At 48.4% G+C, this 69,017-nt stretch overlaps 4 protein-coding genes and 2 long non-coding RNA genes across 6 annotated transcripts in view; 2 read left to right on the top strand and 4 right to left on the bottom strand.

Moving 5' to 3' along the window:
• The window catches only part of LOC146755490 (myosin-binding protein C, fast-type-like), a 1,942-nt gene extending 630 nt beyond the window's left edge, over positions 1–1,312 (bottom strand). The window contains exons 1-3 of the mRNA XM_085525512.1: positions 1,309–1,312; positions 1,134–1,262; positions 1–238 (exon numbers count right to left, since the gene is read on the bottom strand). The exon at positions 1–238 is cut by the window's left edge and continues 32 nt beyond it. Of these exons, the coding sequence (XP_085381638.1) occupies positions 1–238; positions 1,134–1,262; positions 1,309–1,312 (371 nt within the window). The remainder of the gene's footprint in view (positions 239–1,133; positions 1,263–1,308) is intronic.
• Positions 1,313–18,537: 17,225 nt separating this feature from the next.
• Positions 18,538–24,426, top strand: LOC146755489 (uncharacterized). Its single transcript, XR_014937992.1, has 4 exons — positions 18,538–18,930; positions 20,594–20,665; positions 21,106–21,260; positions 24,097–24,426. It is a non-coding gene; the product is annotated as an uncharacterized LOC146755489 (long non-coding RNA).
• An 8,727-nt stretch (positions 24,427–33,153) lies between these two features.
• Positions 33,154–34,466, bottom strand: LOC146755488 (uncharacterized). Its single transcript, XR_014938041.1, has 3 exons — positions 34,384–34,466; positions 33,550–33,744; positions 33,154–33,232 (listed from the first exon to the last, which is right to left on the bottom strand). It is a non-coding gene; the product is annotated as an uncharacterized LOC146755488 (long non-coding RNA).
• Positions 34,467–34,962: 496 nt separating this feature from the next.
• On the bottom strand, positions 34,963–38,887 carry LOC146755487 (maestro heat-like repeat-containing protein family member 7). Its single transcript, XM_085525513.1, has 8 exons — positions 38,495–38,887; positions 38,192–38,329; positions 37,896–38,072; positions 37,484–37,639; positions 37,231–37,332; positions 37,011–37,113; positions 36,713–36,772; positions 34,963–36,446 (listed from the first exon to the last, which is right to left on the bottom strand). Exons 2-8 carry the CDS (start codon positions 38,324–38,326, stop codon positions 36,298–36,300), a joined length of 882 nt encoding a protein of 293 aa, XP_085381639.1. The 5' UTR covers positions 38,327–38,329; positions 38,495–38,887; the 3' UTR covers positions 34,963–36,297.
• Positions 38,423–41,969, bottom strand: LOC146755486 (uncharacterized). The gene is made up of 11 exons (XM_085525510.1): positions 41,874–41,969; positions 41,626–41,746; positions 41,361–41,440; positions 41,030–41,155; positions 40,680–40,759; positions 40,300–40,411; positions 39,900–39,989; positions 39,555–39,659; positions 39,219–39,371; positions 38,910–39,061; positions 38,423–38,642 (listed from the first exon to the last, which is right to left on the bottom strand). Exons 2-11 carry the CDS (start codon positions 41,726–41,728, stop codon positions 38,423–38,425), a joined length of 1,221 nt encoding a protein of 406 aa, XP_085381636.1. The 5' UTR covers positions 41,729–41,746; positions 41,874–41,969.
• A 20,744-nt stretch (positions 41,970–62,713) lies between these two features.
• Positions 62,714–68,864, top strand: LOC146755485 (uncharacterized). The gene is made up of 15 exons (XM_085525635.1): positions 62,714–62,797; positions 63,068–63,147; positions 63,416–63,527; positions 63,838–63,927; positions 64,168–64,272; positions 64,456–64,608; positions 64,766–64,917; positions 65,185–65,332; positions 65,498–65,635; positions 65,755–65,931; positions 66,188–66,343; positions 66,495–66,596; positions 66,714–66,816; positions 67,055–67,114; positions 67,381–68,864. Exons 1-15 carry the CDS (start codon positions 62,723–62,725, stop codon positions 67,527–67,529), a joined length of 1,800 nt encoding a protein of 599 aa, XP_085381761.1. The 5' UTR covers positions 62,714–62,722; the 3' UTR covers positions 67,530–68,864.
• The last annotated feature ends 153 nt before the right edge of the window (positions 68,865–69,017 follow it).

The following is a 69,017-nucleotide window of genomic DNA, read 5'->3' as shown; positions in this document are numbered from 1 at the left end:
TTGCCAATTGAGAACTGAATGGTGCCTGTCATATCAGTGGTGGTTTTCGGTATGGTCAGCCGGTGGATGGTGCCTTCTTGCTGCATAATCAAGTTTCTGCCAGCCTGTAAGATTTCTTCACGCAGATACCACTTGGGAGGTTTCGTAGAAGGAATGGATATCTCGCATTCAAATTTGGCTTCTTCAGGCTCAGTCACATCCTCATCACACAGCTCCTTTACTAGATTAATGGATTGCTCTTTAAGAAGGATGGAACAAGAGAAAGCAGAGATTTAGAAGGAATATAAAAAACCCATACATTATCACCCTACTTACTCATGTCAGCATTACTGCACATGAACACTACACCTATCAGCTCAAAATGCCTTAAAACATCATTAAAAAAGTAGTAGAAAGGAAAGTTGTTAAGAAGTCAGACAATAAGACTGACAACCTGAAGAGAGCCCAGATCTTCTGATTCCCAGTCCAACATCCAAATCAAATCATGACCTTCCCATCTCGATATCAAACTCCTCGCATTACGAAATGGAATAGAGGATCAGTGAAACACAGACATTGATAATTACTTTGGTTAAATACAGCAACGTAGCTCTGAACAACAAGTTTTCTCCTAGTAAAGGTCTCTGTAGCTCAAATGTAATGACTCTACTTAGGAGAAATTCATTTTCCAGGATGTTCTTGCCCTTATAATTGTAACAGTGGCAAAGCTGGGGACTGAACTCTTGAGTACTGTGCTAACTCAAATGTCTCCCTTTTCTTTACCACACTTAACATCATATATATACCCTAACATTGTATATATTAAAAAAAAAACACAACCTGTGCTCATTTCAAACATACAGAGAAGATGAAGAAAAATTCAAGCTATGTTTTTATTCCTGAACGTTCAAACACAAATCTGAAGTCTAAAGGTAGAAAATCAACTTCCTAAGAAAATCGCCTGTTTTACTTAGCAAAGTAAATACCAAAAGACAAGCTGAATATTTTGTGGGCAGAAAGGCAGGTAGGTTGGAGCTTTTATTTCTCTGAAAGGTCATGGTGGTGTTTAACTTCCTTGACATTAAAGCAAAGGATGTTAGCTGGTTTATAACATAAGATAATTTAAGCAAAATCGTCATCAGAAGCATAATTACCTTTCACTGTAAGATGGGCACGAGATTCTGCCTTTTCTGCTACAGATTTTATTTCTGCGGCATCCTTGACTTGGACACGTGTGTAAGTCAGCGAGTAGGTCTTTCCTGAAGCAGAGAACCACAGAGTCACTAAGGCTGGAAAAGACCACTAAGGTCATCTAGTCCAACCGCCAACTCATCCCTACCAAACTGTGCTCTTGAGAGCAAACCCACAACTACACTTGGCTTCCTTGAGCAAAGAGCTCTGAGGCACATGGCCAGGCTGAGCATCATCCATCTGGTTTCACAGCATCACTGCCTGTTCTCTCATGTCAATGAAACCAGCCATTCCCCCACATCCACATCCCACCAAAGCTGCTTAGTGTTCCCAAAGCAAATGCTCACCAGTTGTTTCCAACTTGAAGGTCATCTTCTGGCCAGCAGCCTCGCAGATGTATTCTCCAGCATCTTTCTTCTCCAGCTGCTCCACAACCAGACGCCGTGTTTTGCCCACAGATTCCATTCTGAACTTTCTGGAGGAGGCAAGCAGTCTTCCATCCTTGGATCATTTTACTTAGATTGGATCCTGTGCTACTTCACAGCTGAGGGAGGCACTTGCTGCCAGGGCAGCACTCAGCTCTTTCTGCACCTTCTCCTGGTTTATAAACACAGGTTTTGGCTCTGAGGGAAGAAAAGAAAAAGTATTGACTGAGGGACTGAAATGAGACCATCTTGCAGGTTTGTATGAACAGGTTGGAACAGGTTTAGGTTACCACTTGTGCCCAAACTAATAGCCTTCACTAGAGAATATCAGCTCTTCTGTTGAAACTAAGTGTCAAATCTAGGCAAGAAAGAACCTAGGAACTGAAGGAACCAAGAGGGTCCTTGAACACCAGTCCCATGGTTGCAAGTCACTATGCAAACATATTGAACCCAAAAGAACATCTGTCCTGCAGGCAACCAAAACCTGAGTTCCTTTTACTTCAGACCCACTGTGAAACATCAAAACACATAAACGTGTGATAGTCAAAGCACTGGCTGCCTTTTCATGACCCAGAACAGTACTCCTGGCTTCCTGAACAGACTCCTCATGGCATCTACCATTGCCACAACTGTGACTGTCAAAGACACAAAGGAAATATGCTCACCAATGCAGTCCTTTGTTCTTTGTGTGTGATTTGCAGATATCTATTTTACTTTGAGCTCTGGGAATAGTCAGCTCTACCAGGTCTCTTACTGTGAGTAGCAGACTCACCTATCCAGATGCAGCCTCCAACATAAAGGCATAGGAAAAAGGCAGTGTACTACTAGGAGAAGTTCCTGCTTCTCCTACCATGAAAGGCTGCACGTACAACATGCACTCCAGCCTCACTGCACATACTTATCTTAGTCAAATGTTTCGGTGAACAAGAATTACAGTTTGGGATCTCAGGCACAGGAGAGATTTGAATAATATCTTGAATATTGCTTCCATTGTACATATATCAGTAATTATTATTCTACAGACAGACTGAAACAGGTCTTTGTGCCATACTAAAACCAAATACTTTCTACAAACCCAGGCAATCAAGTCTAGGGAAAAAACCTCAGCACAGACTACTGCAACTGGATCACTGTATAATAGAAACTAGATTTTACTTTACTGTTCTCTGCTGTATATCAGACAACACCTGTCTCACCTGTGACATGAATCTTGAAGGTGAGTTTCTGGCCAGCAGCCTCGCAGCTGTACTCCCCTGCATCTTTCTTCTCCACCTGGCTCACCACCAGCCGACGCTGTTTGCCCTCTGACTCCACCTTGAACTTCTTGCTCCAGGTGATCAGTTTCCCCTCCTTGTACCACTTCACCTCCATCTTCTCCTGGGCCACCTCGCAGCTCAGCGTGGCATTTTCTGTTGGTGCAGCCTTCATCTCCTTTTGTATCTTGTCCTTCTCTGTAAACACGTCTTCTTTCTCTGCAGGGACATCACAAGAGTCACACAGTTTTGCTGTAGTCTGCTGCAGAGCTTACTCCAGTTGCCCGTTTTCATTATACTTGCACTTCACAGGGAGCATCGTGATGCCTCACTAAGACAGGAAAATACTTTCCCCTCTATTTTGCCTTGGGAAATGATAGGCATATCATTTCATGTCATATCATATCATATTACATATCATATCATATCATATCACATCATATCACAAAGCTAAACATTTTGCAGTCTGATAGCAGATTTGGACATGAGATTTAGAACACCTGCATGCACTGCTGAACCTCCTATCTTATCTTTTTTTCTTCTGATGTCTCTCTACATTTCCAGTAAATCAGAAGGGAACGGCCCTCTAGAACAGGTTGCCCAAGGAGACTGTGGATGCTCCATCCCTGCAGGCATTCAAGGCCAGGCTGGATGTGGTTCTGGGCAGCCTGGGCTGCTGCTTGGCAACCCTGCACATAGAAAGAAGGGGGTTGGAACTGGATGAGCACTGTGGGCCTTTGCAACCCAGGCCATTTATGAGTCTGATTATTGGCATTTTCCACCTAATTGTGTCACTCAAATTTTGTAACCAGATCTCTTCAAACACCTCCCCTTTTCTCACTCCTTGCATGCCTGGTGTGCTCTTGCACTGTAACCCTGCAGACACCAGCTGACTACAAGAGCTGCACAAGTTACCCTCCTTCCCTATGGTTTGTTGCAGTAATTCATTCCTGGATGTAAATCACATGTAGAAAAGTGTTGCTATGAGACTAGATGACAGAGAAAGTCCTAGAGCCAAAATGTTTTGCACCAGAGAGGCTGTCAGTTGATCCTCCAAATGCAAGACACACCAAATGAAGCGTTCCTTTATCTCTGGGATTCCAAGCATTTTCTCACCTCTGACTTTCACTTGGAATGTTGCTTTGTCATCTTTTGTTTCACAGCTGTAGCTCCCTTGGTCTTTCAGGGTCACATTTTTGACCATGAGGTTGCGGTGCGTCCCCTGGGAGATGATGGTTGTCTTCTGGTCCTGCTTCACCTCTGTTTGATCTTTCTTCCATACAACAGCTCCGCTTGCAGCTGACACCTCACACACCAGCTCCAGGTATTCAGAAGGACTGACTGATATTTCTGGAGTCATTTTGGGCTTGTTGACAACATTAATGGCTTCATCTGAAGAAAAAAAGAGAAAGTGGTTTACATCCTACTCAGGCTTATTCAGCACAGCATGAAGATACAGTTAGAACTGATTGTAATGTCTCTGCTCATTACATTTGGGTGATCGAGTTTCACCTCTGGAGATACTCACATACAAACGTGTGCTTGATTCTCCTGTGTAAGGAAAGAGTAAGTTCTATGCAGACAGTTCTTATTTCTTTTAATCAATTCTGTATTCTGCACGTGTTCTTCTGTAGCTAAAATGAAGGCAGCTAAGTAACGTGTTTTCAATGCATGAACAAACCTATTCAACACCTTGTCTCTAAGCTAACAAGCAGCGTTTGATGAGCACATCAGTATTTCATGCCCTTCATTCCATCCAGACAGAACCTGCCTGAGGAGCAAGCTGATGGCTGTCAGCTACAGGCAGACCAAGCTTAGTATTGCATTTCTTACAGCAACAACTGTTGCTTTCAGTCACTGGATATACCAAGGCCAATTGCTATGCCAGGCACATTTATGGCATCAGTGAACAAATAATGCATTAAAAATTGTAATAGACAGGAGCCATCTATTCTTTTAAAACTAGGTGACCAAAGAAGAACAGCCCCTCTAGAGTCAAGCTGTTTAGAACTAATAGCATCAATCAGTATCACATAGATAGATTACTTCCCTGCCCTAAGACCATCTTGTGACCATTTGGTGCTCCTAATTAAGCCCTCTTGATGGCATTTTGTCTGAGCCATGTGACATTTTGTGATAGGAGTTACTGCTAGTGTTCCCTTTACCCTACACCAAAGTAGGAGGTATCCATTCTCAGGGAATCATGCAGGCTTCCTCTGTATTTGATGCTCAGAGACAGCCCCAGAACTTTTTAAATCTTAGCTTAACTCTCATCCAATAATGTTCATCAAACAGTGCAACTTGTCCTTTGGGGATGCCTTTGTTCTGCATCCACCAGTTCCAACGGAGTCTTCTTGGCTTGTTTTAGATCAGTTTTTCAACAGATAAAGAAAGGGGCTTTGAATTACAAAGTGAAATTGCAGAATGCATGATTCTCAACCAAACAGAACGGGAGGTGGGATGCAGGGTGAATACCTGAGCCAACACCACCTGCAAGCAATCCTTCAATATCTTAGGAATCTCTAGCCATCCCAAATCCAGTGTTGGGCTTGATCTATCATCTCTGCTGAGTTTTTAGCTAGCTGATGGTGAGCATCTTGGTGGAGATGGGTGAGCAGTTGGACTAGAGGGTCTTAATCAACCTTAAGGAGCCTGTGATCAGAGGAATGTGAATGTGCTGTTAAAGGTCACAAGAGCTGCACTGCAGCATGAGCATACACAGCAAAAGGCTTTCAGTAGAGCTTCAGTTCATAAATGAGGACTGGGTTATGGAAAAGAGGTTCAAGATAGAAACCAGAAACCAGATCTTAACGCCAGGTTCTGTGAATGCAGCCAGTTGAATTTCACAGATATTGACTTTCAATGACAATTTCTTGTGTTATTTTATCCTCCAGCTCCACCCTGAACAGGAACATGTCAGTGACAAGCATTACTCCTCCAGGCTTGACCTGACAGTGCTTTACTTGCACTATGAGCTAATGGCTGTGCTTACAGCACCTCAGGGAGACACCTCAGAGATCACAACGTCCTTCGGGTACAGCAGGAGACACTCAACTCTCCAAATGTGGAGTTTAATTTGTCAAAAGAGGAGACTGGATTCCCATGCTAAGAACTTAGGACCGTTTCAGTCATAGGTTTAAAGATGATGTAAGTGCTGAGGCAATTCATGAACTAGAAGAATGAAGCCCAGATGTCAGGGCTCAAGTCGTGACTCCAGTTGTCTGTTTATGAAGTTTGCCAGTGCTGAAACAAAATATGGGCACACAAAATATGTACGATGGTAAAGAACTGCAGGGACATTGCTGACCATGAGGCATTCATTTATCATAAGGCCAAACATACACGTTTAATCCTAGTTCTAATTGCTAGATTCTAATTCAGAAGCTGGCAAATTGACAGCTTTTATAAACCACGTACCAGATTACCTTATCTCCACAAGTTGAAAGACATACACTGTACAGGGGACAGAGCCAAAGGAAGAAGCCCAGGGCTTAAAGAAAATGTCTAAACTCGGAAAACTGAGGAAAGAATTGGAACAAGCAAACTAGAAGGAAATAAATGGAGGGTGTTTTATTACTGCATTGTAACACCCTGGAAAACAAATCGAGCCTAAAAGATGGAGACAACACTTAGGACTGAAAAGAAAAACAGAATTCCTTTATGGAAGTTAATTGGAGCGCAAAAGTTAGATGATGAAACTGGCCTCTATTAACACACAGTGGAATAATTGTAGTCACCTCACCACTGCTGGATGTGAGCCCAGCCACACAAAAGCAGCTGCTGGTTTTCACTGCAGATACTGCAGGAAGGAGGAACAGCCTCCGGACTGGACCAGCTGAGCGTGGCCCTACCAGGATTTGCTCCAAAAGTCTTATTACCAGTAGTGCTTCCTGCTGAAATACATGGGGGTCCTCCTTTGATTCCAACCCCAACCCACCCCACCATGCCCCCTGATAACATCCATCAGGGCCACATCTCCACAGTTCCTGAACACCTCCAGGGATCCCACCACCTCCCTGGGTAGCCTGTGCCAGTTAATTCTGAGGGCAGACCTGCCAGTATGAAATATTATGCTAACGTGACAAAGAGGGAGAAGAAAAGCAAAATTAAGACTAGCTGACAAGCCTTGGCAGGAAGTTCTGCTCTCCATAAGTTTAGTCCCGTTATTCAATTCTGTTTGGAGCTGTCTCCATGCCTCTCTGGAGTTTGTTCATTGAGAAGAAGCAATTAAGTAAGCTCTCCAATGCCAAAGTGCATACACTACTCTAGGGCTTTGTTGTTTCTCCATGGATCAACAAGGGTGACAAGCCAGAAGAATATGATGAAGAGCCTCATGCATACTCAGTGTAAAAAAGAACAAGGCAATTGTTGCTGGGAAGAAGGTGCATTTGCATTTGTGTCTTCTGCAGAGGGTACTGCAGAAATGGAAAGTCTTCCACTGGAGCAAACAAAGGGCTCTCATTTATTGCAATCAAGGCCCAGCGTGTGGATCTCGGAGATCAGACCTACACCCTGCAGCAAAACAGAGACCTGCGTGGGAAAGTTCAGTTTCTCCCTACATCTGTGTAAGAAAAAGCCCACCATGGAATGACAGCTAAGTAAACATCCCTGTGACTCATCACAGGTCTCTTCTACATGTCAGTGCTGAGCAATTCAAGATATTTAATTTGGTCTTCTTGCCAGATTTACTAAGTAAAAATCAACCAAACATCTCCTTCTACTGATTAAGAATGCTCTAAACATGCTTCTGCAGAGGTTTCCACCCAGTGACAAACAGCTCCTCCCATCACGAATGTTTATTTGTTATATTTGGTCATGCAAAGCTGATTGATAGAGATATTATTGGAATGACTGCTTCCCTACTTCTAAACTATTCCAGTGCAATCAAAAAGGCTGTCTGAACCTGGAGCTGAAAGTACTGCTCTATGGTGATGCAGTGGTAAACCTGGTGACTGAATGCACTGGCCAATAGCTGTGAACTGCAGACATTTATCAGCTGGCATGAAGCAATCTGGTTCAGATACCAAGCAGCTGGGTAGATTGGCTTACCCTACACTCTGTGCTATCATGTTTAGGTCATTACCAGGACTCACATCAGTCCATGGGATGCAATTTCAGGTATTTGGTACAGGCAGTGAATGCCTGCAGCCCCAGTTCTAATCAGCAGATCACAGCAACTATGCCTTGACTGGAAGAGGAAAGGAGAAGGATCAAAGCAAATACCTCTCACTCTCATCTTGGTGCTGACATCAACATTTTTGGCAACAAATTTCACTTCTGCTCCATCATCGTTCTTGGTGACGTTCTTTATCATTAGGCTGTGAGTAGTTTGGGTTCTCTTGATGATGCAGGTCTCGCTTTCCTGTAAGACTTTACCATTGATGTACCAAGTGCCGCAACACGTTGTTGTAAGGTCAATAGTAAACATGGCATTCCTTCCAGGTACAGCTTCACCAGTTGTTAGTGGGGATTTCACAGCCAGGACTGGTTCTGAGGAAGAACAACATGGATGTCTTAATGCTCTTTAGATGCAAGTCTGGTATCTCATTTAGAGATGGAAGATTAAATCATAGGTACATTTCTACTTCTCCCTTTGCATGAGTGCTGGAAGAAGCACTTCTATGCTTCAAATCTGTTACAGAAAGTTCTGCCTCTTGCACATGTGAGATATCAAAAGATAAGGATATTCATGTCTCTGTCACAGAAACAGAACTTGTATCACTTTAGTGGTAGGTGGACGTTGATAGGAGATAGGAGAACTAGGAATAAGGGAAAGCCTTTGGTGTGTTAATGCACTACTATCCTTCAAGTCAAAGGAAACAACTTTAGGGAACCAACACAGCTGCTCAGCACACACTGACCCATTTCCATTGGGGCTTTTGTGCTTACCAAGGTGCACGCTCCCTGGGAATTCCAGAGACGGGCTCTGTCCATGCGCATTGACTGCAGACACTCGGAACTGATCATCAGCCTCTTCAGACAGATTGCTCACCGCGAACTCTGGGACGGGGACATGAGACTCGTGGCACCTCACCCAGGTGAAGCCAGTTAGTTTCTTGCCTTCCACAATGTAGCCATCGATTGGAATGGGGCGTTGCATCTTCGGAGGGGACCATGCCAGCATCACTGAGGTTTCTGTTTTATTTTTCACCACGGGGTCAGCTGGGGGCTGGGTGGGAGGTTTTCTGGGAGCTGAACAGAAAGAAATACAGAAATATTAGCATAAGGTCATTTAAGCTGGAAAAGACCTTCAAGATCAGCAGACTCAACTTTCAGCATGACCTACTGAGTCCCACCATTAACTACTGTGCTACCTGAGGACATACATGACAAGCTTATTCCTGCAGGTATTTGCATAGTGAATATATTCACCCTCTGGTTGCTTTGGAACATTTTAGAGGTTAAATTCCCATCAGACTTTTTCACTGTGTGCAGCCACTGATACAGGCAGGAGGCTGGGAGTTACCTGATGGGCTCTAGTTACAGACTACTGACACAGTAAAGGATTGATTTCATTTCATTTTGGCCATCAGAAGGTATGGTGTCTGCTTTAAGTCACCCAATTATAATTTAAGACTCCAATTATAATCATATGGAGAACAGTGCATTTAGGAGAACTCATCTCATCTTAATAAACCTGAATGAAATCACAGAATCATAGGATCACGGGAGGGCTTGGGTTGGAAGAAACCATCAAGGTCATTAAGTTCTAAACACCCTGCCATGGGCTGGCTGCACACTAACAAGCTCAGGCTGCCCATCACCCATCCAACCTCGCCTTCAACACCAAGGACAGGCATCCACAGCTTCTCTGGGCAGCCTGAAATGGAAGCAATGAGCCACATGTTGAAGATACTCAAATATTCATGACTGTAGGGAGCCAAATACTCCATACATATTGCCTGCCTGGTCAATGGTATTAAAATGCCAACAACAGACTCATCCAGCTCATTGAAAATGGTGTGAACATGGCGTACAGGATTATTCCAACAGCTAGTTAGATCTGAAAAGAGTAAAAATAGGAATTCTCAATGCGATACAGTTTTCCCTCATAACATAAATAGACGCATAACTGTTTTGGGGTGCACTGTTACCAGCCTGTCAGTTGCTGTTGGTCAGTGCTAGATGCCAAAGGTCCCACTAACACAGCATGAAGCCGAAAGCTAGACGCTGGAATCAGATCTCCTGACCTTACCATCAGAAATTGAGATGTCATATTTTGCTCAGAGGTGCCTGCTTGGAGGAGGGACAGTTTCCGAGCTTTTTCTACTCCAGGATCCAGCTCAAGATTCAGAATTTAAACAGCAGTCAGAAATTAAACTGAGCTTTGTCACCTCCATCAAATAGAAGGAGTGGTTGGGTTCTACAGCTTTCCAAATCACTTAGAAACTGGCACAACAATCAGATGCCTACCTTTTCTTTTTGAACTTGTTAATACATAGAGCTTAATAGCATCAGAATGCCCCAAGCACTTCAGATAACACGACAGCTGTAAACCCTTCTTTAAGGATTCCTTTGTTTAACCACTGAGTAACTGTAATTCAGTGGTGCTGGTGGGAGAAGGGAAGTCCTAATCTTCCCAGATGGTGAATAGAGTTGATGTTCACATGCAGACTGGTGCTGCAGCACAGCCAGAAACCACTCATTTGGGAAACACAGCACCAAGAAAATAACAGGAATAGCTTCATAAAATCAGGCAGCTTCACCCAAATTTCCGTCTGATCATCACAGTGGCCCTCCTTTGGACCCACCCCAACAGCTCCACATCCTTCCCAGGCCTGGACACAGTGCTGCAAATAGGGCCTCACAAGAGCTGAGCAGGAGGGGACAATCACCTCCCTCTCCTGCTGGCCACCCCTTTTTCAGTGCAGCCCAGAACACACATGGATCTATCTTTTTCATATGGATATTCCCATAGATGTACATATATATACCACACCTACACCCCCTTAATCTGCTACAACTCCATTCTCCTGCTCCTGGGATAACGCAGAAGGGCTGAGACCTTCCAGCTGCTTCCACCCAGGGTCACACAGCAAAGCCGACCCTGCAGGAGTCTGCATCATTCTTTGCATGGCATTGCTAAGAGGAAGATCCCCCCCCTACCCTTGGCTCTACACTCCAGCTGCTGTCTGCCATCTGTAAAGCCACCACAGCTCTCCTACTGGAGTTCCCATCTGCACAGTGACAGCTTGGTTTCTTCTTACTGTCCAAACAGCCACAGCCTCAGTGCTTCTCAAATCTCCCCTTTTCAGCTGATTTCCTCTTTCTAGTGGCTGGGCAATTCCTCCCTCTCACAGTCATCCCTCTGCCCCACTCTGTGCCCACAGACCCACAGAGGGCACACAGAGCCAGCCCTGTCCCAGCTGCTGCTGCTTCACATCTGACAGTCTCAGGAGCTGAGATCCAGGCCGAGACAGCACTGCCCAGACATGGTTTGTAGGACGTTTGTGAGAGGAAATAGAAACTCCCTAGAGACCCCCACAGCCCCTGCACAGCTCTATAGAACAGTCTGATAGAACTACCTCTAGTAGAAGCAATCTCCACACCGAGATCCTTTCCCAGTGGCACTCAGCCCTTCAGTGGGGTCTAAGAGAGCTGCAGCCAGACTCAAACACAACTGCTCACACAGCTCAGCTGCCTTCACCTGTGCTCCTGACGCTGACACATTGCAGCCCCACATCCCCCTCTGCCCCCCCACAGCCCCACACCCCCCTGTCCTCCCCGCACTCCCCATCAGCCCATCCCACCTCAGTGCTGCCTCTGTCTCTTCTCTCCTCTCCCCGTCCCAGCGCCGGCCTCCCCCGGCCTCCCATTGGGCAGCGGCAGCTCCGCCGGCTCCGATTGGCTGAGCCGCAGTGCGCGGGAGTGGCCGTTGTGGGGGGGGCAGAGGGGGATGTGGGGCTGCAATGTGTCAGCGTCAGGAGCACAGGTGAAGGCAGCTGAGCTGTGTGAGCAGTTGTGTTTGAGTCTGGCTGCAGCTCTCTTAGACCCCACTGAAGGGCTGAGTGCCACTGGGAAAGGATCTCTGTGTGGAGATTGCTTCTACTAGAGGTAGTTCTATCAGACTGTTCTATAGAGCTGTGCAGGGGCTGTAAAAGGAGCTGAGGGGGACTGTAGGGGGGATATGGGGCTGTGGTGGGCCATAGGAGGACTAGGGGCTCTAGGGGGCTGTGAGGGTGTGTAGGGGTTGTGGGGAGCTATTGGAGGATATGGGCTGGTATGGGGCTTTAAGGGGTGGTGTATGGAGAGATAGAGGGTTGTGGGGGCCTTAGGGTGATATGGGGCTACTGGGGGCTGTCGGGGACTGTGGGGAGGAATATGGAGTTGTAGCAGATTGTGGGGGTGTAGGTGTGGTATATATATGTACATCTATGGGAATATACATATGAAAAAGATAGATCCATGTGTGTTCTGGGCTGCACTGAAAAAGGGGTGGCCAGCAGGAGAGGGAGGTGATTGTCCCCTCCTGCTCAGCTCTTGTGAGTGGGACCTATGTTAGTGGGACCTTTGGCATCCAGCATTGACTAACAGCAACTGACAGGCTGGTAACAGTGCACATCAAAGCAATTATGTGTCAGGATGGGTCAGGAAAATTGTATGGCATTGAGATTTCCTGTCTTTGCTCTTTGGAGATCTAACTAGCTGCTGGAAGAATAATGTACGCCATGTTCACACCATTTTCAATGAGCTGGATGAGTCTGTTGTTGGCATTTTAATGCAATTGACCAGGCAGGCAATATGTATGGAGTATTTGGCTCTCTCTACAGTAATGAATATTTCAGTGTCTTCAACGTGTGGCTCATTGCTTCCATTTCAGGCTGCCCAGAGAAGCTGTGGATGCCTGTCCTTGGTGTTGAAGGCGAGGTTGGATGGGTGATGGGCAGCCTGAGCTGGTTAGTGGGCAGCCAGCCCATGGCAGAGTGTTTAGAACTGGATGATCTTGAAGGTTTCTTCCAACCCAAGCCCTCCCGTGATCCTATGATTCTGTGATTTCATTCAGGTTTATTGAGATGAGATGAGTTCTCCTAAATGCGCTGTTCTCCATATGATTGTAATTGGAGTCTTAAATTATAATTGGGTGACTTAAAGCAGACACCATACCTTCTGATGGCCAAAATGAAATGAAATCAGTCCTTTACTGTGTCAGTAGTCTGTAACTAGAGCCCATCAGGTAATTCCCAGCCTCCTGCCTGTATCAGTGGCTGCACACAGTGAAAAAGTCTGATGGGAATTTAACCTCTAAAATGTTCAGAAGCAACCAGAGGGTGAATATATTCACTATGCAAATACCTGCAGGAATAATCTTGTCATGTATGTCCTCAGGTAGCACAGTAGTTAATGGTGGGACTCAGTAGGTCATGCTGAAAGTTGAGTCTGCTGATCTTGAAGGTCTTTTCCAGCCTACATGACCTTATGCTAATATTTCTGTATTTCTTTCTGTTCAGCACCCAGAAAACCTCCCACCCAGCCCCCAGCTGACCCCGTGGTGAAAAATAAAACAAACCTCAGTGACGCTGGCATGGTCCCCTCCGAAGATGCAACGCCCCATTCCAATCGATGGCTACATTGTGGAACCCAATAAACTAACTGGCTTCACCTGGGTGAGGTGCCACGAGTCTCATGTCCCTGTCCCAGAGTTCGCGGTGAGCAATCTGTCTGAAGAGGCTGATGATCAGTTCCGAGTGTCTGCAGTCAATGCGCATGGACAGAGCCCGTCTCTGGAATTCCCAGGGAGCGTGCACCTTGGTAAGCACAAAAGCCCCAATGGAAATGGGTCAGTGTGTGCTGAGCAGCTGTGTTGGTTCCCTAAAGTTGTTTCCTTTGACTTGAAGGATAGTAGTGCATTAACACACCAAAGGCTTTCCTTTATTCCTAGTTCTCCTATCTCCTATCAACGTCCACCTACCACTAAAGTGATACAAGTTCTGTTTCTGTGACAGAGACATGAATATCCTTATCTTTTGATATCTCACATGTGCAAGAAGCAGAACTTTCTGTAACAGATCTGAAGCATAGAAGTGCTTCTTCCAGCACTCATGCAAAGGGAGAAGTAGAAATGTGCCTATGATTTAATCTTCCATCTCTAAATGAGATACCAGACTTGCATCTAAAGAGCATTAAGACATCCATGTTGTTCTTCCTCAGAACCAGTCCTGGCTGTGAAATCCCCCCTAACAACTGGTGAAGCTGTACCTGGAGGGGATGCCATGTTTACTACTGATCTTACAACAATGTGTTGCAGCACTTGGTACCTCAGTGGTAAAGTCTTACAGGAAAGCGAGACCTGCATCATCAAGAGAACCCAAACTACTCACAGCCTAATGATAAAGAACGTCACCAAGAACGATGATGGAGCAGAAGTGAAATTTGTTGCCTAAAATGTTGATGTCAGCACCAAGATGAGAGTGAGAGGTATTTGCTTTGATCCTTCTCCTTTCCTCTTCCAGTCAAGGCATAGTTGCTGTGATCTGATGATTAGAACTGGGGCTGCAGGCATTCACTGACTTTACCAAATACCTGAAATTGCATCCCATGGACTGACGTGAGTCCTGGTAATGACCTAAACATGATAGCACTGAGTGTAGGGTAAGCCAGTCTACCCAGCTGCTTGGTATCTGAACCAGATTGCTTCATGCCAGCTGATGAATGTCTGCAGTTCACAGCTATTGGCCAGTGCATTCAGTCAGCAGGTTTACCACTGCATCACCATAGAGCAGAACTTTCAGCTCCAGGTTCAGACAGCCTTTCTGATTGCACTGGAATAGTTTAGAAGTAGGGGAGCAATCATTCCAATAGTATCTCTATCAATCAGCTTTGCATGACCAAATAGAACAAATAAACATTCATTATGGGAGGAGCTGTTTGTCACTGGGTAGAAACCTCTGCAGAAGCATGTTTAGAGCATTCTTAATCAGTAGCAGGAGATGTTTGGTTGTTTTTTACTTAGTAAATCCGGCAAGAAGACCAAATGAAATATCTTGAATTGCTCAGCACTGACACAATGATGAGTGCAGGAACAGAAGGTGATACTTTTTCAGAGATCTTGCAGCAAACATTGACCACATTAGCCTGATATCAATTGAAATAACGAGGCCTTTGCTCCTGACAGGTGCTGCAGTGAGATTTACCAATAAGAGCAAAGATGTAGAAAAGATCTCTGCTTTGCTGCAGGGTGTAGGTCTGATCTCTGAGATCCACACGCTGGGCCTTGATTGCAATAAATGAGAACCCTTTGTTTGCTCCAGTGGAAGACTTTCCATTTCTGCAGTACCCTCTGCAGATGACACAAATGCAAATGCACCTTCTTCCCAGCAACAATTGCCTTTTTTTTTTTACACTGAGTATGCATGAGGCTCTTCATCATATTCTGCTGGCTTGTCACCCTTGTTGATCCATGGAGAGACGAGAAAGCCCTAGAGTAGTGTATGCACTTCGGCATTGGAGAGCTTACTTAATTGCTTCTTCTCAAAGAACAAACTCCAGAGAGGCATGGAGACATCTCCAAAGAGAATTGAATAATGGGTATAAATTTAAGGAGAGCAAAACACCCTGCCAAGGCTTGTCAGCTAGTCTTAATATTGCTTTTCTTCTCTTTCTTTTTCACGATAGCATAATATTTCATACTGGCAGTTCTACCCACAGAATTAACTGGCACAGGCTGCCCGGGGAGGTGGTGGGATCCCTGGAGGTGTTCAGGACCAGTTCTTGGGACCAGTGCTTTTTTACATGGTTATCAGTGACACCAATGATGCAATGGAGTGCACCCTCTGCTGTTTGCTGAGTGGTGCGGCTGATGCAGTGGAAGGAAGGGATGCCATTTAGAGGGAGCTGAACCGAGAGGTTGGCCTAGGTGAATCTAATGAGGTTCAACACAGCAAAGTGCAAGTTTTGCACTTTGGCTGGAGGAATCCCAGGCATTTCTACAGCCTGGGAGGAGCAGTCCTTAAGAGAAGACCCCCCAGAGAAGGACCTGGGGGTCCTGGTGGATGAAAAACAGAACGTGAGCCATCAGCGTGCTCTTGCAGCTCAGAGAGCAAATGGTCCCCTGGGCTCCATCAGAAGAGGGGATGGCCAGCAGGGACAGGGAGGTGATTGATCTTCATGATCCTTGAGGTCCCTTCCAACCCGGGCCATTCTATGATTCTGTGATTACACTCGGTGTCAGAAATAACGGCAGCTGTACAGAAGCTGGATATATTTGGGGACAGTTCTTGTAACCAGCTGATTTTAAGACCTTGCCCCAGTCGAGAGTCTAAATTGCATGTCAGAAGAAAGCTGGGAAAGTGGTTATTGCTCATTCTTTTTCATTTGCTGATTCTTTCTTTCGGGTTCCTTTTCCAAAGGAGATTCTGGTGATGGAAGCAGTTGAAGAAAGAACCAAAGCAGCTCTTGCCAAGAGTGCTTGAAGTCCCTGTGGAGAGAAGCAAAGAACTTGGGCTTCCTCTGGCATGCTCCCCACCATGTCTCAGGAAGGAGACAACTGCTGTTCCACTTTCTGCTCTGTGTGTGGAAAGGTACGTCTGGGTTTCTTCTGCTTGTTTTTTCTTTCTTTTTCTGGCTTTGAAGGAGAAGGGGTGGAGCAAGGGGAGACCCACTTGTCATTTGTTACCTCAAGAACAGGATGGATTCTGCATTCACTGTGAAAAACCTGGGCTAGTAGGATGGGCATGTTTCAGGCTGGACTCTTCTTTTGCTGCTTGGTTTCCTTTTGGCTACAGGGAGACAGCTGTCTAAAGGTGTGTTTTCAAACCCACTCTCCAAAACCATGTTTCACTGTTGCAGGTGGTTCAGTGTGCTCTTGCAGTGCAGATGCTGTAGTTTGCTGTAGAATCTGAATGGTTTCTGTTCCTAGGGGAGGACTGGGAGGAGGTAGTGAGAAGAGAATTCAATGCCTGAGGTGTATCTTAGTGAGAAATGTTGGCATGAGGTGCTGAAAGTCTTGAGCTGTCAAAGGCCAGTGAGGCTGAGACTCCTTAACCTGCTGGAGCAGGGTGGAAGCAAGGAGTGGGCACTGCCGTCCCACCAGCTGCACTTGGTTCTGGTCTGCCAGGTCTGTGCTGGCCTGGATTTCTTCTGAGAAGTTTGTTGGAGCTGCTTGGAGTAGTGAAGGGTGGGGAAGAAGTGCTGCTCAAGAGCTAAGGCTCCGCTTGATCATTTTGGATGGATTTAACCATGGTATCTGAAGACATAGTTTCCATCAGAATGATCCCAGCATTGTGCAAGTGTCTCAGCTGAAGCCCCTGAGCAGATGTCTGAGAGCACCCGCCTCCTCCAGCTGAGCCATAGGAAAGCTGACTGTGCCCAGTAATTACAGCTTCTGCAGATTGAATGTGCTTCCAAGTGTTTTCCTTAGTGATCAATCATGTCCCAGCACTGTGATATTCCATCTCTGTCACAATCTGGAGCATCTCTGCAAACCTTGGGTGCTCATTCCCACCAGCGTTTCTTCCTTTCTCTCTTTAGAATCAGTGTGGTGCAGTTCCCAGTGTTTGTGAGCAGCAGCCAGCAGGCTGCAAGAGATCCAATGGCAGCTTTCAGCACACAGAGTGATGTGATGGGGACAGACTGTCCTTACCGCCATGCAGAAGGGAGTTTTTACCGTCCTCTCTCAAGAAGTATGAAAGAATAGAGTTTGAATGATAGTTGTGAGCAGGTGCTGTGCTGTAGGGGATGTCAGGTAACCATTCCTATGGGGGTGCGGGAAGGAGCAGTGAAAGTGATGTATTAGTTTGTGTTTTGGCTGTTAAAGAGGAGTTCCATTTCTGGAAGCAAAACTATGGGCTAAGATGGAAAACAGAAGGGAGAAGGCTGATACCTGGATCGTGGGCTGAGCTTTGGTGACTGCAGCCATTTGCAGTAGAAGTTTTGCTGTTTTGCACAGTGGGGTTCAGAATGGGAGCTGATGATGAATGGGAGCTGCTCGAGGGACAGACTTCCATGTACAAGTTCCAGTGCCTCAATGACTTTCTTGTAGCGAGGAACCCCAAACTGAACATAAGACTTGAGGCGCAGCCTCCCCAGTGTTGAGTCCAAGGGGATGATTACCTCTCTGCTCCTGCTGGCCACACTATTTCTTAGACAGGCCAGGATGCCGTGGGCCTTCTTGGCCACCTGGGCACACTGTTGGCTCATGTTCAGCTGAGCATCGACCAACAGCCCCAGGTCCATTTCCTCTGCACAGTCCTGCAGCCACTCAGCCCCAAGCCTATAGCGCTGCATGGGGTTATTGTGGCCAAAGTGCAGGACCTGGCACTTGGCCTGGGTGTACCACATCCCATTCACCTCAGCCCAGTGAGGTTGATCCAGCTTATCTAGATCCCTCTGAAGGGGCCTCCCTTCCCTCAGGCAGATCAACACCACCTCCCAGTCAAAAGACAAAAAGAGAAGAAAGCAGAAATGAAGAAGGCTTCTCTGAGAGCTGCCCCTGCACCTGCAGAGGTGAGTCCTTGTTATGGACAGACACAGCTCTTGTTGTCAGGGCCTCCATCTGTCAGACATGAATGAGACTGTAAAATCCTGAGGGAAGTGGTGTCCTGGTTCTGTACTTGCTTTTTTCCTTTGCAGTTTTTGAAGTGTTGCACAAAATGAAGGATAAATCTCTAAAGCAGGTGGTTGGGATGCTGGCATGGTGATGTTAATAGTAATTAGTGCTATTATTTTGTAGTATATTAATAGTTTGCTAATAAACAAAAAACAAGGGGGGGAGGAAGGCGTTCTGATAACAGAGGATGCTGAGAAGGCAGAAACACTGAATGACTTCTTTGCTTCTGTCTTTAGTGAAAAGGCTCTCCCTCAGAAATCCCAGACCCTGGAGGTTAATGAGAGAGTCTGGACAATAGGAGATTTCTCTTTAGTCAGGGAAGAGGTGGTCTGTGATTGCCTAGGAAACATTAATGTCCATAAATACATGGGATGGGTGCATGGGGTGCATCCACGGGTGCTGAGAGAACTGGTGGAGGTCATTGCTGAGCTGCTCTCTGTAATCTTTCAGAGGTCTTGGAGAACTGGGGAGGTGCCTGAAGACTGGAGGATGACCAATGTCACTGCAGTCTTCAAAAAGGGCAAGAAGGAAGAGCCAGGTAATTATAGGCCAGTCAGCCTCACCTCTGTCCCAGGGAAGGTGATGGAACAGCTTGTGCTGGATGCCATCTCCAGAGAACTGGGTGATAAGGAGGTTATCAGGAGTACTCAGCATGGGTTCACCAAGGGGAGGTCGTGCTTGACCAACCTGGTGGCCTTTTATGAAGATGTCACTAGCTGGGTGGACGGGGCTAGAGTGGCAGATGTAGTCTACCTTGATTTCAGAAAGGTTTTTGATACTGTCCCCCACGACATCCTTATAACAAAGCTGAGGAAGTATGGGATAGATGAGTGTACAGTGAAGTGGGTCGTGAACTGTCTGACTGGCAGAGTGCAGAGGGTTGTCGTTGGCGGTGCTGAGAGGGGATTTGATCCAGGTTTATAAATACCTGAGGTGTGGGGGCCATAGTGGCACGGCTGGTCTCTTTTCAGTAGTGCGTGGGGACAGGACTAGGGGTAATGGGCTGAAACTTCTGCATAGGAAGTTCCGCACAAATGTGTGCAAGAACCTCTTTACGGTGAGGCTGACGGAGCACTGGAACAGGCTGCCCAGGGAGGTGGTGGAGTCTCCTTCTCTGGAGATATTCAAGACCCGCCTGAACACCTACCTGTGCGACGTGGTGTAGGGAACCTGCCATGGCAGGGGGGTTGGACTCAATGATCACTAGAGGTCCCTTCCAACCCCTACAATTCTGTGATTCTGTTGGAAGGTGGGAATGCAAGAGAGAATATTGCGAGCAAAAGCTGTGGAGCGAGATAAATGGCATGAGAAAGCAAAGCTGAGAACTAAGGAAAGCTCCAGAAGAGAAAACAAAGTCCAGTAGGGCATATTTAGAGACAGGTGAAGCATCCATGAGTGCACTGAGGAGTACTAGGGTGCTCTGGAATGTCTCTTGGGCTCCCTACAGCACACATACTTGCTCTGGGGCATGTCTGGATGTCTGTAGAGCTAATTGTGGGGCCCTGAGAAACGTCTGGGGCACATTAGGGGGCACTGGCTTCCATGTGAGTGTTCCCAGGTTCCCAGAAGTCAACAGGGAAGCCTTTGGAGACCCCTTGGGAAGACTCAGTGGGGCCCTAGAGTGATGTAGCAGCTTGTGTTGGTTGCATCTGCTTGGCAGGGAAGCGATTTCCCTGGTGAGAGCTGAGTGACTGGAAGGTGATTTCCTTGGTTTAATTAATTTAATTACCTGGATTATAATTAAATAACACTGTTCAGCGTTCATTAAAGATTTCTTTTTTTTCCAAAGTACTTCAGTTGTGCAGCTGTAGCAGCTTTGCTAAGATATATCGAGTTTATTCAAAATTCCAGTGATGCTCCTAAAGCACTTGAAGTGCATTTGAGGGGGGGAGTGACAAAACAGCTCTGAGAGACACATCATCAGATCAGAACATTGGAACGGTAACTAATAGCAGAGATTCTGATAAGAATATTGAAGTTTTCAAATTACCTTTTCTTAAAGTTGTATTTCACCAAGTTTCATCAATGTGCACACTGAAGAGCTGACTTGTTATCTTTCTTTTTATAAAAAATCATGTGTTACAATTGAGAGCAGAAGTTATAGGATGGAACATTCTCCAAGTAAAGTGCAAAAGACATTTCTTCATAGTTCCAATTAATGTCTTATGTTTTGTTCAGACTCACTAAATGATGTATTTCAGGGTACATCATGTGGGAATATAAGAAGACTATTCAGAGCAGGAGCTGCAGAGCAAGATGAACGACATGAGAAGGTAAGGCTGGGAACCAAGGACACAGCTTTTGTGTCACTCAGCCACCTGTGGCAGAGGTCAGGATTTCTGCAGGGATGGGAAATCATCCCATCACTTAGTGCCTTACAAGGAGCTGAGAAGCTTTTCTTGCTCAAGTCCTGCTTCCAAGCTTAACCACCTACAATGAAGTAGATGTCACTTTGCTGGTGTCCTTCAATTCCGTGTCTGCATTTTCCCAAAATCAGGAGGTAACCAGCTGCAGTGAAGTGAGCGATTTCAGTGCCTGTTTCTGATGGTGGCAATGAGTTCAGAGGTCACAATTAACTGACGATTCCTGTTTCCATTCTGACAAAGTCTGTAGTTGCAGCTGACTTCCTGAGGCTGCCATACGTGGTGGTGATGCAGCCTTGGGCTTCTTGGGGATTTGCATGACTCCCACCTTTCCTTTCTGTGTCTTGCAGGTCAGCTGGTGCTGGAAGCAGCCGGTATCTGAGTAGGAATGAAGGTGAGTGCAGGAGCAGCTGCTGAGGGGAGGAAGGAAGTCCATGCTAATGAGCTCTGGAGCATCTGCGGGTCTGGTACCAGAGGAGGCAGCAGTGATGCTGGAGGGCACGTGGTGAGTGCGTGGACAGGGTGGCACAAACGTGTGCGTGTGCTGAGGAGTTGGGTTGCACACAGGTGTACACAAAGGGGTGTTTGTGGAAGGTGTAGGCACGTACGTGTTCCCAGGGGTGGTTTGCACACGTCTGTGAATACAAAGGAGGGCACACGATGCGGTGTGTGCATGGAGGTGTGCAAAGCAGGCAGGGTGGCACATGGGTGTGCATGTGCACATGGATAGGGGAAGGCTGGGGTTACAGGTTGACCTGTGCTGAGGTGAGTGGGGGCTCACGGTGTTGCTCAGTGGTAGATTTGTTTACACTGAGTGCTAACAGGAAACTCGCACACCCTTTTTGTTTCAGCTGTGCCAGCGCTGTGATCCCTTGCTGCTGGGATGTGCTGTTGGAAGGATGGTGTGCATGCCGAGCTCCCATCACTTCCAAGCCCTACAATTCTGTGATTCTGTGAATCAAGTGTAGAGCAAAAGGGATGTTTGGGCCAGGTGACTGTAAGAAGGCTGGCTGCTTTGGATGGTGGCAGCTGATGGAAACAGGTGCTCTGGGGACCGTTCAGCTTTTAACAGAAGACAGGGGTCCTGCAGGAAGAACGACGAGGTTCTCAAAAGGCTTCAGACGTGCACACAGAGTACATCTGTCCTGCCGTGCCGTCTCTGCTTCTTTTTGATGAAAGCATTTTCATGACCACTTGTTGTGGCTGTTGCTTGTAGAAGGAGGAATGTTAGGTGCAGTTCTCACTGAGAACTTCTGCTAGGATTTCTGTGTAATTTGAATCATGAGTGTTAGCACAGTGAGTTGAAGGAGGGCCCCGGAAGCAAATTTGTTGCTGTTGAAGCACTGTGTGATGAGCAGGTGCGTGGTAAGACGTGCTGGCAGATGTTGAAGCCACTTTAAGATTGAGGTGAGAAGGAAAGGCGATGAAGGAGCTGATGGCAAAGAGCTTCCTTAGGAGGCTTGGTGCTTGCATGGGATTGTATCCGATCAACTTCTTGTGTGCTGGTGTCCATCTGTGGTTTGTGGAGCAGTTTTCATTCCAGGGTCTGTCTGGTAGGACTGTGGCTTGGGCCAGGCCAGGGCGAATCCAGTGTGCTTTACTCTCGTTCTTAGTGCTTGTTTTTGCTCAGGTGTCAATCCTCACAGAGCAAGGCCTGAGGGTGGGGTTTGCGGAGAAAGAGGACATGCAGGCCTTGTGTGACACCCACGGAGCTGCAGCGAGGCTGCATTGGTGTAAAACAAGGGAAATGCACAGAGATCTGAAGGTGGGTTTTGGGCTCGACTTATGCCAGAGGGGATGTGCGTGCTCCTTTACAATGTGCGTTTTCTGCCTACTGTATGGCAGGTGGGCTTGGAAAGTTGTTTCCGTGTTTCTGTTGTTGGGAGAAGCAGATATCAACTCTTCTCTCTATTGAAAGATTTAACAAAAGAGCCTCTCCTTGCTTCTTAGTGTATGAATCACAGAATCATAGAATCACCAGGGTTGGGAAAGACCTAAAAGAACAGTCCAACCGTTCTCTTATTACCAATAGCTCCCAATAAACCACGTCCTTCAACACAACATCCAGTCATTCCTTGAACACCCCCAGGTGGGATGGCTCCACCACCTCCCTGGGCAGTCCATTCCAGTGCCTGGCCACCCTTTCTGAGAAGTAATATTTCCTAATGTCCAGCCTGAACCTCTCCTGCCGCAGCTTGAAACCATTCCCTCTAGTTCTATCAGTAATGACACGAGAGAAGAGGCCGACCCCCAGCTCACTGCAACCTCCCTTCAGGAAGTTTTAGAGAGAAATGAGGTCTCCCCTGAGCCACCTCTTCTCCAGGCTGGACATTCCCAGCTCCCGCAGCCTCTTCTCATATGGCTCCATTGTGCTCCAGACCCCTCACCAGCTTTGTTGCCCTTCTTTGAACACGTTCCAATGCCTCAGTGTCTTTTTTGCAGTGAGGGGCCACAAACTGGAAACAGAATTCGAGTTGTGGCATCACCAGTGCTGAGTACAGGGGGACAATCGCCTCTCTGCTCCTGCTGGCATCAGTGTTTCTGATACATACATTCTCATGTATGTAAGTGTCACATGTGTGACATCCTTTTTGATGGAGTTCCGTGACGGGAGTTCAGTGGATTTGAGAGCTGACTTGAAGCCTGTGGGCATCACCCAGGAGTTGGGGTGAGAGGATGAGGCGTAGAAACAGGAACCTCTTTGGTCGTTATTAACTCCCAACTTTTTGGTCAGGAATCTCTGTGTGTTTTTTTATCATGTAAAGAACAGAGTCATTGTGCAGCTTGTGAATGAATTGATTCACGCCTGCTGATTGGTGCTGTTCTCTACAGGGAGCTGCAGTGGAAATGGACACTTGTGGTCCACTGTCTGCCCCCCTCCCGCATGCTCAGATCAGCCAAGTTGTCAAGGCCTGGCTCTTGGTTGGTGAATTGTGCCAAGGTCAGAGAGTTGGATTTTCTGGGCTTTGAGACACGTCTTCCAGATGCACGTTGTGTTATTTCTGATGTGTTGACCTGTTGAGGTCCAGCCCCAAATGAGGATTCAAGTACTACCACCGCAGGAATGGTTTAGATTGGAATTGGAATGCAGAAGGCTGAAGCCAGCAGGAGCAGGGAATCCATCATCCAAGGGCTTGGTGCAGCTCTTCTTTGCTCAGTTGTGGAAGCATCGTAAAGTTGCTGGGCGGACAGGCATCACGTAGCCTGAGACTCAGCATGACTTGCAGCAAGTGGATGGGACGGTTGTGCTGTGTGTGTTATTCCATGACTGTCTTAGCCCTGCTCACTGACCTGCTCTTTCTCTCTCCTCTCCTCGCCCTCCACCCACTGCCTCGGTGCAGCTTTTGCTCTCATTTCATCCGAGCAAAGCGACAAGGAACTGCTGCAGATAGCTTGAGGTGATCTCACTGCCAGGTACGTGCCATGTTTTGTCCCCCCCGCATGGTTTTGCAGGCCGTGTGGCACTGTGTTTAGTAACACAGCCTCATGCAGCTTTGATGTGACCCTGGTCACGGGTGGGTTTCTCCACTGCCCTGCAGCTCAGCCCTCAGAAGGGCTGTCTCTCAGAATGGCCGCCCTAGACCCCGTCCCCATCTCTGCTGCCCTCCCCGTCCCTTCAGCTGTTCCCGGTTCGGGCCGGGCGACACCGGGCAGGTGGGTGAGCGGAGCGGGGCAAGATGGCGGCAGGGAGTGGGGTGTGAGGGGCAGGGCGGGGCCTAACGGGGGCGGGGGGCGGGGCTAAGGGGAGGGGAGAGCGGGGATTGGTGGGAGAGGGAGCCAATAGGAGGTAGAGAGGAGTTGGGCACAGGGTGATGTTAACACCCCTTTGTGACGTCATATTGCCCCTTTGTGATGTCATAATGCTTCTTTGTTACATCATAATGCCCCATTGTGACATCATAATGCCCCCTTTGTGACGTCATAATGTCCCTTTGTGACGTCATAATGCCCCTTTGTGACGTCATAATGTCCTTTTCTGATGTCATAATGCCGCTTTGTGATGTCATAATGCCGCTTTGTGATGTCATAATGCTCCATTGTGACGTCATAAAGCTCCTTTGTGACGTCGTAATGCCCCTTTGTGACATCATATAGCTCCTTTGTGATGTCATAAAGCTCCTTTGTGACGTCATAATGCCCCTTTGTGACATCATAATGTCCTTTTGTGATGTCATGAAGCTCCTTTGTGATGTCATAATGCTTCTTTGTGATGTCATAATGCTTCTCTGTGACGTCATACTGTCCCTTTGTGACATCATAATGCCCTCTGTGACGTCATAATGCGCCTTTTGACGTCATGATGCCCTTTGTGACATCATGAAGCTCATTTATGACATCATAATGCCCCTTTGTGACGTCATAATGTCAGTTTCGGATGTCATAATGCCCCTTTGTGATGTCATAATACCCCTTTGTGACGTCGCAGTGCTCCTTTGTGACGTCATAAAGCTCCTTTGTGACGTCGTAAAGCCCCTTTGTGACGTCATAAAGCTCTTTTGTGACATCATAATGCCCCTTTGTGACATCATAATGCCCCTTTGTGACATCATAATGCCTTTTGTGACATCATAAAGCTCCTTTGTGACGTCATAATGCCCCTTTGTGACGTCATAATGTCCTTTTCTGATATCATAATGCCCCTTTGTGACGTCATAATGCTCTTTGTGACGTCATAATGCTCTTTGTGACGTCATAAAGCTCCTTTGTGATGTCATAAAGCTCCTTTGTGATGTCATAATGCCCCTTTGTGACATCATAATGTTCTTTTGTGATGTTATAATGCCCCTTTGTGATGTCATAATGCTTCTTTGTTACATCATAATGCCCCTTTGTGACGTCATAATGTCCTTTTCTGATATCATAATGCCCCCTTGTGACGTCATAATGCCCCTTTTTAAAGTCATAATGCCCCTTTGTGACGTCATAATGCTTATTTGTGACGTCATAATGCCCCTTTGTGACATCATATCACCCCTTTGTGATGTCATACTGCCCCATATGAAGTCCAGACAGAGTCAAAACTTATGGACCTGCACGAGGATCACTTTCAAGACAGTGGCTCTGTTGCTTCAAGCTTATTTGCTTCGTCCTGCCGCCACTCTATTACCAAGTATCAGCAACCTCTTGCATGATTCAACTTGCAAACGTTTGACACTAACCCTTGTGTTTGTATGCCTTCCTAGATAATTCGAGCCCTTGTCAACCCCAACGATCCAGACCAAGTAGTGATGTGCAGTGTGTTTCCATCAATGGAGAGTTCTTATTAAGCACAAATCGCTGCAATTCGGATGACAGCCTTCCACATGGTAACAGTGATGGACACAAGGGGCTCATCCACGTTCATGCTCTCATATCTCCTGGCTCTGCTGAAGCTCCTGACCTGAGCCTGCCAGACACCACAGTCACCTGCCTGGATTGTGACCCAGCGCCTTTGCAGTGCTGCCCATCCCAAGCACAGCCCGAGTGCCCCAACAGCAGCACCACCATGCAGGAGCAGGGCAGCATCAGTGAGGTGAAGCTGAGCATCTTAGATGGGGACTTAGAGTCAGGCTGCCAGTCCCAGGCACCAGGAAGCAGCACCAGCTCTGAGCCACTCTCATCTTGACAAGAGGAGTCCCATCTTCACCCTTGACCTCTCAAGCCCTCCTGTCTTTTATTGAATAAAGTCACTCTCATGCTCAATCATCGCCTTGGCTGCATTCCGAGTCTTCATTCACAGGGATTGGGATGAATGCAACAAACAGCAAGGCAGCTCAGCTTGCAATGCTATGGCTGTGGGGTTCGTGCAGGCAGAGCTCTGGGTTCCCATTTTGCATGGCTTTGGGATGTCTGCAGCAAGATCTCTACCATTTTGTATGGCAGCAAATAATCTCTAGCATCCAGGTTGCTGCTCATGATAATCCCAGTCTTCCTGGCTGTCGCTTTGTGATACCTTTCAAAGCCTTTTGATACTCTTTGATGCCTTGGCTGCTCCCTAACACCTCTGTCCTCCTGCCATGTTGACTCATGTCTCCCACTTTGAAGCTGGCTTTGCAGATCATCTCCAGCCCTGTCATCATCACGCTGCAGCAGGAGGTGCTCACCTGGCCCAGTGTCTGGCAGTGCTGCTTGTTCTGCAGATGAGCAGCTGCCTCCTCATCTCTTCAGCTACAGTAGTTTTTCTCAGGGCAGTTAGATGCAGTCACGCTCCTCTGGATTTGGTGTGTTAAATCCATGCTGCATGGCAGCAGTCAGTGCAATACAAAGGTGTTCTGTGTGCCACAGCATTTCTCCAGGGGCTGCCAAAGGTAGAAGCACAACACAGCACCATCCTTCTGACAGTAATGTCTGTGAGTGTTAGACATGTGAGCACTGCATCATCCCCAGCGTGTCAGTGCTTTTCCACACCAACCTGACTCTCACACTCTGCACTGAATGTAACTCTGCTCTTGTGGAGACAAATGCTTTCTGTCACATCCTCCATCCCTGCAACCATTTGCCGGTAGGCAGCTCTTGCAGAAGAATCAAGCAGCAGAACCTTTTGCTCACCCTACAGCATGCAAATGCTATGAAAGCAGAAATAACCTGGCGTGCTCTGGGTCTGCAAGGCTGCACAGATGGGAGAGGTAGATTGTGTTTTTGCAGTGGAAGTTTCCAGTATTTTCAGTACATAGTGTAGGCCCTAACTGAATGTATAACCCTCTTGTAAAACAGCTGTATAAGTAGTTTTTCCACCAAGAAAGTTGCTGAACAGAGTTAAGTTCAGACTGGGGGCATTCTGACATGGGGAGAATTGAGACAAGCACAAGATAAATACACAGGGTGGGTAGAGCCCAGCACAGCACAGAATGAATGTACTGACTGTTGGAAACATTGCCCTTCTCTGTCCGCAGAAAAGTACAAGGCAAACCTAAAAACAAGAGGTTGGTAATTGACCTTCTATGGAAATGAATCCTAGCAACAGTCTGGAGGAGTCTGTGAGCCTGAGATGCTCAACCAATGAGAGCCATGAGAGCATCACCTGCATTGGGTTTAGGGCATAGAACAGAATTAATGTCACTGACTGGTGTGCAATTTCTCCCTTGCCAACAGGGGATGTGCGCGCAGTATTGCAGTAATGAATAAGCACTGCTGCTATCGCTGCCAGCTTTGCCTAACTAGAAATCTTTGACTTTGAGAGTTTCTCACACAAGGGGAGAGGGTAAGAAAGTAAAGAGGCACAGAAAACTAAGGGAAACTGCTCTTCTTTATCTTATCTATAAAAATTGATACAATTGATGCTGTCGTGCATTTTTTAATTATTTTTAATTTTTTGCCAATGTCAGTTAGATTGTTTTAAAATATCCACACACCAAAATCTGACTACCAAGCAAATTTAATGAAAATGAAATGAAGGTGAGTTAGCAGAAAGCACAAGGCCATATTATATCAGGCTCTAGCAAATTTACAGGCAGTCACTGCACGAAGAGGTAGATCTGAGTTGCACATTATATGATTCCCACAAAGATTAATGAAATCTGAAGCTTTCAATATATTTCCCCTATAATCAAAAGAGAACGGATCCCCAGGGTCTGTCCCGCAGAAGTTCTTTCCCTGGTCTCTGCTGCCACCTGCTGGCCAATACACGGAACTGCCACTGTTGGGCGTTTGGTGCCGCAGGAAGCACAACGCAGATCTGAGTTCTGACCGGTCTACGCAGCAAATCCGCCAATCTTTATTGCGATAAGCCCTCCACATGGCATTGCACACGCACTCGAACACGCAACAGGCATAGATTTCTCCTAACTCCTCGAGGAGCAGGCAAGCAGAACAACTGAGCGCAGCACTGCTTGTGATTGGGCCACCCCCATCATAGAGATGTGTGTTAGATCTTTTACCCACCCCTGGCTTTTTTGGCTACAAGGGCACACTGCTGGCTCATGGTCAATCTGTCGTCCACCAGGACGCCCAGGTCCCTCTCAGCAGAGCTCCTCTCCAGCAGCTCTTCTTTCTGCTTACACAAGGAAGATAGTCTTGTCAATGCAGAGAAATGAATCACAGAATCACAGAATGACCCGGGTTGGAAGGGACCCCAAGGATCATGAAGCTCCAGCCCCCCTGCCTGGAAGGGCCACCAAACTTCCATGTTTACTAATGAAATAAATGAAATAAATGACAAAATTTCCTTTCAGAGAGTTGCATTCACACCTTGACTTAGGTTTGTACAGCTTGGGCTTTTGGTCAGACGTGTACTGAAGTCAGGTTTTTCTTTGATTGAGAAAGCATTGAACTAGTTCCTCATTGATGTACAGTTCCTTAGAAATGGAGTAGTCCCCACTTCAGACCAGCTCCTACTGGATCCCATTTCCTGAGAGTCCCCCAAGAAATTCTGGAGGAATCAGTTTGCTTTCTAATCTACCAACTGTCTGATACTTTCAACACCTTGAATAAATTGCCAGTTGCTGACTTGTTTCTTTTTGTAAATCTGTTGATGCACGCACAAAAAATGGATCAGAGCACGGGGTCTTATCTGGAGATGGGAAAACAATTGGATAAACAGAAAATTGTTTTTTGCAAGTTTTGCAGATCTATAAGTGGCTTTTCAAGAGATTGTACCACTTCTGCACATTGATTGTCTGACAGTTTCCCTATGATTTTACTTAAAAATGAAGAAGCAATGAAAAGCTCTGTGCTCTGTGGGTGTGCATGGCTGGCTCTGCCCTTCTCATAGAGGAGAAAATCGACATTTTCACCCCTGGTTCCTACACTTAGATAAAATCCCCTCCACTTACCTGCAATTTTCCTATGTGTGGAAACAGCCTGACCTCAGATGGGGTGAAGCAGCTTCTATTTGTCCTTTCCCATTATTGAGGGAATAATCTGTATTCTTTTATCGTAAGAAGAAAGGAAATTTTGGATGAGGGAAGTACCTACAACATGTAGAGACTCTTAGGAAACAGAAAAATAAAAATAATAAAAAAATAAAAACAGTATCACAAAGAAAATCTTGAAAAGAGCCAAATAATAAGGGAAAATAGCTGACTGCTGCAGGTGCACTTTGAAGACCCACAACAGAGGAAGCTGAGGTCTCTCCTTCTTGTCCCTTCACTGTTTCTCAGTGTGCCTCATTGTGCCCAGGCGATGGCTTTTTTTATTATTTTACTTCTGTTATTACAGCAATTCACCTGCCAAAGAATTTAATTTGCTATGGAACTATATAGAATATCAGAGGAAAGACAGTGACAGTGCATGGACCCCCTTCTCTCTCCTCCTGGTATCTACATGTGCTGGAGAACTTCGCTTTTACCATAATATGCCTTGAAAGTGTTTGCAGCCTCATGATCTTTCTGGCTCTGCACAAACCTGCCTTCTCCAAGAGATTTTACTTTGAGATGTTGATGGCAGCTTGTAGTTTCCCCTTTTGGGGACCCTACTTGTCCTGGGCATCCTGATGTCTGAGTGGAGTCAGTCCTTGCTCTACAGCATCTTTCAACACCAAATATGCTGACCCCACTGCCAAGAGAACATTTCCTTGTAAAAAGCAACACAAAGAATTGAAGTCAGGGGTCATATTTGATACGATCAATAAATCCATCCCTGGCTGACTTTCTTTATTAAGTTTCAGACATTTTTAATGAAAGAGCTATAATCCCTGTAATAAATTTTCTCTTGGTTTTCTATGTATTCAGATCTTAGTCTATGAAGAAGTAAAAGTGAATACAACTGAATTTACCATTGAATTGTAATATTTATTTCTTCTTCTGGTAGTATGTAGCAAATCATCTGTGCCTTACTGACTTCCCTTACTGACTGTGTTGCTAAATATCCTAATGGAAATCTCTTTTATTTGTATTTCTTTCTACTTTCCCCTGTTAAGGATTTCATGGCTGCTCTCAGGTCACCGTGGAGCCTTTTGTACTCCAGGCTGAACAGCCCCAGCTCTTTCAGCCTGTCCTCATAGGAGAGGTGTTCCAGCCCTTGAATCAGTTCTATGGCATGTATCAGTGACCTGTCCATGCTCCAACAGGTCCATGTCTCTCCTGTACTGAGGACTCTGCATCTGGATGCAGTACTCCAGATGAGGCCTCATCAGCACAGAGTAGAGGGGCAGGATCGCCTCCTTTGCCCTGCTGGCCGTGCTTCTTTTGATGCAGCCCAGGATATGGTTAACTTTCTGTGCTGTGAGAGCACACTGCTGGCTCATGTTCAGCTTCCCACCAACAGGAACCCCAGGTATTTTTCGCCAGGACTTTGCTCAATCCTTTCAGGCATTTCCCTTCCACTGAAAGCTTGATCCAGGATCTTGCCTTGTTCATGTGCACGGTGCTTTCTCACTTCATTGTGTGCACGGTGATTTCCCAAATAAGTCCAGATTTGCAGCATTTCCTTTCCAAAAAGAATTGAAGGTGGGGAATAAAGTGGGGAGGAGAGAGATAGATTCCAGCTGTATCTGCTGATCCATCTTTGCCTCATAGCAGGAAATAATCAAACACCTGTCTTAGTTCCTGGTGCTGTTCAAAGAGGAGCTCCTCATGAAAGATGAATTTCTTCCTCAAGTTCTATTGATCACAGTACCGGTCTGTTTATCAGTGTTCTGTTTTGGACCCCTCACTATAAGAAAGATATTGAGGCCCTAAATCTTGTCCAGTGAAAGGCAACAAAGCAGTGAAGGATCTGGAGCAAAATTAAGCTGGGCAGTTCTTTTTTTTTTTTTTTTTTGAGAACCAAAGCAATAATATTTTTATTTTATTTCTTTATTTATTGCTTACATCCCACTGAATGCAGCAAGAATATTCAGAAATATAAGTGTGAGGTGCCACTTCTCTCTTGCTGGTGCAAAAGCAGATCAAACCTCTGCACATCAGGAGCAAAAAGAGACAGATTTTGCAGAGCACTCCATAGCTGGGACTGCAGGAGGGCTCAGCCTGCTGTGCATAGCAAAGTTTCTCTTGTGTCCCTTGTCTCACTGCAGCTTTAAGGAATTCCCGAGGGGAGCTGCCTTAATAGCAAGTTGTACCACTTTTAAAGCTACATTTGTATCGCTCACACAGCAAGAGCTCTTGTCACATGGAAGCCATCGAATGAAAACACTGAGGTGGCAAGAGAATAAGGCGAGATAATGAGAAATTAAGAGCATGAAAAGTAAATGCTCTAGAAAAGCTGACACTTCATAACACTTCAAGTGAACACTTGCCTGAATTTCACAGTCGACCGATAAAAAATTATTTGCTTTTCTTATGTAACAGAAATAGATAAAGAATTCTGTTTGGATAGGAAAAGATTCCACTAGGCTGCAATTTACGTATGGATGCTCAATATTTAAGGAAATTGATTCTTTTACTTTGTAAAAGTGCTGTGCGTCACAGGGCAACCATGGGTCCTGTGATCCATCCTGCCCAGCCCCACAGCACGGGGCTCAGCTGTGACCCAGGAGCAGCCACCATCCTGTCCATGGCAGGGTGACCCTGCGCATGCCATCGTGCCCTCCACCAGGCCATGGAAACTGCATTTTCTTCTTCCCCCCCCCATCCCCAGAATGATAAAAGACAGACTCCATCAAGTCAATAGAGATGCTCCTGTTTCAAGGTGTGCAGAAATTCCCACCCTGCAGTGGTTTGAACAAGGACTGGTGACACGAAACAAACGGGGCTGCAGAAAGCAGAAAGAAATTGGTCTGTGCTTTATGGGGCACATCCTGGAGCTCCTCTGAGATCCGAGTTCAGCACCAATGGGATCATGCAGAGAAATCCTTAAGTCCGAGTTCAAAAGTCGTTTCTTCAGTGACCAAAGGGAAGTGAGCGCGCATAAGGAGAGAATACCACTCCCAGGGCTCAACGCAGCCATTCCCCTGCAGCATTTGAAGCACGGACTCAGATGTGAATGATCCAAATCCTTTATTACAAGTTCTCACATCCATTATAAACCTTCACAAGTTTTTTTTTTTCTAACATATCCAATCAGAGCCGTGAGTCCCTTCTTCTCCTTCCAGAGGTGTCCTTGGTTCTCAGGCTGTTGATCTGGCTCCACAGCTGCTGCTCTGAACAGCTTTTCTTGTATTCCCACATTCCCCCACGAGCCCAGTGCGGGGCAGGGCAGGATGGAGCAGGGGATGCTCCAAGGGACCACAGGAGAGGTAGAAGAAAGCTCCAGTGTGAGACCAGGGCCTCGTCGGCCCCCTGAGCAGAGAAACATGAGCAGGGCAGCTGGAGAGGCTGCGTCCTCATTGACACTCCTGGGCTGAGCCTTCAGCCTTCTGAAGGGCTCCAGCCATGCACCATCGTTCTCTGTAGGATTGTCCTTCAGGTGTGCAGCCGTGGGGGACTCGTGCAGGATCAGGGTCCAACCCGTCCACACTCCGCTCCTGGCACAACCATCTCCATCCTCACCCATCTGCAGCCCTTCCCCACCCCACTGCAGAGCAAAGTGGGTACCCAGGGAAGAGCAGACGTTGCAGTTGGGATTCAGAGATCTCTGCAGGGAAGCTCAGGGTGAGCCAGGTCAGATGCGCAGCTCCGGCTGCTGCACAAACAAAAGAGAGTGGATTTCAGAGTCTTGCTGCCAAAATGCTCCCCAAGAACAGCAGGGGATGCCCAGCGCCAGGGAAGAGGGGACCCTGCATGGGGATATCCCAGAGAGCGGGCAGGGGACAGACTAAGACAGCAAGGTGAGAGGAAGGCACTGAGGGACCAGAAAGCTGCAAAATCCCCTCTGCCCTCTTCGCCCTCCAGGCTCCTGGCCCCACTCAGTGCAAACCCACCCAGGCCCAGGGATGACAAGTCAACACAGGGCACTCTCACCTCCTGCAGGATCTGGGGAGCACCAAGCCCGAGGCTCACCTGGAGGCAGTGAAGATGTGCTTGGAGTTGGTGCAGATGGCGTTGATGGGGCTGCCCTTTGATCTCCCCAACTGGGCCGAAGTTATCCATGTTCCAGACTTTGATCACGCCTCCTTGGTACGCACTCAACAACATGGGGCAGCCAGGGATGAAGGCCAGGGTACAGACCCAATCTTTGTGTGCTCTTGGGATTTGCTGTAGGTACATGGCAGAGCAGAGATCACAATCAGCCTCATGCACTCAGCTGCAGGGCTGCAGATCATCCACTGCTGCCCCAGAGTCAATCCAAATCACCAAGCTGGACGCAAGACTTGGGGCCTGAATCCTCTTCTCAGAGAGTAACATAGCAACTGATGCTCCAAGCCTATGTCCCAAGGGGAAGTGGCAGTTCTGGGTGCCCTTCAGTACACACCCATAGGCACACAGAGCCACTTGGCACACACACTGCCAGATCCCCAGGCTGCCTTTCCAGGATAGCAGGACCTAGACCAGGTCCCTCAGCCTTCCTCCTTCCACACTTCCACATACCCTCGATCACAATTCCACATACCCTCTATTACACTTCCACATACCCTCAGTTACACTTTCTTATACCATCAGAACAGTTTGTCCCATTCAAACACCTTTAATACCATATAACGTTCCCTTAGCAATCCGTATTGTTCAGTTATAAACAAAAAGTTACTTTCTCTTTAACCCTTTTTCCTTTGTACATGATTCCACTATTTATACCCTCAATTAATGATTCATACTGCATGTGATGTTATGATATGGAATATGGACAGCAACAGCACAAAACCATGACACAGTGTTACCGACCCAACAGGCTCCGACCTTAGAGCCGCTCAGGGCTTTGCTAGCAGATCTCAGCAAGGAGGCTCCCACCTCCGTCTTCGGCACTCCATGGGAAGATTGTCTGATGGGGGTCACTGAGCTGCAGCAATACAACAGGGCTGGCAAAAATGTTCTTGGTTGGTGTGAGAGAACCTGAGCTGGGGCTCATCCAAGGAGATTCAGCGATCACAGCTTCTAGTCCTGCACTTCACACATAGCTCCAGGCAACAGCAAATTAACTGTCCCTAAACACTGCAAAAAGAGGATGGATCCAATTGGATGGCCCCTGAGATAGACAAAACTCAACACCCAACACAAAACACAGTCCTCTCACCTGCTGGTCAGCAAACAACAGAGCACAACACACACCAGCATCCAGGACTCGTGCAAAAAAAGAAGAAAAAGAAATTGCTAGATGGTGTTTCTCAGAAACACAGAAGCACAAGCCAACTGGAAGATAGCTGCAATTATTCTTGAAAACAATGTCCTTTGTTATCTTGATGTGGCCAGTGTTGAGCGAAGCAAACAAAGTCAACCCGATTTTCTTACATTCAGATTAATCTGCAAGGCACAAAGTAATAAAGGTATGATTTTTATTAATAAACTGAGTGTTAGCAGCTGTCAGAAGAATGAATGTGTCACACACAGAGGTAAACTCCCACAGCAAAACTAGATGTAACATTTCCTATCTGTGTTTCATCCTCACAGGAAAAGCCTTTCTTCGCAAGATCTCCTGGAAGAGAGATGGTAAGAGACATGAAAACTGAAGGATCCGAGCACAGCTCTCCAGTAGCTCCCTCTGTACGTAGATGGTCGCAGAGACAAAAGGTCAAGTCCACTTTTGGAGGGAGCTTGGTGATGTTTACCACTAACGTTACACCACCTTCAGGTAAGTCTGCTCGCTTTCACATCCTTACAAAAGTGCATGAAATGGATCAGCATCCGCTTCTTTGGTTGACTGTTGCTTTTACTCTGAGGTCAAGTGATACAGGCTTTGCTGGTGATCTTCTCTACTCTATTGCTGTGGGTTTTTAAAATTACTATTTTTCCGCTTCAAAACATGCAACTTTGGCACTGTTTTCCCATTTCCAACAATGCAGTGAAATCCCGGTCTCATTTGGATGACAATAAGATGAACCACACTGCATTCTGAAGAGTACAAAACATGCTTGCTCTCTCCTTGGTTCTTGTGCACGGGGACACTAACACCAATTCAGTTCAAAGGAGAAATTTCCTCCAGTGACTCTTGTCCCCATGTCTTCCTTCATCTTCCATTATTTTGTTGTTGTGTTGCTGTTATTAGTAGTATTAGAAACAGTATTGTTGTTAATGAAGAGTCTAATGTCATCAAAGAAAGTTTGCAGAATCCTTTCTAATCCGGTTTTGAATTGCAAACTCAAAAGCAAAGATCTTGAATTCTGGATTCCTGGCTCTCCAAGACATAGGCAAAGAAAATGTGTTTCTTTGTCTTTTTCCACATGACACTTATGTCCAGGCACACAGCACTATAAGCAAGCAGGAGCTTTGCTGCCCAGCATTCCGGCTTTGCAAAAGCTAGAATAAACCACAACTTTTCTGCTTGCTTGTTTAAGTTCCAAGAACTCATATGAGGAGTTACAATTTAGTCAGTGTAATTATGATCAGTTCTGCATCTGTGTGCATACGTGCTGCTCTCTAGTGGTCATATTCTCCAGATCTTCCTTCCAAAGGCTTTCAATTGTGCTTTTCAATTTAATTAATCGCTAACTACAGACCCAGTTCTAACCAGCTTGGTTCCTGTTCTTTCTTCCAAGATGTCTGTGCTCCAAGGCTCCCGCTGTTGTTCAGGGGGTCTGTCTTGCGTGACAGGAACACATGTCCCAGCAACGTTGCTGTACAGGTGTCCTAGCAACGTTAATGAACAAGAATTATCCCTCAGAAGGCTATGCAGGACCAGCGGAAAATTGCTGGGAGCCTTCTCCGTGCTGGTGCCGCCTTCTGCCTTTGGTGTCTCAGCTTCTGGATGGTCTCAGATGCCATAGAACAGACTGTCAGATGGGGGTCATCTTCCAAAGGCTGAAGGGCTGCAACAGAAGGAAACAGAGCAGAGATGGGACCCCCAGTCTACAGAGAGCCACCAGCTTCCACTCTGGGCCTTGACAGCCCCACTCCTTGCTTTTCCTGGCCAGGAGGAGCACGGGAGACTGACGGGTCAGTGGAAGACACTGCTCAGGACTGCCATGAATGCTCCTCTGCCCCTGCAGCATTTCCTTGCAGCAGGGCAAAGCACAGCTGCATGCTGCCCAGCTCTGCCCCCAGCCCCAACACACACAGCACTGCCCTCACTCACCACTGCAGAGTTCATTCAGCATCTCCTCACTCTGCTCCCTGGCGTGCTTCCCAATCAGCCCTAGGGAAAGAGCTCTGTCAGACACCCACTCCCCAACATGCTGCCAGAAGCTCAGACCCCAACCCCGCCAGCCCAGCTGCTTCCCCTTCCATGCTGCAGGCAGGGACGGCACCTGAGGGGGGACCTGAGCAAGGCACCCACTGTGGCTACCGGCATGGGCAGGCTGTACCTGGGGGCTTCAGGGCTGTGCCTTCCTGCCAGGGCAGGGCCCAAAGAGGGACGCAGGGGTTGGGCTCACCAATGAATCTGACAGCCTCGCATCGCAAGGAGGCCTGAGAATCCTCCAGGTATGGCAGGCTCTGCTGCAGGTACCCTTCCACTCCCTTTCTGTCCTGCTGCAGCTGAAGAAGAGAACAAGAGCATGGGGCTTGCAGAGCAGCCACAGCTGCTGCTGCAACCCCTCCTCCAGCATCCCCTTTCCCCCAGCAAAAAGGTGGGGGCTGTGAGATTGTCCTCACCAAACACTTCATGATCCCCACTGCGTTCTTCTGCTGGGTCTGCTGCTTGAGCTCCTTCCACTTCAGGAACTTTGCACAGGACACAAGGGCTTCCCCAGATGCCTGCAGAACAACAGATGCAGGGACATGGCACCACACACACAGACACACATCCCAGTGTCTGAATGCTTGCTGAACTTGCTCTCAATTGCACATCACAGCTGAACTGTCAGCACACCACTGCCTGCACACTGCTCAGCTCTGAAATTCGTACCTGTGCTACGCTCAGGGTCTCGTCACTCATGTGAAAGAGCAGAGGGTGCAGGGCCCTGCGCACGATCTTCTTCATGCTTCCCTTCTGAGACCACAGCACAGCATCCATCACATCCATGAAGAGGCGGATGGAACCTTCTCGCACTTCAGATGATGCCTGAGGGAGAACAGGAGGACCTCAGACCTCAGCAGCACACTCTCACTGCCCATGGTGAGCATGAGTGTAGGCTGAGCCCCAGCACAGGGGCCTGACATCACCAAGAACAACCAAGCTGCACTAGCAGGGACACGGCCAGCAGTGCTACAGAGCCCACAGGACATGTCATTCCTGAGAGCCCAGAGAAGGAAAGAAAGGAGAAGACGCTCCTGTCAAGCACCCACCCGCAGAGCTCAGCCTCCCACAACAGACTTACGTGATTAAAAAGAGGCAGGATCTTCTCAGCCAGCTCCAGAGCAAACGGACTGGCATGCCTCTTCCCCAGATGGTGCATTGCATTCCTGAAGATATTCAGCACCTTCACAGTAATGGCTGTGTTGGCAAACAGCAGGTTCTCCATGACGCCTGGAAGCAGGGCCCGGATTTCAATTGCCTGTACAAAGCACACAATTTCCTTTCCATCAGGAGGACAGATGCCAAGGCACAGTGTTGCCCATTGCCCCAGCGCCAGGCTGTCAACATGAGGCCTTCGTTTGACAAGGTCCTGCTCACCGTCTCAGGTCTATCAGACAGCAGCACGAGACGTCTGAGCACCAGCCAGAGCACTGGCAGGCTTTCCACATTCAGAAGCTTCTGGAGCAGTGCTGGCTTACACAGCTCCTTCACCAGCTCTTCAGTGGGAGGCATCGCCTGAAACCAACACAGCAGTGAGAGGCAGGCAGAGGCAGCAGGACATCCTGCACCCTGCAGCTCCTGGCTGCTCTGGCAGCTCAAGGCAGGGCACTAGGGAGACACAGCCCAGCCTGAGCTACCAGTGCTCTGTAGGAGAGCACGGTGCATTGTCCAGTAACTCACAGTCAAGCGAAGGAGGCCCAACTCCTCTGTGCTGATGCTCAATATCTCACACAGCTGTTGGTCCTGTAGAACACTGCTGAGCTCATCCCAGATCCGCTTGGATGCTTCCAGCAGGGTCAGCACACTCTTCAGTATGTCCAGGGTAGTGCTATAAACAGAGAGCAATGCTGCGTCAGCAGGGCTGCCTTAGCCACAGCACCATGGCTCAGGCAGGAGCCTGATGGGGGGCTCTGGGCTGCCATGGTTGGTATTGGCTGCTGCAGCCCTGAGCTGCCCACCAGCACTGGAAAGCACAGTGGGATGGAGGGCCTGCTCCTTGGGATGTCCTGCAGCTTTCCTTGGCTCTGGCAGCCAGACCATTTCTGAGCCCTGCTCTTCACATGGAACAAATGTGTGGGGCTGTCTGGGCTGATACCTGTCATTTTGTGGGAGGTCGGTCAACACACTCCTCAGCACATCCCTGGGAAACTGGACGGTCAGCATATCCAGCACTGAGAGCAGGATCTGCTGAACTGATGTGCTCTGGATCTTCAGGTTGGCGTGGATGAATCCCAGAATCTCTGGCACCTGTTGTGAGAACACAGGGAGACTGCTGCTGCCACTGGACTGCAGCCATTTGCCTCCCAGGCTGTGTTATTACTGCCCTTCCCACAGCTCATTGCTGCCTTCAAATGGCTTCAGTTCCCAAGAGCTGTGGCGGGCAGGGTTGCCTCACTCTGCTTACATCCATCAGCCAGGTGCCAGGGTTTCTCCGAAGCACATCCAGCATGGTCTCAGCCCACTTCTTCTCATCAAAACCATAGTCCCCAATGATCTTCTCCAGGGTTACAAGGGCAATGTCTGTCCTCTGAGAAGGGGCAAGGTTTTTTCCAAGGGGCTGCAGTAAGAAGGAAAAAAGGAGGGAAGGCATGTTAAACAGAATGAGAGAATAGCATCTGGAGCAGGATGAGCACAGGCAAAAGGAAGGATAAAGACCCTCCCTTCATGTCAAAAGCATTCTGAGGGTTCACACCTGAGCCGCAGCTTTTCTCACAGGTACACAATTTTCATGTCTCCTTACCTGCTGCCAGAAACTGCTGGTCATGAAGCCACTAAGCTTCCAGATGCGCCCCAAAGCCCTCTCACACACAGCCTGTGTCTTGGAGATGCTGAAAGGCAGCAGCACCTGTGAGGAGAGGAGCTGCTGGTTAGCCTGGGAGCTGCTGATGCCCACTGCAGGTCTGCTGAGCTCCTAGCTGGAATCACAGCATCCATCCAGGCTTCCCCTGAGCTTAAGCCAAAACCATCATGGGGCTACTGCCGCCAGGGTCCCTTGCTGGCTCCAACTACTGCCAGTGCCGTTTCCATGGAGTGGGATAAACTACTAGAAGGGAGCTGTGGGGGCAGAACTTCACAATAGACAGACCTCCAAGATTCCCTGCAGCCGACTCTTGACACTGGCAATGGGACAGACATCTAGCACAATCTGCAGCATGTCGTCCATAGCTTCCAGGGTCTGTAAAGAGAACAGTGGGTTGTGGAAGTCTTTCAGGGTTCCCTTTCATACCCAGTAGACTGCTGTGAACCCCTCTGGCTGCCAAGGAAGGATACCCACAGATCTGTGCACAGGGGCACCCTGCAAGGCTGCTGCACTCAGAGCAGGCTACAACACAGGGTGTTTGCCAAGCCCAAGGCAAGAGTGAGAGGGGTGAGGGCAAGCAAGGCTGCTACCTTGTCCCACAAACATCTTGATAGATCTCTGGACACAAGTAATGTAAGCGGCAGCCCAGAGGCATGGGGTCAACAGTAGATTGCCCAGTACATACCTGGTTGTAGAGGGAGATGTTCAAGGCCCTGGCTGGAGGAAGATAGAAGACGATGCTGCAGCACACCTTGAAGAGATGGAGTATTTCTTCCTCTGTAACTGCATTAACTGTGCTGCAATTAGAGAGACACTGATGCTAGGAGCGGTGCCTGGGTGCTGAGGCAGGGCTGGAACAGGTCCTCCCCTGGGCAAGGCTCCCTGAGAGGGATGGGGAGCCCTGCCAGGAGGTGCCTCCTCCCCTACGGGGCTGCTCTGGGTCAGAGGACAGTCCTGATGTCACCAGCTTTGGGGCGAGGGCCAAGACTTAGTGGGGAGCTGCATCAGGGCCACCAGGATGGTGCCTGGGGGATGTGCTGGCAAAAGCAGGGGCTGGGCAGGTACCTCAAGGCAGCAATGGTGTTCATGCAGCAGTATCTCAGGCCGGTGCTCAGCTGCTCCATGGGCTCCTCACGCAACAGAACCTGCAAAGCACAATCAGGATGGCACCTGGCAGCTGCCAGCACCCAGCAACAGCAAACCTGCCACCGGCCGCTAGGGCCTGAGTCGCCCCAGTGGCCCTTGACAAACACTGGCACACTGGTGCTGCTGTCCACCTCCACTGCTGAGCTCTCAGCAGCACCTGGAGTCCCATCTGGGGCACTTGGGTGTCTGTGCATCATTTCCCTGCCTCCCTCTCCCCCTGTCCCGTCCTTCTCACAGGGTGCAGCTACCTGGGTGCCATGTCCCCTCACCTCAATCTTCTTGCACTGATTTTTCAGCAAGCAGAAGATATCATGGCTCAGTGTGAGGCTTGTCTGTCCAGCCATGCTGCACAGTATACAAATGGAATTGAGGAACTGCAGCTTCTGCACCAGATCCTGGCAAGCACACAGAGACCGAGGAGTGTGAGTGGGGACAGCCATGGCCAGGGGGACCAGGCGTTGCGGGGTGTGGAGCAGCACAGGACAGCTGCAGGACAGCAGCAGCTCTGCCCGGCCATCAGCCCTCCTGCAGCCTGAAGGCAGAGCCAGAGGGACCGTCTGGAGATGCAGGTATAGCCACGATGGAGATGGCTGCTCTTACCATTTCCATGCTGATGGTGTTGGCTTGGATGAAGTCCACTGCCTCCTGTTCCACATCAGACAGAGGCAGCAATTCAGCATCTGAGCAAGGAGAGAGAGCAGTGCTATAGAGGGGCCAAAGGCAGGCGGGAGCAGAAGGAGCTCTGCCCTCTCCGGCCCTGGGCTCGCTCCCCTGGCACAGTCTGCCCGTGACAAGGGTTCCTGGTGTGGAGCAGGGGGCACTCGCTGCCCCAGCCCTGCCCACCCCGCTTTAGAACCTCACTCACCAGCATGCAGAGGCATCACCTCCGTAACTTGGTAGGGCTCCGCTGGAGATCTTCTGTCCTGGGGAGCCCCACTCTCCTCCCCGGCCATGCACGCGACGCCCATCACAGCAGCTGTGACGTGCTGGAACAGAACGGAAACACATTTCTGTTTTCTGTATTCACACAGCACAGTATGGGTACAATTCGTCAGAACTACCCGCGCATACCCTGCAGCAAAACCATGTGCGGGGACAAAACATGGCACGTACCTGGCAGTGAGATCACTTCAAGCTATCTGCAGCAGTTCCTTGTCGCTTTGCTCAGATGGAATGAGAGCAAAAGCTGCACCGAGGCAGTGGGCGGAGGGTGAGGAGAGGAGAGAGAAAGAGCAGGTCAGTGAGCAGGGCTAAGACATCCATGGAATAACACACACAGCACAACCGTCCCATCCACTTGCTGCAAGACATGCTGAGTCTCAGGCTACGTGATGCCTGTCCACCCAGCAACATTACAATGCTTCCACTACTGAGCAAAGACAATGGAAGAAGCACGGGACAGGTGCCAACTTTACTGATACCCCCTTTGGAACGTGTGTACAGGCAACCCTGCAACTGTCACCACAGAGCAGGCAGCGCCTCAGGAGGAGCCAGGAGAGCCTGTGGCAGGGCCCTCCGGCACCAGCCCACCTGAGGGGACCCGGCGAGCCCCGAAGAGGAAGGCCAGCGACTCACAGGCCTCTGCACCATCAAAGAAGAGGCCAACCCGCCGGCAGCAATAGAAGAGCCCATGGGGCAGCTGAGGTGGCTGGGGCCAGGCAGCACCTGGGACACACACTGGCCCCAACGGACCCTTGTCATCACCGTCCAATTCAACCTCAAATAGAAAACAGAAAGACTGCAAACAATAAATTAACATTGAAAAAAATTGAAAAACAAAGACCCACATCAGCCACACAGCAGCTCCTGCCCCATAGATCTAACTTACATAGAGAAAACCATCACTGCTCTTAAGATGTTTTGCAAGCAGGTGAAGCTTGATTGAAGTGTGGCTGTGAAGCTTTCTGAGATCCCTGCCCCCTAGTTTTTCTACGCTTTTTGTTTGCCTTTTTCGATACAGTGAGTTGCTCTTAATTGTGGCTGTGTCCTTTGCCACGAGCATACCACTGAGCACACGGTTATTTTGAGCTCCTCTTCTTCCAGTGGCTTGGATGAGCAATTCTGAGAGATATGCAGAACTGGGATGGCTGTGCTGCTGCTTCCTCCTCCGTCTTACCTGTGTTTTTCCCTTGCAGGGCACAGTTCTCTGGCAGGGCCCAAGTCTGTGTGGGTGTCTCCATCCACAAAGCTGCTCACCGTGCAGGAGGCGCAGGCTGAGAGGAGAGGTCAGAGCAGCTCTCCTGTTGCAACACAGAGCAGCAAGATACAAGCGGAGGAAGGCCCCGCAGCTGTACTAAGGAACTTGGATGCAATCATTGATTTTCCATCTGAAAGATAAAGAAAGAGGAATTCCCTTTCCAGCCCCCATCATCATTATTTGGGTGATTTTTATTGGTTTACTTTTTGTCCGTTACATCTCCAAGGACTCAACTTACACACAGTTGCCCTACGGGCTCAGTGGAGCCACACAAAGGTGCATTTCCTTCCTGGTTGGGCAGGCAGTCACGAGATGCAGAAAGCCACACTGACGTCTATCCTGGTCTGTGTTGGCTGTACCTCGAAACACTGGGGTTTTCCAGATTTCAGGGCCACACACCTGAAACCAATTGTGCTTCTCCTGTAAGCAGAGCTGTTGGTCAGACTTGCAGGCACTACAAATTAAAGATGGCAGTGAGCTGAGGCCGAGGAGGTGTTAACGTAAGAGTCAGAGATGCTTTTGAGCTTCCCTTATGGCTGCACCATTCCTCAGAAAGCAGTTATGCCTGCCAGCTCCTGTCCTGTTCTGCTGTGGAGACTTTACTCACATGGTCTGCATCTTGATTGACATGGTTGAGAGGAATGTAGCCAGCAGGACTTGAGGGCTGAGCTGTAGGAATGGAAGCGTCCTCTGCTGTTTGAAACAGAGCGCGTTTCTAAGCTGTGTTTCAGCAGAAAGCAGGCAGTGCCAGGAATGGGCAACTGTCAACAAGGGCTCGGTGCAGCTCATCACTCACCCTGCACCACGACCGACAGCATGCTCTGTTTTCTCTCTCCAGACTGAGTTCTCCCAGTAAGAGGGCAGAGTCAGCAGCTGGCAGTTGGCGTTCCTGCTTCTGCCTGGGCAAACCATCCCCTGTGGCCAAATGCCAACTGCAGAGCAGTGCCAGGGAGCCTTCCGAAGCAGAAGTCGTAGTCCTGGCAGGTAAGGGTGCAAATCCAGCTTTCAAAGCACTGCTTGTCAGCAACACAGGTAGAATTCATGCTTTCAGTGGGCTTGTGCCTCCTTCTGTATTCCTGCGTTCGAGCCCGTGCCTGACATCGTTGGTTGACTCCTGTCTTTCCCAAATGAGTCTCGCAAGCTGCTTGAAACCTGCTTGACAGGCAGCACCAAGCCTTTGCCTCCTTGGATAGTGAAAGTTTACACTAACTGCTGTGTATCTACTCTTTCCAGGTGAATCCATCCCTCGCCAACACAGGAACCCACCAGCAATTTGCAATGATGCACGTTGTGCTTCCATCAATGGAGTGCAGTTAGGATGCATGAGTCACTGCAGTTCCAAGGACAGCCTTCCAGGTGACAGCAATGATGGAAAGAAGGAGCTCTGACCAATTCAGTTTTGGGCCCCTCCATGCAAGAAAACCTTACGTTTCTGGAACGTCTTCAGCTAAGAAGGTAGTGAGGGGTCTGGAGCAAAACCTTACGAGGAGAAGCTGAGGGAACTAGGATTGTTCAGCTTGGAGAAGAGGAGGCTCAGGAGAGACCTTATAACTCTCTATAACGTCCTGAAGGGAGGTTGTAGTGAGCTGGGGTTTGGCCTCTTCTCTTGTGTAATCACTGATAGAACTAGAGGGAAAGGTTTTATGCTGCGCCAGGGAAAATTCAGGCTGGACATTGCGAAACATTACTTGTCGGAAAGGGTATTCAGGCATTGGAATGCACTGCCCAGGGAGGTGGTGGAGTCACCGATCATGGCAGTGTTCAAGAAACGTTTGGATGTGGTGCTGAGGAATATGATTAAGCCGGGAAGTATTGGTAATGGTTGGACCAGATAATCTTCTAGGTCTTTTCCAACCTTGATAATTCTGTGATTCTGAGCTGAGAAGCTTGTCTTGCTCAAGTCCTGCTTCCAAGCTTAACCACCTACAATGAACTAGATGTCAATTTTCTGGTGTCCTTCAATTCCATGTCCGCATTTTCCAAAAGAAGGAGGTAACCAGCTACAGTGAAGTGAGCAACTTCAGTGCCTATTTCTGATGGTGGCAATGAGTTCAGAGGTCACACTTAACTGATAGTGCCTGTTTCCATTCTGACAAAGGATGTAGTTGCAGCTGACTTCCCGAGGCTGCCATACGTAGTGGTGATGCAGCCTTGGGCTTGTGCGTTTGCATGACTCCCACCTTTCCTTTCTGTGTCTTGCAGGTCAGCTGGTGCTGGAAGCGGCCGGTATCTGAGTAGGAATGAAGGTGAGTGCAGGAGCAGCTGCTGAGGGGAGGAAGGAAGTCCATGCTAATGAGCTCTGAAGCATCTGCGGGTTCGGTATCAGATAAAGCAGAAGGGATGCAGGGGGCTCCCCAGCAGGAAGCTGTCTGATCCAAATGCTTGCTGAGAGTTTGGAAGCCCAAACCCTTATGGTCTCTGTAAGGGTGGCTAATATAAAGATGTTAACCAAGATGGAGGAAAATAGTCAAAGATTATTAGCAAAGGAAAACTCACCAATGTCGATGTTTTGACCAGAAAGCTGAGGCAGTCTCAACTGCGGAGCAATCTCCAAGAGATGCTGCCTCAGTGGTGGTCAGCCTTTAAATGAGGTCTCAGAGGAAGTGGAGTTGAGGTCCACCCCTTCCAGGAGCACAGCTAGATTACTCTCACCTGTGCTCCCACAGCTGACCCAACACTTGCCTCAGCTGATTAATCAGAGGTTCAAGCTGTGATTTCCCATACAGTCTCTAAGCTGAAGGCAGCATCTCCTTGATCTGATGGTGGTGTGCCTGAGTGAGGGAGTGATCCAAGCTGGATGCAGAAGAGTCATCTTAATTTCTCTGCTATTTTACTTCAGATGACACCTATTGGGTGTTGGTTTCTTAAAATTTGGATCTAGGAGGTGGCCTCTCCCTTTGCTTCTGGTGAAAGCACAGTAGTGCAGCAGGAGTAGAAGACAAAGAGGTTTTCTTCGTGACAGCAACACCGATTATTTGATTCAAATGTGGAACAGTGATGAAGATGGTGAAGAACAGATACACCTCAAAGACATGCTTGATCACATAAGAAATGAGCATGTGATCCAAGACAGTCAGTGTGGCTTTAGCAGGGGAAGGCCATGCCTAACTAATCAGGTGGTCTTCTATGATGGAGTGACTGCATTTGTGGACAAAAGGAAGGAAACTGATGTCATTGACCTGGACTTGAGCAAGATCTTTTACATGGCCCTCCACCACATCCTTATCTCTAAACTGGAGGGATGTGGATTTGACAGGTGGACCACCTGGTGGATAAGGGATTGGTTGAAAGGCCACAGACAGAGGGTGGTGATTCATGGTTCGATGTCCAGGTGAAGGCTGATAACAAGTGGTGTCATCCAGGAGTCTGTCTTGGGACCAGTGCTTTTTAACATGGTTATCAGTGACACCAATGATGCAATGGAGTGCACCCTCTGCTGTTTGCTGAGTGGTGGGGCTGATGCAGTGGAAGGAAGGGATGCCATTCAGAGGGAGCTCAACCGAGAGGTTGGCCTACGTGAATCTAATGAGGTTGAACACAGCAAAGTGCAAGGTTTTGCACTTGGGCTGGAGGAATCCCAGGCATTTCTACAGACTGGGAGGAGCAGTCCTTAAGAGAAGCCCTGCAGAGAAGGACCTGGGGGTCCTGGTGGATGAAAAACAGAACGTGAGCCATCAGCGTGCTCTTGCAGCTCAGAGAGCAAATGGTCCCCTGGGCTCCATCAGAAGAGGGGATGGCCAGCAGGGACAGGGAGGCGATTGATCTTCATGATCCTTGAGGTCCCTTCCAGCCCGGACCATTCTATGATTCTGTGATTACACTCACTGACAGAAATAACGGCAGCTGTACAGAAGCTGGATATATTTTGGGACAGTTCTTGTAACCAGCTGATTTTAAGACCTTGCCCAAGTCGTGAGTCTTAATTGCATGTCAGAAGAAAGCTGGGAAAGTGGTTATTGCTCATTCTTTCTCATTTGCTGATTCTTTCTTTAGTGTTCCTTTTCCAAAGGAGATTCTGGTGATGGAAGCAGTTGAAGAAAGAACCAAAGCAGCTCTTGCCAAGAGTGCTTGAAGTCCCTGTGGAGAGAAGCAAAGAACCTGGGCTTCCTCTGGGATGCTCCCCACCATGTCTCAGGAAGGAGACCAACTGCTGTTCCACTTTCTGCTCTGTGTGTGGAAAGGTACGTCTGGGTTTCTTCTGCTTGTTTTTTCTTTCTTTTTCTGGCTTTGAAGGAGAAGGGGTGGAGCAAGGGGAGACCCACTGGTCATTTGTTACCTCAAGAGCAGGATGGATTTTACATTCACTGTGAAAAACCTGGGCTAGTAGCATGGGCATGTTTCAGGCTGGACTCTTCTTTTGCTGCTTGGTTTCCTTTTGGCTACAGGGAGACAGCTGTCTAAAGGTGTGTTTTCAAACCCACTCTCCAAAACCATGTTTCACTGTTGCAGGTTGTTCAGTGAGCTCTTGCAGTGCAGATGCTGTAGTTTGCTGTAGAATCTGAATGGTTTCTGTTCCTAGGGGAGGACTGGGAGGAGGTAGTGAGAAGAGAATTCAATGCCTGAGGTGTATCTTAGTGAGAAATGTTGGCATGAGGTGCTGAAAGTCTTGAGCTGTCAAAGGCCAGTGAGGCTCAGACTCCTTAACCTGCTGGAGCAGGGTGGAAGCAAGGAGTGGGCACTGCCGTCCCACAGGCTGCACTTGGTTCTGGTCTGCCAGGTCTGTGCTGGCCTGGATTTCTTCTGAGAAGTTTGTTGGAGCTGCTTGGAGTAGTGAAGGGTGGGGAAGAAGTGCTGCTCAAGAGCTAAAGCTCTGCTTGATCATTTTGGATGGATTTAACCATGGTATCTGAAGACATAGTTTCCATCAGAATGATCCCAGCATTGTGCAAGTGTCTCAGCTGAAGCCCCTGAGCAGATGTGTGAGAGCACCCTCCTACTCCAGCTGAGCCATAGGAAAGCTGACTGTGCCCAGTAATTACAGCTTCTGCAGATTGAATGTGCTTCCAAGTGTTTTCCTTAGTGATCAATCATGTCCCAGCACTCTGAGATTCCATCTCTGGCACAATCTGGAGCATCTCTGCAATCCTTGGGTGCCCATTCCCACCAGCATTTCTTCCTTTCTCTCTTTAGAATCAGTGTGGTGCAGTTCCCTGTGTTTGTGAGCAGCAGCCAGCAGGCTGCAAGAGATCCAATGGCAGCTTTCAGCACACAGAGGGATGTGATGGGGACAGACTGTCCTTAGTGCCATGCAGAAGGGAGTTTTTACTGTCCTCTATCAAGAAGTATGAAAGAATAGAGTTTGAATGATACTTGTGAGCAGGTGCTGTGCTGTAGGGGATGTCAGGTAACCATTAATTTGGGGGTGCAGGAAGGAGCAGTGAAAGTGATGTATTAGTTTGTGTTTTGACTGTTGGAGTGCAGTTCCATTTTTGGGAGCAAAACTATGGGCTAAGATGGAAAACAGAAGGGAGAAGGCTGATACCTGGATAGTGGGCTGAGCTTTGGTGACTGCAGCCATCTGCAGTAGAAGTTAGAAGTTTTGCACAGTGGGGTTCAGAATGGGAGCTGATGATGAATGGGAGCTGCTCAAGGGACAGACTTCCACATACAAGTTCCAGTGCCTCAATGACTTTCTTGTAGCGAGGATCCCAAAACTGAACATAAGACTTGAGGCACAGCCTCTCCAGTGTTGAGTCCAAGGGGATGATTACCTCTCTGCTCCTGCTGGCCACACTATTTCTTATACAGGCCAGGATGCCGTTGGCCTTCTTGGCCACCTGGGCACACTGTTGGCTCATGTTCAGCTGAGCATCGACCAACAGCCCCAGGTCCATTTCCTCTGCACAGTCCTGCAGCCACTCAGCCCCAGGCCTATAGCGCTGCATGGGGTTATTGTGGCCAAAGTGCAGGACCTGGCATTTGGCCTCACTGAACCTCATCCCATTCACCTCAGCCCAGTGAGGTTGATCCAGCTTATCTAGATCCCTCTGAAGGGGCCTCCCTTCCCTCAGGCAGATTGACACCAGCTCCCAGACAAAAGACAAAAAGAGAAGAAAGCAGAAATGAAGAAGGCTTCTCTGAGAGCTGCCCCTGCACCTGCAGAGGTGAGTCCTTGTTATGGACAGACACAGCTCTTGTTGTCAGGGCCTCCATCTGTGAGACATGAATGAGACTGTAAAATCCTGAGGGAAGTGGCGTCCTGTTTCTGCACTTGCTTTGTTTCTTTGTAGTGTTTGAAGTGTTACACAAAATGAAGGATAAATCTCTAAAGCAGGTGGTCGGGATGCTGGCATGATGATGTTACTTATGTAATTAGTGCTATTATTTTGTAGTATGTGAGCAGTTTGCTAATAAACAAAAAACAAGGGGGGGTTGGAGGGGTCGGTAACAGAGGAAGGGGTCCTGGTAACAGAGGATGCTGAGAAGGCGGAAATACTGTATGCTTTCTTTGCTTCTGTCTTTAGTGAAAAGGCATTCCCTGAGGAATCCCAGAACCTGGAGGTTAATGAGAGAGTCTGGGGAATGGGAGATTTCCCTTTAGTCAGGGAAGAGGTGGTCCGTGAGTGCCTAGGAAACATTAAGGTCCATAAATCCATGGGACCTGATGGGGTGCATCCACGGGTGCTGAGAGAGCTGGTGGAGGTCATTGCTGAGCCGCTCTCTGTAGTCATTCAGAAGCCTTGGAAACTGGGGAGGTGTCTGAAGACTGGAGGATGACCAGTGTCACTCCGGTCTTTAAAAAATGGCAAGAAGGAGGACCCAGGTAACTATAGGCCAGTCAGCCTCACCTCTGTCCCAGGGAATGTGATGGAACAGCTTGTGCTGGATGCCATCTCCAGAGAACTGGGAGTAAAGCAGGTTATCAGGAGTACTCAGCATGGGTTCACGAAGGGGAGGTCGTGCTTGACCAACCTGGTGGCCTTTTATGAAGATGTCACTGGCTGGGTGGATAGGGGGAGAGTGGCAGATGTAGTCTACCTTGATTTCAGAAAGGCTTTTGATATTGTCCCCCATGACATCCTTATAACAAAGCTGAGGAAGCATGGAATAGATGAGTGTACAGTGAATTGGGTCAAGAACTGTCTGACTGGCAGAGTGCAGAGGGTTGTCATTGGTGGTGCTGAGAGGGGATTTGATCCAGGTTTATAAATACCTGAGGTGTGGGGGCCATAGTGGCACGGCTGGTCTCTTTTCAGTAGTGCGTGGGGACAGGACTAGGGGTAATGGGGTGAAACTTCTGCATAGGAAGTTCCGCACGAATGTGTGCAAGAACCTCTTTACAGTGAAGGTGACGGAGCACTGGAACAGGCTTCCCAGGGAGGTGGTGGAGTCTCCTTCTCTGGAGATATTCAAGACACGCCTGGACACCTACCTGTGCAACGTGGTGTAGGGAACCTGCTTTGGCAGGGGGGTTGGACTCAATGATCTCTAGAGGTCCCTTCCAACCCCTACAATTCTGTGATTCTGTTGGAATGTGGGAATGCAAGAAAGAATATTCTGAGCAGTAGCGGTGGAGCGAGATAAATGGCACGAGAAAGCAAAGCTGAGAAGTAAGGAAGGCTACAGAAGAGAAAACAAAGTCCAATAGGGCATATTTAGAGACAGGTGAAGAACCCTTGAGTGCACTGAGGAGTACTAGGGTGCTCTGGAATGTCTCTTGGGCTCCCTACAGCACACATACTTGCTCTGGGGCATGTCTGGATGTCTGTAGAGCTAATTGTGGGGCCCTGAGAAACCTCTGGGGCACATTAGGGGGCACTGGCTTCCATGTGAGTGTTCCCAGGTTCCCAGAAGTCAACAGGGAAGCCTTTGGAGACCCCTTGGGAAGACTCAGTGGGGCCCTAGAGTGATGTAGCAGCTTGTGTTGGTTGCATCTGCTTGGCAGGGAAGCGATTTCCGTGCTGGGAGCTGATTGACTGGGAGGTGATTCCCTTGGTTTAATTAATTTAATTACCTGGAATATAATTAAATAACACTGTTCAGCGTTCAATCAAGATTATATTTTTCCAAAGTACTGCAGTCGTGCATCTGTAGCAGCTTTGCTAAAATATATCGAGTTTATTCAAAATTCCAGTGATGCTCCTAAAGCACTTGAAGTGCATTTGAGGTGGCGAGTGACAAAACAGCTCTGAGAGAATCATCATCAAATCAGAACATTGGAACGGTAACTAATAGCAGAGATTCTGATAAGAATATTTAAATTTTCAAATTACCTTTTTCTAAAGTTGTATTTCACCAAGTTTCATCAATATGCACACTGAAGAGCTGACTTGCTATGTTTCTTTTTATAAAAAATCATGTGTTACAATTGAGAATACAAGGTATAGCATGTAACATCCTCCAAGTAAAGTGCAAAAAACATTTCTTCACAGTTCCAATTAATGTCTTATGTTTTGTTCAGACTCACTAAATGATGTATTTCAGGGTACATCACATGGGAATATAAGAAGATTATTCAGAACAGGAGCTGCAGAGCAAGATGAACAGCATGTGAAGGTAAGGCCGGGAACCAAGGACACAGCTTTTGTGTCACTCAGCCACCTGTGGCAGAGGTCAGGATTTCAGCAGGGATTTCTGCAGACGTTCCTTGAACACCCCCAGGGTGGGTGACTCCACCACCTCCCTGGGCAGTCCATTCCAGTGCCTGGCCACCCTTTCTGAGAAGTAATATTTCCTAATGTCCAGCCTGAACCTCTCCTGCCGCAGCTTGGAACCATTCCCTCTAGTTCTATCAGTAATGACACGAGAGAAGAGGCCAACTACCAGCTCACTGCAACCTCCCTTCAGGAAGTTATAGAGAGCAATGAGGTCTCCCCTGAGCCACCTCTTCTCCAGGCTGGACATTCCCATCTCCTGCAGCCTCTCCTCATATGGCCCCATTGTGCTCCAGACCCCTCACCAGCTTTGTTGCCCTTCTTTGAACACGTTCCAATGCCTCAGTGTCTTTTTTGCAGTGAGGGGCACAAACTGGACACAGAATTAGAGTTGTGGCCTCACCAGTGCTGAGTACAGAGGGACAATCGCCTCTCTGCTCCTGCTGGCATCACTGTTTCTGATGCAAAATGTATGTAAGTGTCACATGTGTGACATCCTTTTTGATGGAGTTCTGTGACTGGAGTTCAATGGATTTGAGAGCTGACTTGAAGCCTGTGGGCATCACCCAGGAGTTGGGGTGAGAGGATGAGGCGTAGGAACAGGAACCTCTTTGGTCGTTATTAACTCCCAACTTTTTGGTCAGGAATCTCTGTGTGTTTCTTTATCATGTAAAGAACAGAGTCATTGTGCAGCTTGTGAATGAATTGATTCACGCCTGCTGATTGGTGCTGTTCTCTACAGGGAGCTGCAATGGAAATGGACACTTGTGGTCCACTGTCCAGCCCCCTCCCGTGTTGGATTTTCTGGGCTTTGAGACATGTCTTCCAGATGCACTTTGTGTTATTTCTGATGTGTGACCTGTTGAGCTCCAGCCCCAAATGAGGATTCAAATAGTACCACAGCAGTCCATTGGGACTGTAGTATTTCTTGCTAAACCGAATTCGTGTGCACCCTTGTCTTTCGTCTGCACAAAGAATCTTGTAATCATCTCTGTCTGTGTTTCTTTTAGAGCCAGAGATGGAGCAGAGAGGAACACAGACTTGGGTGAATCTTCATTCAGGAGCAGGGACACGTCATGCTCATCTGAGGTGTCTGGCTGACAACAAGAGCAGAGAGGTAATTTTCATAGGGTCGCGTGCCCATTTTATTTTATTTTTCATTCATGATGCATAGAGGCGTTCCCCAGACAAAGTGAGCATTTCTCAACTGGACTTTCTAGAAATGAGCTAGGCAGTGAAAATGGGTTTGAAGCATTCCTAAGAGCCCCGCAAGAGAATGCTGAGAGTTAATCTGGCACCCTCCTTTGGAAACGTCCGTTGTCTGTCAGCTCTTCAGCTGTGCCCTAACACCTCCCATTGCGCTGCCACACCAGGATAGAATTCCAAGCCCACACTGAGTCCTGGAATGTTGTGGTGCCGTGTTGGAATCAGACGTGACCACGTGGTCTTGGCTCCCCGCCTTGTGGGGGGTCATGGTGGACAAGGCTGTTGGCCGTTGGTGATGTCATAAGCGGCTGGAATGAGGGGAGGAGCGGTGCGTTCTGTGTTCCTTTGTGGGTGAGCTAGTGGTCGGAGTGGTTGGTTGTCTTGTTGGTCTTGTGCCTTTAGTGCCGTTAGTGCTGTTAGTTAGTGTTGTTAGTGTTGTTAGTTAGTGTTGTTAGTTAGTGTTGTTAGTGTTGTTAGTTAGTGTTGTTAGTGTTGTTAGTTAGTGTTGTTAGTTAGTACCTTTAGTTAGTACCTTTAGTTAGTGCCTTTAGTTAGTGCCTTTAGTTATTGCCTTTATTGCCTTTTTCTTCACACCGTCGTGTGCAGCAGCTTGTAGGTAAGTTGAGCTGGCGTGGGATGGATGGGTGGGCAGTGAGGTGTTGAGAACTGCTGGCTGTCGGAGCTCACAGCACCGTATTGCTTACTCTTGACCATCAGATGTAATTTTCCCCTGGTACACACGTTCCAAAGGGGGTATCAGTAAAGTTGGCACCTGTCCCGTGCTTCTTCCATTGTCTTTGCTCAGTAGTGGAAGCATTGTAAAGTTGCTGGGTGGACAGGCATCACGTAGCCTGAGACTCAGCATGTCTTGCAGCAAGTGGGTGGGACGGTTGTGCTGTGTGTGTTATTCCATGGATGTCTTAGCCCTGCTCACTGACCTGCTCTTTCTCTCTCCTCTCCTCACCCTCCGCCCACTGCCTCGGTGCAGCTTTTGCTCTCATTCCATCTGAGCAAAGCGACAAGGAACTGCTGCAGATAGCTTGAAGTGATCTCACTGCCAGGTACGTGCCATGTTTTGTCCCCGCACATGGTTTTGCCGCAGGGTATGCGCGGGTAGTTCTGACGAATTGTACCCATACTGTGCTGTGTGAATACAGAAAACAGAAATGTGTTTCCGTTCTGTTCCAGCACGTCACAGCTGCTGTGATGGGCGTCGCGTGCATGGCCGGGGAGGAGAGTGGGGCTCCCCAGGACAGAAGATCTCCAGCGGAGCCCTACCAAGTTACGGAGGTGATGCCTCTGCATGCTGGTGAGTGAGGTTCTAAAGCGGGGTGGGCAGGGCTGGGGCAGCGAGTGCCCCCTGCTCCACACCAGGAACCCTTGTCACGGGCAGACTGTGCCAGGGGAGCGAGCCCAGGGCCGGAGAGGGCAGAGCTCCTTCTGCTCCCGCCTGCCTTTGGCCCCTCTATAGCACTGCTCTCTCTCCTTGCTCAGATGCTGAATTGCTGCCTCTGTCTGATGTGGAACAGGAGGCAGTGGACTTCATCCAAGCCAACACCATCAGCATGGAAATGGTAAGAGCAGCCATCTCCATCGTGGCTATACCTGCATCTCCAGACGGTCCCTCTGGCTCTGCCTTCAGGCTGCAGGAGGGCTGATGGCCGGGCAGAGCTGCTGCTGTCCTGCAGCTGTCCTGTGCTGCTCCACACCCCGCAACGCCTGGTCCCCCTGGCCATGGCTGTCCCCACTCACACTCCTCGGTCTCTGTGTGCTTGCCAGGATCTGGTGCAGAAACTGCAGTTCCTCAATTCCATTTGTATACTGTTGTCACGGTTTGAACTAAAAATCCACCTGCGCCCGTGACAGGGGGCCGTGGGCCCCGGAGGGGCCCTAGGCCGAAAGGAAAAAAATTAATTAGGAAAAGAAAACAGCAGCAACGATCTAAGGAGGCACACTTATTTACTAAATACTATATCGAAATACAGGATAACACAATATAATACAAGATAATTGAAAATTGAGCTAACGAATCAAGCAAAATAGGAGAGAGAATGAGTCCCGTAACCGAGAGGCCTACTGTAAATCTAGGCGAACGGCTGAAGGCTCCCACACACTCCCCTGAACGCCAGAACTCGAAAGACGTCAGTCTGTTCTGCGACAGAGTTAATATAGAGTCCAGGTCCCGTGACCTATCGTGTTGTTCCCTGGGAGATGTAGTCTTCTTCTGTAAGTTGCAGATTCAGTAAAATTATTCATGCTTTATATGATGTTATGATGTGGAATACTGATAGCAAAAATTACAAAATTATTAAACCATGACATTCCACCCCTTATTCTACATCATTACATTATATTTATACATACATACACACTCATATGTATAATTGTGAATAATCAGCAACCTTATTTTCCTCAACAATTTATATTTATTCCATACAAATCCCTAAGTTGAGAACAAAACTCTATAACCTAACCTACTATTTATTAATTTTGAGAAAATGGCAAAACTGCCAGAAAAAGGAAAACATGTCAGCGGTAGAGGGGAAAGGCAGCGCTGGTAGGGCGTCCCCCACATCAAGGTGCACTCATCCTTTCCCAGCCACCACAGCAGATTTCCTTTTGACTTATACTTCTTTCCATGTGTGCTCTACACATGCATGGCCAGTGCAGGATATAGAGTCCAGATGGAAAACTTGCTTACAGAATGCCTAATTAAGGTATATAGAGAAAAGTGTTTCCTTAACATTAATCCACTCTATCTTAAGTCCTGTACCTAATTGAACTATTCTGTACCTAATTGAAATATTTTCTGAGCCTCTACCTATATATCTACAAGAAAATCATTGGCTGCACTCCCCCAACATCAAATTCCCTTGTGGTACACATTGAACATTCCCATTTTTGTCCATCACCCACCATGTGCACCCAGGTCCCTGGGCAAAGACAGTACCCCGGAGAGGTTTGCCCTTTCCAGACGCTGGAAGGACCCAAACCGTCTTTCCCAACACGCTCTTTATGTGTACTACAGGAACCTTATCTCCCTCCACGGTACGTAGGGAGCTGGATTGGTTAGGACCATTGCGATTACTAGATCCTCGAGTGTTGACCAACCAGGTGGCTTCTGCTAAATGGTTCTCCCAATTTTTATACGTTCCACCACCCATTGCTTTCAACATAGTTTTCAACAACCCATTGAATCGTTCAATCTTACCAGAAGCTGGTGCATGATAGGGAATATGGTAAATCCACTCAATGCCATGATTTTTGGCCCAAGTGGTTACAAGGGAATTTTTAAAATGGGTCCCATTATCTGATTCAATTCTTTCTGGAGTGCCATGCCGCCACAGGATTTGCTTTTCCAACCCTAATATGGTGTTTTGGGCGGTAGCATGGGGTACTGCGTATGTTTCGAGCCACCCAGTGGTTGCCTCCACCATGGTGAGTACATAACGCTTACCATTGCGAGATCGTGGCAAGGTGATATAATCAACCTGCCATGCCTCTCCATATTTATACTTTTGCCATCGCCCTTCCCCCCAAAGAGGTTTCATCCTCTTGGCTTGTTTAATTATGGCGCATGTTTCACAATCATGAATAACTTGAGCAATAGCGTCCATAGTTAAGTCCACCCCTCGGTCTCTGGCCCACTTATATGTTGCATCCCTTCCTTGATGACCTGAAGTCTCATGGGCCCACCGAGCTAGGAATAATTCACCCTTGTTCTGCCAGTCCAAGTCTATTTGAGCCACCTCAATTTTGGCAGCTCGATCAACCTGATGGTTATTTTTATGTTCTTCAGTAGCCTTACTTTTAGGCACATGAGCATCTACATGGCGCACCTTTACAACAATGTTCCTTATTCGGGCAGCAATGTCTTTCCATAGTTCAGCAGCCCAAACAGGTTTACCCTTTCGTTGCCAATTATCATCCTCCCACTGTTGCAACCACCCCCATAAGGCATTTGCCACCATCCATGAATCAGTATAAAGATGAAGCATTGGCCACCTCTCCCGTTCAGCCACATCTAAAGCCAGCTGAACAGCCTTTACCTCTGCGAATTGACTTGATTCTCCTTTACCTTCAGTGGCCTCTGCAACTTGTCGTGTGGGGCTCCATACAGCAGCTTTCCATCTGCGATGCTTCCCTACAATACGACATGATCCGTCTGTGAATAGGGCAAATTTCTTTTCGTTTTCTGGTAGCTCATTGTATGGTGGTGCCTCTTTAGCACGTGATACCTCTTCTGTAGGTGGTATTTCAATTTTTTTACCCTCAGGCCAGTCCATGATCACTTCTAGAATTCCAGGACGGCTGAGTTTTCCCATTCGAGCTCGTTGAGTAATTAATGAAATCCACTTACTCCAAGTGGCATCAGTAACATGATGGGTGGAGGGAACCTGTCCTTTAAACATCCAGTTTATTACTGGCAAGCGAGGTGCTAGAAGAAGCTGAACCTCTGTCCCAACTACTTCAGAAGCAGCCCGAACCCCCTCATACACGGCTAAGATCTCCTTCTCAGTTGGAGTGTAGCGCTCCTCAGACCCTTTATATGCTCGACTCCAAAATCCTAGGGGTCGGCCTCGGGTCTCTCCTGAGGCTCTTTGCCACAAACTCCAGGTGGGACCTTTCTCTCCAGCAGCAGTGTAGAGGATGTTCTTCACATCCTGTCCCGTCCGTACTGGCCCCAAGGCCACGGCACGGGCTATTTCTTGTTTTATCTGCTCAAAAGCCTGCTGCTGCTCAGGACCCCACGAGAAATTATTCTTCTTCCGTGTTACCTGATAGAGAGGGCTCACTATGTGGCTGTAGTTTGGGACATTCTCCAAAAGCCCACTACTCCCAGAAAAGATTGGGTCTCTGTTTTATTTGTGGGCGGAGACATAGCAGTGATTTTGTCAATCACATCTGCTGGGATGTGACGACGTCCATCTTGCCATTTTATACCTAAGAACTGGATTTCCTGGGCAGGCCCCTTCACCTTGCTGCGCTTAATGGCAAAACCAGCTTTCAAAAGAATTTGGATTATCTGTTTCCCTTTCTTGGAAACCTCTGCTGCTGTATGGCCCCACACCACAATGTCATCAATATACTGTAAGTGCTCAGGAGCATTACCCTGTTCCAAAACAGCTTGGATCAATCCATGGCAAATTGTTGGGCTGTGCTTCCACCCCTGGGGTAAACGGTTCCAGGTATACTGAATACCTCTCCAGGTAAAAGCAAACTGTGGCCTACATTTTGCAGCCAATGGGATGGAAAAGAAGGCATTAGCAATATCAATGGTGGCATACCACCTAGCTTCTTTTGACTCCAGTTCATACTGGAGTTCTAGCATGTCTGGTACAGCAGCACTTAATGGAGGTGTAACTTCATTCAGGCCACGGTAATCTACCGTCAGCCTCCATTCCCCACTGGTTTTACGCACTGGCCATATGGGGCTGTTAAAAGGCGAGTGCGTTTTGCTAATCACTCCCTGATTTTCTAATTGGCGAATTAGCTTGTGAATGGGGAGCAATGAGTCCCTGTTGGTGCGGTACTGCCGTCTGTGAACCACTCTGGTGGCAATTGGTACCTCTTGGTCTTTTACCTGGAGCAACCCCACAGCAGAAGGATCATCTGACAGACCAGGTAAAGTTGACAGCTGCTTAACACCATTTGTGTTTACAGCAGCTATCCCAAAGGCCCATCAATACCCCTTGGGATCCTTGAAATATCCCATCCTAAGGTAATCGATTCCCAGTATACATGGAGCCTCTGGACCAGTCACAATAGGGTGCCTTCGCCAGTTTTTACCAGTGAGGCTTATTTCGGCCTCCAACATAGTCAATTCTTGGGAACCCCCAGTCACTCCATGGATATATATTGGTTGTGTCCCTTGGTGACTTGAGGGCATTAGGGTGCATTGTGCACCAGTGTCCACCAAGGCTTTATATTTCTGTGGTTGAGATGTGCCAGGCCACTTAATCCACACAGTCCAGTATACTCTGTTGTCCCTTTCCCCCCCCTGGCTGGGGGCAGGGCCCCTCTATTGTTTACCTCGTTGACTTGCAGCAACTGGAACTCTCCCCTTCTTGGAAGAGTTCACCTTGGTAGTTGTTTCACCTTGTAATTCTTTCACTCGTGCCTGAAGTGCAGAAGTGGATGAATTACACCACTTCTTCATGTCCTCCCCATGACTACAGAGGAAAAGCAACAAGGCAAGACGTGTAGTCTCATTGTTGATTCGAGGTGACTTATCATCGTCATTTGCTTGAATACGAGGACGTCTCTTTTTAATGGTTGAGATTTTCGATGATACAGGTCGAGAGGAACTCATGTTGTTTAGCTTCCTCAATAGGCGATTGTGGAAATCCTGGTTTCCATCATCTTGTACCACCGTGGATTCATCTACATCAGGCACATTAGCCAATTTGTCAATAATATCATTTTGTGTTCCCTCCACTTCGTTTAACCTTTCCACAATTTTGACAATGGCTGAAGTATACAGATTAACTTCTGTGGCGCTTATAAATAATTCAAGTTCCTGAAGTCTGCCAATTAGTTCATTCACAAAGGGTTTCCTGTCCCCTTTGCCATATACTAATGCAAGTGCACTGGCATGCTTTTCTGGAGCTGCTTTTGTAAAGTCACGCCACATTTGTCGTGGAACGCGGACTGCTTCGGGATCATGTAATTGGTCTGGATCATTACGATTGAACTCGCGGCTGTATAGCATTTCCACCAGAGCATTTTCTCTCAAAAACTGGATACCTTTCTCAATATCAGTCCATTTCTTTCTCTCAGGCTCCAAGTCCCGTTTAAAGGGGAATCTATCTCTTACCGCTATCAACATCCGCTTCCAGAGGGTGTAGGACCGATTTTGGCATGTGCCAATACCTCTGTCCACACGTGGGTCCCTGGAAATGCTACCCAGTTGGTGAGCTTCACTGCCATCGAGCCATGCACTGTTGGCACCATTGTCCCAGCAGCGAAGTAACCAAGTGACCATATTTTCTTTTGGCTGACGTGTGTAATCCTTTCTTAGATCTCGAATTTCACTCAGTTTAAAAGATCGATCAATAATGGTCGTAATACTTTGCTCACCTTTTGCTCTATCAAGAGTCCCAGGTGTTGATGGTGGCAACTGTGTTGATGAGGCTGCCCCATCTACGAGTTTGGACTTGAGAAATTCTCCTAAAGAAAAAGTAGCTTTTGGCTCCTCTTCTGACTCTGACCCTGACCCTGATGCTTGTGTTATTTCCTCCAGGTAACCCTCCTTCTTTTTCCTCTCTCCTAACTTCCTCTGCTCCTCTACCTTCTTCTGCTCCTCTATCATCTTCTGCTCCTCTATCATCTTCTTATACCCCTCTAACATCCTCTGCTCCTCCAACTTCTTCTGGTCTTCTGACTCCCCCTGCTCCCCTGAGTCTCCTGAGTCCTGCTCTCCTAACTCCCTCCGCTCTTCTAACTCCTTCTGCATTTTCTCTAACTGAGTTGAAACTTGTTTTGTCTTTCGCCCTCTTACAGGGGCAACCAACATTGTATCTGGTGTCCCAGATGGTTGGTCCAATTGGACTACCTGTGCCCCCGGTGGCTGGTCAGATTGGACTACATGTGCCCCCAATGGCTGGCCAAATTGGACTACATGTGCCCCTGGTAGTTGGTTAAATACATTCAACTCACCCTGGAGGGCACATAGCTGGTCTCGGAGAGCGTTCCGCTCAAACTGGACAGCACCAAGCTCAGTCTGGAGGCTGTTGTAGTTGGACTGGAGAGTGTTGTACCCGAACCGGAGGACGTTATGCTCGGCCTGGAGGGCAGTGTGCTCAGTCTGGAGAGTGTTGAGCTTGGTCTGGAGGGCATTGTGCTCGGTCTGAATTGCGTTATGCTCGGACTGGAGGGCATTATGCTCGGACTGAAGAGTGTTGTGCTCGGTCCGAAGGGCATTGTGCTCAGTCTGAAGAGCGTTATGCTCGGACCGGAGGGCATTATGCACAGACTGAAGAGTGTTGTGCTCGGACTGGAGGGTGTCACAGTTGGATTGGAAGGCATCATGCTTGGCCTGGAGGGTGCCGCACTCAGACTGGACGGCGTCATACTTGGACTGGAGAGTGTTGTGCTCGGTCTGGAGGGCATTGTGCTCGGTCCGGAGGGCATCGCGCTCAGTCTGGAGAGTGTTGTACTCGGACCGGAGGGCGCTGTGCTCAGACTGGAGAGTGTCGTGCTCGGACCGGAGGGCGCTGTGCTCGGACTGGAGGGCGCCGTGCTCGGACCGGAGGGCGCTGTGCTCGAACTGGAGAGTGTTGAGTTGGGATTGCAGGGAGCTTTTCTCATCCCAAAGTTTTTCTGCGTCAGCTCTAAGATTCTCTTTCTCGTACCAGATTGAGTCTCGTTGGTACAGGAGATCTTTTCTCTCAGCTTCAAAAACTTTTTCTCTCTCTACCTTCTCATCCCAAAGTTTTTCTGCGTCAGCTCTAAGGCTCTCTTTCTCGTACCAGATTGAGTCTCGTTGGTACAGGAGATCTTTTCTCTCAGCTTCAAAAGCTTTTTCTCTCTCTACCTTCTCAGTCCAAAGTTTTTCTGCCTCAGCTCTAAGACTCTCCTTCTCGGCCCTGAGACTCTCTCTCTCAGCTTCAAAAACTTCCCTCTCAGGAATGGTATTGACTAAGGCCCGATAAGCATTAGCTAGGCCCAAAATCATTTGTGCCTCCTGAGATCTGCCTGAGCCACAACATTCCTGCCTCAAATATGCAATCAAACTCTCAGGATTCTTCAAGTGTTCAGGAGTGAAGCTCCATAACACTGAAGATGTCTGTCCTTTGAGAATCTCTTCAATTCCCTGCCACTCAGTATTCTCTGGTTCTAGGGAAGACTTCCTCCGGATGTTATAAATCCAGATACTGAGTGAGATTATTACAATAATCAACAGTAAGATCAGGGAGATTAAGAGTGTGGCCCACTGATCATTCAAAAACTGCATAAAGGATTCATAGAAAGAAAGAGGAGCACGCTTAAAAATCACCATTTCTGTATAATTAGTTGCATTAGTTGCTCCCTCTGGAGCTGTATACAGATATGAAGTGAGCATTGCTAACCATGCTTTCAATCCATTATACAATTGTATAGCTCCATAAGAAAAAGTGGCTAGCTTAAACATGACCCAATATGTTCGGAGCGTCTCAAAAAAGGAACCAATGGCACACAGTCCCTGGTAAAACAAATTTAGTAGAGAAAACATGTTTTTTTCCTCCAATAGAGAGAAAAAAGTAAAAGAAAACAAAGCTCAGCAGTGTTTATAAAATATACCGGAGTATTGGCAGTCCGCCTGGACTTTCAAGGTCAAGCTCACAGGTGCAGAATCGCAAACACGAGATAGCTCCTTAACAGGGAAAAAAACTCGTAGCTCTGTTAAAAGCTAAAAGAGCAACAGAAGAAAACACAGAAAAACAGCAACTCAATTTGCCTGCATTCTCCACCAAAATCTGTCACGGTTTGAACTAAAAATCCACCTGCGCCCGTGACAGGGGGCCGTGGGCCCCGGAGGGGCCCTAGGCCGAAAGGAAAAAAATTAATTAGGAAAAGAAAACAGCGGCAACGATCTAAGGAGGCACACTTATTTACTAAATACTATATCGAAATACAGGATAACACAATATAATACAATATAATTGAAAATTGAGCTAACGAATCAAGCAAAATAGGAGAGAGAATGAGTCCCGTAACCGAGAGGCCTACTGTAAATCTAGGCGAACGGCTGAAGGCTCCCACACACTCCCCTGAACGCCAGAACTCGAAAGACGTCAGTCTGTTCTGCGACAGAGTTAATATAGAGTCCAGGTCCCGTGACCTATCGTGTTGTTCCCTGGGAGATGTAGTCTTCTTCTGTAAGTTGCAGATTCAGTAAAATTATTCATGCTTTATATGATGTTATGATGTGGAATACTGATAGCAAAAATTACAAAATTATTAAACCATGACAACTGTGCAGCATGGCTGGACAGACGAGCCTCACACTGAGCCATGATATCTTCTGCTTGCTGAAAAATCAGTGCAAGAAGATTGAGGTGAGGGGACATGGCACCCAGGTAGCTGCACCCTGTGAGAAGGACAGGACAGGGGGAGAGGGAGGCAGGGAAATGATGCACAGACACCCAAGTGCCCCAGATGGGACTCCAGGTGCTGCTGAGAGCTCAGCAGTGGAGGTGGACAGCAGCACCAGTGTGCCAGTGTTTGTCAAGGGCCACTGGGGCGACTCAGGCCCTAGCGGCCGGTGGCAGGTTTGCTGTTGCTGGGTGCTGGCAGCTGCCAGGTGCCATCCTGATTGTGCTTTGCAGGTTCTGTTGCGTGAGGAGCCCATGGAGCAGCTGAGCACCGGCCTGAGATACTGCTGCATGAACACCATTGCTGCCTTGAGGTACCTGCCCAGCCCCTGCTTTTGCCAGCACATCCCCCAGGCACCATCCTGGTGGCCCTGATGCAGCTCCCCACTAAGTCTTGGCCCTCGCCCCAAAGCTGGTGACATCAGGACTGTCCTCTGACCCAGAGCAGCCCCGTAGGGGAGGAGGCACCTCCTGGCAGGGCTCCCCATCCCTCTCAGGGAGCCTTGCCCAGGGGAGGACCTGTTCCAGCCCTGCCTCAGCACCCAGGCACCGCTCCTAGCATCAGTGTCTCTCTAATTGCAGCACAGTTAATGCAGTTACAGAGGAAGAAATACTCCATCTCTTCAAGGTGTGCTGCAGCATCGTCTTCTATCTTCCTCCAGCCAGGGCCTTGAACATCTCCCTCTACAACCAGGTATGTACTGGGCAATCTACTGTTGACCCCATGCCTCTGGGCTGCCGCTTACATTACTTGTGTCCAGAGATCTATCAAGATGTTTGTGGGACAAGGTAGCAGCCTTGCTTGCCCTCACCCCTCTCACTCTTGCCTTGGGCTTGGCAAACACCCTGTGTTGTAGCCTGCTCTGAGTGCAGCAGCCTTGCAGGGTGCCCCTGTGCACAGATCTGTGGGTATCCTTCCTTGGCAGCCAGAGGGGTTCACAGCAGTCTACTGGGTATGAAAGGGAACCCTGAAAGACTTCCACAACCCACTGTTCTCTTTACAGACCCTGGAAGCTATGGACGACATGCTGCAGATTGTGCTAGATGTCTGTCCCATTGCCAGTGTCAAGAGTCGGCTGCAGGGAATCTTGGAGGTCTGTCTATTGTGAAGTTCTGCCCCCACAGCTCCCTTCTAGTAGTTTATCCCACTCCATGGAAACGGCACTGGCAGTAGTTGGAGCCAGCAAGGGACCCTGGCGGCAGTAGCCCCATGATGGGCTTGGCTTAAGCTCAGGGGAAGCCTGGATGGATGCTGTGATTCCAGCTAGGAGCTCAGCAGACCTGCAGTGGGCATCAGCAGCTCCCAGGCTAACCAGCAGCTCCTCTCCTCACAGGTGCTGCTGCCTTTCAGCATCTCCAAGACACAGGCTGTGTGTGAGAGGGCTTTGGGGCGCATCTGGAAGCTTAGTGGCTTCATGACCAGCAGTTTCTGGCAGCAGGTAAGGAGACATGAAAATTGTGTACCTGTGAGAAAAGCTGCGGCTCAGGTGTGAACCCTCAGAATGCTTTTGACATGAAGGGAGGGTCTTTATCCTTCCTTTTGCCTGTGCTCATCCTGCTCCAGATGCTATTCTCTCATTCTGTTTAACATGCCTTCCCTCCTTTTTTCCTTCTTACTGCAGCCCCTTGGAAAAAACCTTGCCCCTTCTCAGAGGACAGACATTGCCCTTGTAACCCTGGAGAAGATCATTGGGGACTATGGTTTTGATGAGAAGAAGTGGGCTGAGACTATGCTGGATGTGCTTCGGAGAAACCCTGGCACCTGGCTGATGGATGTAAGCAGAGTGAGGCAACCCTGCCCGCCACAGCTCTTGGGAACTGAAGCCATTTGAAGGCAGCAATGAGCTGTGGGAAGGGCAGTAATAACACAGCCTGGGAGGCAAATGGCTGCAGTCCAGTGGCAGCAGCAGTCTCCCTGTGTTCTCACAACAGGTGCCAGAGATTCTGGGATTCATCCACGCCAACCTGAAGATCCAGAGCACATCAGTTCAGCAGATCCTGCTCTCAGTGCTGGATATGCTGACCGTCCAGTTTCCCAGGGATGTGCTGAGGAGTGTGTTGACCGACCTCCCACAAAATGACAGGTATCAGCCCAGACAGCCCCACACATTTGTTCCATGTGAAGAGCAGGGCTCAGAAATGGTCTGGCTGCCAGAGCCAAGGAAAGCTGCAGGACATCCCAAGGAGCAGGCCCTCCATCCCACTGTGCTTTCCAGTGCTGGTGGGCAGCTCAGGGCTGCAGCAGCCAATACCAACCATGGCAGCCCAGAGCCCCCCATCAGGCTCCTGCCTGAGCCATGGTGCTGTGGCTAAGGCAGCCCTGCTGACGCAGCATTGCTCTCTGTTTATAGCACTACCCTGGACATACTGAAGAGTGTGCTGACCCTGCTGGAAGCATCCAAGCGGATCTGGGATGAGCTCAGCAGTGTTCTACAGGACCAACAGCTGTGTGAGATATTGAGCATCAGCACAGAGGAGTTGGGCCTCCTTCGCTTGACTGTGAGTTACTGGACAATGCACCGTGCTCTCCTACAGAGCACTGGTAGCTCAGGCTGGGCTGTGTCTCCCTAGTGCCCTGCCTTGAGCTGCCAGAGCAGCCAGGAGCTGCAGGGTGCAGGATGTCCTGCTGCCTCTGCCTGCCTCTCACTGCTGTGTTGGTTTCAGGCGATGCCTCCCACTGAAGAGCTGGTGAAGGAGCTGTGTAAGCCAGCACTGCTCCAGAAGCTTCTGAATGTGGAAAGCCTGCCAGTGCTCTGGCTGGTGCTCAGACGTCTCGTGCTGCTGTCTGATAGACCTGAGACGGTGAGCAGGACCTTGTCAAACGAAGGCCTCATGTTGACAGCCTGGCGCTGGGGCAATGGGCAACACTGTGCCTTGGCATCTGTCCTCCTGATGGAAAGGAAATTGTGTGCTTTGTACAGGCAATTGAAATCCGGGCCCTGCTTCCAGGCGTCATGGAGAACCTGCTGTTTGCCAACACAGCCATTACTGTGAAGGTGCTGAATATCTTCAGGAATGCAATGCACCATCTGGGGAAGAGGCATGCCAGTCCGTTTGCTCTGGAGCTGGCTGAGAAGATCCTGCCTCTTTTTAATCACGTAAGTCTGTTGTGGGAGGCTGAGCTCTGCGGGTGGGTGCTTGACAGGAGCGTCTTCTCCTTTCTTTCCTTCTCTGGGCTCTCAGGAATGACATGTCCTGTGGGCTCTGTAGCACTGCTGGCCGTGTCCCTGCTAGTGCAGCTTGGTTGTTCTTGGTGATGTCAGGCCCCTGTGCTGGGGCTCAGCCTACACTCATGCTCACCATGGGCAGTGAGAGTGTGCTGCTGAGGTCTGATGTCCTCCTGTTCTCCCTCAGGCATCATCTGAAGTGCGAGAAGGTTCCATCCGCCTCTTCATGGATGTGATGGATGCTGTGCTGTGGTCTCAGAAGGGAAGCATGAAGAAGATCGTGCGCAGGGCCCTGCACCCTCTGCTCTTTCACATGAGTGACGAGACCCTGAGCGTAGCACAGGTACGAATTTCAGAGCTGAGCAGTGTGCAGGCAGTGGTGTGCTGACAGTTCAGCTGTGATGTGCAATTGAGAGCAAGTTCAGCAAGCATTCAGACACTGGGATGTGTGTCTGTGTGTGTGGTGCCATGTCCCTGCATCTGTTGTTCTGCAGGCATCTGGGGAAGCCCTTGTGTCCTGTGCAAAGTTCCTGAAGTGGAAGGAGCTCAAGCAGCAGACCCAGCAGAAGAACGCAGTGGGGATCATGAAGTGTTTGGTGAGGACAATCTCACAGCCCCCACCTTTTTGCTGGGGGAAAGGGGATGCTGGAGGAGGGGTTGCAGCAGCAGCTGTGGCTGCTCTGCAAGCCCCATGCTCTTGTTCTCTTCTTCAGCTGCAGCAGGACAGAAAGGGAGTGGAAGGGTACCTGCAGCAGAGCCTGCCATACCTGGAGGATTCTCAGGCCTCCTTGCGATGCGAGGCTGTCAGATTCATTGGTGAGCCCAACCCCTGCGTCCCTCTTTGGGCCCTGCCCTGGCAGGAAGGCACAGCCCTGAAGCCCCCAGGTACAGCCTGCCCGTGCCGGTAGCCACAGTGGGTGCCTTGCTCAGGTCCCCCCTCAGGTGCCGTCCCTGCCTGCAGCATGGAAGGGGAAGCAGCTGGGCTGGCGGGGTTGGGGTCTGAGCTTCTGGCAGCATGTTGGGGAGTGGGTGTCTGACAGAGCTCTTTCCCTAGGGCTGATTGGGAAGCACGCCAGGGAGCAGAGTGAGGAGATGCTGAATGAACTCTGCAGTGGTGAGTGAGGGCAGTGCTGTGTGTGTTGGGGCTGGGGGCAGAGCTGGGCAGCATGCAGCTGTGCTTTGCCCTGCTGCAAGGAAATGCTGCAGGGGCAGAGGAGCATTCATGGCAGTCCTGAGCAGTGTCTTCCACTGACCCGTCAGTCTCCCGTGCTCCTCCTGGCCAGGAAAAGCAAGGAGTGGGGCTGTCAAGGCCCAGAGTGGAAGCTGGTGGCTCTCTGTAGACTGGGGGTCCCATCTCTGCTCTGTTTCCTTCTGTTGCAGCCCTTCAGCCTTTGGAAGATGACCCCCATCTGACAGTCTGTTCTATGGCATCTGAGACCATCCAGAAGCTGAGACACCAAAGGCAGAAGGCGGCACCAGCACGGAGAAGGCTCCCAGCAATTTTCCGCTGGTCCTGCATAGCCTTCTGAGGGATAATTCTTGTTCATTAACGTTGCTAGGACACCTGTACAGCAACGTTGCTGGGACATGTGTTCCTGTCACGCAAGACAGACCCCCTGAACAACAGCGGGAGCCTTGGAGCACAGACATCTTGGAAGAAAGAACAGGAACCAAGCTGGTTAGAACTGGGTCTGTAGTTAGCGATTAATTAAATTGAAAAGCACAATTGAAAGCCTTTGGAAGGAAGATCTGGAGAATATGACCACTAGAGAGCAGCACGTATGCACACAGATGCAGAACTGATCATAATTACACTGACTAAATTGTAACTCCTCATATGAGTTCTTGGAACTTAAACAAGCAAGCAGAAAAGTTGTGGTTTATTCTAGCTTTTGCAAAGCCGGAATGCTGGGCAGCAAAGCTCCTGCTTGCTTATAGTGCTGTGTGCCTGGACATAAGTGTCATGTGGAAAAAGACAAAGAAACACATTTTCTTTGCCTATGTCTTGGAGAGCCAGGAATCCAGAATTCAAGATCTTTGCTTTTGAGTTTGCAATTCAAAACCGGATTAGAAAGGATTCTGCAAACTTTCTTTGATGACATTAGACTCTTCATTAACAACAATACTGTTTCTAATACTACTAATAACAGCAACACAACAACAAAATAATGGAAGATGAAGGAAGACATGGGGACAAGAGTCACTGGAGGAAATTTCTCCTTTGAACTGAATTGGTGTTAGTGTCCCCGTGCACAAGAACCAAGGAGAGAGCAAGCATGTTTTGTACTCTTCAGAATGCAGTGTGGTTCATCTTATTGTCATCCAAATGAGACCGGGATTTCACTTCATTGTTGGAAATGGGAAAACAGTGCCAAAGTTGCATGTTTTGAAGCGGAAAAATAGTAATTTTAAAAACCCACAGCAATAGAGTAGAGAAGATCACCAGCAAAGCCTGTATCACTTGACCTCAGAGTAAAAGCAACAGTCAACCAAAGAAGCGGATGCTGATCCATTTCATGCACTTTTGTAAGGATGTGAAAGCGAGCAGACTTACCTGAAGGTGGTGTAACGTTAGTGGTAAACATCACCAAGCTCCCTCCAAAAGTGGACTTGACCTTTTGTCTCTGCGACCATCTACGTACAGAGGGAGCTACTGGAGAGCTGTGCTCGGATCCTTCAGTTTTCATGTCTCTTACCATCTCTCTTCCAGGAGATCTTGCGAAGAAAGGCTTTTCCTGTGAGGATGAAACACAGATAGGAAATGTTACATCTAGTTTTGCTGTGGGAGTTTACCTCTGTGTGTGACACATTCATTCTTCTGACAGCTGCTAACACTCAGTTTATTAATAAAAATCATACCTTTATTACTTTGTGCCTTGCAGATTAATCTGAATGTAAGAAAATCGGGTTGACTTTGTTTGCTTCGCTCAACACTGGCCACATCAAGATAACAAAGGACATTGTTTTCAAGAATAATTGCAGCTATCTTCCAGTTGGCTTGTGCTTCTGTGTTTCTG

This window comes from Coturnix japonica, chromosome 32 (assembly GCF_054131305.1).
Source record: "Coturnix japonica strain WE chromosome 32, WE-NBRP24, whole genome shotgun sequence".
NCBI lineage: Eukaryota > Metazoa > Chordata > Aves > Galliformes > Phasianidae > Coturnix > Coturnix japonica.
The sequence above is the reverse complement of the archived record's forward strand: the minus strand, read 5'-3'. Positions and strand labels throughout refer to the sequence as shown.

Bases quoted from the DNA above. Each gene is read 5' to 3' on its own strand.
- LOC146755487 (XM_085525513.1), bottom strand. From the start codon at position 38,326: ATGCCTCCCACTGAAGAGCTGGTGAAGGAGCTGTGTAAGCCAGCACTG. The intron at 37,333-37,483 runs GTACGAATTTCA...GTTGTTCTGCAG, and splicing joins AGACCCTGAGCGTAGCACAG to GCATCTGGGGAAGCCCTTGT. The intron at 37,114-37,230 runs GTGAGGACAATC...TCTCTTCTTCAG, and splicing joins TGGGGATCATGAAGTGTTTG to CTGCAGCAGGACAGAAAGGG.
- LOC146755486 (XM_085525510.1), bottom strand. From the start codon at position 41,728: ATGGGCGTCGCGTGCATGGCCGGGGAGGAGAGTGGGGCTCCCCAGGAC. The intron at 40,760-41,029 runs GTGAGGGGACAT...TGTGCTTTGCAG, and splicing joins ATCAGTGCAAGAAGATTGAG to GTTCTGTTGCGTGAGGAGCC. The intron at 40,412-40,679 runs GTACCTGCCCAG...CTCTAATTGCAG, and splicing joins AACACCATTGCTGCCTTGAG to CACAGTTAATGCAGTTACAG.
- LOC146755485 (XM_085525635.1), top strand. From the start codon at position 62,723: ATGGCTGGACAGACGAGCCTCACACTGAGCCATGATATCTTCTGCTTG. The intron at 65,333-65,497 runs GTGAGTTACTGG...TGTTGGTTTCAG, and splicing joins TGGGCCTCCTTCGCTTGACT to GCGATGCCTCCCACTGAAGA. The intron at 66,817-67,054 runs GTGAGCCCAACC...CTCTTTCCCTAG, and splicing joins CGAGGCTGTCAGATTCATTG to GGCTGATTGGGAAGCACGCC.